Source organism: Arvicola amphibius, chromosome 14 (assembly GCF_903992535.2).
Source record: "Arvicola amphibius chromosome 14, mArvAmp1.2, whole genome shotgun sequence".
NCBI lineage: Eukaryota > Metazoa > Chordata > Mammalia > Rodentia > Cricetidae > Arvicola > Arvicola amphibius.
The window spans coordinates 18,740,561-18,811,995 of NC_052060.1; the positions used below are offsets into that span (position 1 = coordinate 18,740,561).

Sequence of the window (71,435 nt, forward strand, 5' to 3'; positions counted from 1 at the left end):
ATCTCCTTCAAACTTTTCTCTCCCCCTCCTCCACTTCCCCCTCCCCTCTTCCAAGTTAGAAAAGGTAGGCTCAGAGAGATTAAGTAACTTGCCTAAGGTCTCTCAGGAAAGGCAAGACTATCCTGACACTTAAAGTTGACTTTGAGGACTTGGCTTCAGAGCTCCACTGCCGTGAGGCCCTTATATAGTGTCTTAGGGTCTGTGTACCCCTCCTGGAGGGATAGCTGCCATCTCAACCAAATTTCCCAGAAGTCTGAGTAGCTGTATATGGAATGATTTGTCTAACACTGAGACATTCCCTTGTCTGAGAGATAACTAGGGGGATTAGATGGGACAAAAGAGGTGCCTCCCTTGGTCAAATCAGGGCACTGGGTGCTGATTTGCCTGTTGGGGGGGTGTCTCTGGCTAACATGGAGTCTGCCCCGTGGTGCGTTCTTAATGTTTATTTAATGAATACCCTGCAGAGTCAGTGACAGTTGAAGAGGAGGTTTCTCAGGCTAAAACATGGACAGAAAGGGGTTCCTGCCACCTGGTGGCTGCTCGTGGAACAATGGGTGACAGGGACAGGAAATGGAAGGTCCCTTTGGAGGGCCCTGCTGGAATGAGACAGAGAGGGCCCAGCGTTGATCCAGACCAGGATGGGGCTGGATGAGAGTGAAGGTTCTTCTGGAGACTGTGCTCCTAGCGGAGGCAAGAAAGGGGCTTCTCCGCCTCCAGCTCTCTGTTCTTCACACTCCTGCATTCAGTGGGTGCTTATATAACAAAACTTGGGGTATCACACCTTAGACTTGACCTGTAGCTTCCTCTGAAGATTCCAAAGGACGGCATCTGCAGTGGGGGGGGGGGTCTCTCAGCACTTAGAGGCTGGCTTGCTGGAACCAGCCCACTTCCCTAGGGACCAAGTCAGGCCTCTGCCTTTTGTGTTCCCCACAGACCTCTGGTACTGCACCCTTGCAGAGTGTACATATGTAGCTTTTCCCTGAAGCCAGGCAGAGGCATGACCCCTGGAAAGTCCTGGAAGAAGACACTGAGCACCATCCTCATATTAGACAGAGCCTCATTTTCCTCGCCCAGAAAAAAAAATGTAGGTTCCAAGCATTTCCCCCAGAGGAAAGCCCTTAGCTGTGCAGTCGCTGAGACATAGCAAGGCCAAGAACAGTGTGCACATCGTTAATACCTAGGGAAGCGCCCAGGAAACTGACTGGATATTCATCCTCAAATCTCTCAGCCTGCATCCGTGAGAATAAAAACACACTTTTGTCCCAAAGCTCCCCTCAGCTCCTCATGCCCCTGTAAGTGTAAGAAAGGCAAGAGAGAGTGGTAAGAACAGACACTTTATTGTACACCAGGGTAGGGGAAACGAAGGAGGGGCCCTGGGGTGGCAATGCCTTATCCCCTCTCCTGGGCTGAGTATCCTGACTCAGGGCTCTGACCAGTCCGGGACACATGGACTCTAACTGTTCTGAACCTGTGCCAGGACTTGAAGTGACTGCCTGATATGTGTTTAGGACTTCTCATGAGAAATGACCCTGGGCCCTCCTCCCCCAGTTCCCTGCCCTTTCAGACTTAAGGGGAGGGACCAGCAGTGCACAGGGTCACAGGTGTATTGTGACCTCCTTGCTCTCATTCCTTTTTCACAGTGGGGCCTACTCTGGTTGGGGGAGGGGTATGATAAGGAAAGGAAGAAGGGCAGTCCCTACCTGTTAATACTTGCAGGCCTGTGTTGGGCTGGCTCACAGCCTCAGGGCTCACACAGGCTGCCTCTGGAGGGCATTTCCTGGCACTTAAAAAGCGGCAGCCCCTGAAGATTTATTGCTTGACGGCAGACACCAACCTCACCTGCATTACCTTCCGTGCCTCACAGTCTCCCCCACCACCCAAACTGGGCCTCAGGCTTCACGCTCCCTGAGCAAGAGGCTGGTGATTGGGGCTGGAGGACAGGCAGAACAGGGAACCCTTAGGTGTGTACCTCTGCCCTGCCCCAACTCAGTTGACTCACAGCCCCCCGAAACCCCTTGTCTCCTGGTGGGCATTGTATGTATGGGCAGCACTAACCAGCTGCAGTGGGGACCCTGGCCCTCACTGCCAGTTCCTCCAAGGAAGCTGGGGCTGGATCTTCAGTGTCAGGAGACTTCACCTCATCTCTCCTGAGGAGCCAGCAGAGGTCTAAGGAGCAGCTGCTGCTTTCTGGGTACTCAGGACTCTTTCAAGGTCAAACGCAGGACAGAAAGGCAGAGAGATGCCTCCCTCGGACAGCTGTCCTAAGAAACCCAGTGCTGTCTGCTGAAGACTGAGTGCCTCCAGGGTGAACAACAGAAGGTTGACTGGAAAATAAATGGGGCTCCCCCGCCACCCAAAGCCCTCCTTCCGGGTAAGGACATGAGACATGAGTCACCTGTGGGAAGCATGCCTTTCCCCATAGCTAGTACTCTCTGAAGTGTCTGTCCTGAGGCCTCCCCATAGAGCTGAGAGGAAGACCCAGGTCTTCAGAAGGTGGTGAACACTGAGTGGGTGGGTGGGGGTCACAGATCAGCACCTTATGCACTCACACCTACCAATGTGACACACACACACACACACACGCACACACTCACACACACTCACGGAGAAAGAGAGCATGTCCTCCAGGACCTATGTCCAACTCATAGCAAAGACACAACCAGGACAAGTTCCGGCCTACGGCTAAAAGGCTACGACAGACACTACAGAGCCCACAAACGCATAAGCAAACATCCTCGGCTTGGTTTCCCTTCCCCCCACTCACTGCAGGCTCACAGGCTGGGGCCTGGCCCAGCCACGCTACAAAATTAAAAATATATCAAATATACAATGAAAATAGATCTGTACAGCACTGAGGATGAAAATAGCCCACCAGCCACGGGATAATATGGGGCTTGTCATTTCGCAGCGTGTACACCCACATGTACAGATTGAATGTACAATAGAAATAGCATAGAGAGGAGTGCAGATCGTGGAGTCCGCTGGGGCCTGCTCTTCCTGTCTTCTAATTCTGCTCGGGACTAGGCATGGGGCCAGGGAGGAGGTGTTGTCAGGTGAGGGGGCCCAATGACGGGATGCCGCGCCCCCAAAGCGCATCTCTTCAGGGAGATTCGGACTCCCTCTCACCTCAAATACTAGGACAGGTGGAACGGAGAAGGCTAGAAGTGAGAGAAGGTGTGAGGAACTGAGGAAAGAGAGAGAGAGAGAGATGGCAGGCTGAGGGGATGGACTCTCAGGCTAGGAAGGGAGGTAACCAGTAGGCATAAGAGTAGAAGGTGGGCACTTGGGCCTAGTCTGCCCCTCTCAGTACTGAGGGAAGTCAGGGCCACGAAAATGACCCCAGGAACCTCTGGAAGTTGCCCAGGTCAGTTCCTGTACACCAAAACTTTGAAATATATATATATATATACATATACACATACATATACACACATACATACATATATATGCATGTATGTATGTGTGTATATATTCCCTCCCACCCATCCATCCATCCATCCATCCTAGTCTGCCAGTCATACATATATATACACAGACACACACACACACACATATATATATGGATATATATATCCATACACCATCTCTCTGAGGTCACACTGCAGAGAGATACCCTGATTCTCAGGTCAGTTTCTGAGTCCTTACAGGCTGCTCTGAAACAGTCCCTCTCCCAGGGGAGCTTTGAAAGGACAGGAACACTGCTAGAGGCTGTACCTTCCTTCAGGGCCTAAAACCAGAGGCTCTTTGCTTTGCCGCCACCCCTCCCTCCCCCCCCCCCCCCGCAGCCTCCATCCTGCCCAGAATTACCTGTGCCATGTCTCTGAACATGTTGGGGGAGTTTGGGGAAGTGTCCAAGGCATCTTCACACGAGGTGCACACTGTGGCTGTGCTTGTGCAACAGGGAGAGCAAGTGGCAGCCCGAGGGGGCAGTGAAATGACCTGTCTTTCCCTAGAAATGAGGGTTCCTGGTGACCCAGCCCTGAACTCCAGGAACCCCCATTCCAGGAGAGAAGCTGCCACGAAAGAGGAGAGTGAAAGAGAGTGTTTCACTTGTGCTCCAAACCTTGGTTGTGCTGGGACCCTTTCAGGTTGTGCTCTGCAAACCTCGCCTGACGCTGCACCTTTTCTCCCTGGGACAGAGGCAAAGACCACCGGCCCTGGCTCCAGGCTGGACAGTGGAGATCGAAAAATGGCTAAACCCTAGTTAAGGTGACCCCTCCCTTCACCATGCTTCCAGGCAGAATCGGGAACATACCCCTTCTGCCCCTGGCAGGAGAAACAGAGTCATTTCAAAGATTCCATGAGCTGGCTGCAGAGTCATTCCTTTCAATGCTCAGGTTCTCGCTCCAGTACCGCCTGTCTCGTTAGACAGAACTGAGGAGTTTCCTCACAAGCCCAAGTCCTGACACACGTGTCCCTGTCCCCATCTTAGCTCAGGAGCAGCCATGCTGGGTTGACAGGATGATGCGTTCTGTTCTTACAGCAGACTGGGCTAAAGTCTACCTCCTGTGCCCTCGGCCCTGAAGCCTCTGCCCACTACCACCAATACCAACAGCACAAAGCGAGCCTCTCCAAGACCTGAGAACTGCAAGTGGTGGGTTTCACAGGGAGAGGGGGTAGTGACTCCTAACGTGCCCACTTGAAGTTCCCCCATACTGGGATTGTTGTGGTTACATGGCTGCAACTTGGCAAGAGTTTTCAAAAAGTTACATGGGTTGGAGGCCTGGAACAAGGGATGGAATTGTCCCCAGTCCCCTGCTCATAGGTAGGGAGTCTGCTGGGACTTGGGTGGGGAACAAGGCCGGGCAGATCCTCTCTCCGTGGACTGGCCTGGGTCTGGCGGCTACCATGGAGGAAGAGACAAGGCCCAGCCAAGTGGGCAGGTTGGATATTGAGGGGAGGTGGGCAGAATGGAGCAGTGGTCACAGCTCTGACTCAGGGGTGCTGGCCAGGAGGTAGCCGCTTCCATAACGTCCGTTGGGATTGCCGCTGCTCTCCAGGGGCGATGTGCTGCCAGGCCCCAGATAGGAGCGGTGGGTGGGCATGGGGGAGGGTGCCTCGCTGGGCACCTTGCTGAGGATGAAGCGGGTCTCATCATTCTCCTCCAGATTGGAGATGTCCTTCATCATGCGTCCCTTCTTGTAGGACACAGAGAGGGTGTTGGAACCGTCGGAGAGCAGGTGGAAGTGCCGCAAGATGAACACCACAGGGATGGGCAGAGTTGCCACGGCAATGAGGGTGATCAGCAGTGCCATGGCCCAGTTGGGGAAGTATAAGTAGCGTTCAGCAGCCTAAGGGTTGAGAGCAGGAAGGGTGCTGCAGGGCACTAGGCAATGCCCTCCCAAGCCTACAGGCTGATCTTTTCTCACCCTTGCCTATGGCCTCCCCTCCTCTCCTCCCTCCACCTTGACCAAGTAGCAGTAGAGATGGTGTCCCCAGGGAGCGCTACTGGAGTTCAGTAGATCACCTTGGTTAAAGGGGAGCTCAGTGTCTACATACGTAGAAAGGGCAGGCGATTCCACGCCATAGACACGAAAAGACACTGCCTTAGAACACCCAAGGAGTATGCCAATTTTTCCCAGCTCCAGTTTCTCTGTTTACGCCAGAGGAATAACGCCACTCCTTAGGGTTGTCATACAGACTGTACGTTAGGAATACAGGGCACCTGGCAGACCTGTCATGGAGTTGCTGGCCTAGAAAGGTTCGTTCCGATTATCTGCTATGGTAAAGGCCTGAGAAGCTGCAAGTGGTTCTGGGGTTTGTGGGGCCACCACTCACCTCCTCTTTGATCCAGGCACTGTAGCCTGGGGGCGACACCCCCAGCTGGATGATGCTGGCTGTGGTGAGAACAGCCATGAACAATGGGGACACGAACTTCCACATGTAGAAATAGAAGCGGTAGGGTCGGAAGCCCAGCATCTCTGTTAGCTCCTGCATGAACCTGCCAGGCAGAGCCGAAGACAAGAGCAGTAGGCACCTTCGCCACCCAGTCTTTCCTTTACCCTACGGTCACTTGCTTCTGACTAATCCCTTCTGGGCTCTGCTAGACTTTGCCTTCGGGGTTCACAGTTTGAAGCCCCAGTGGTCTCCAGAAGGCTCTGCTCGGCCTACTTCACACTAGAGATTTGATACACTAGGCAGGCCCAGGACCAGTGAATGGAGATAGAAAGCTGAGTTCTCAGGGCGCTGCAGCCTCCCACCTGCCGTGCTCACGCTTCCCCCTGCTGGAGAAGAGGCAGTAATGCACCTACCTAGCAAGGGAAGGAAGAAGCTTCTAAAAAATCCTGAGGTCTCTAAACTAGACGGTGTGCTAGAATTCAAGGAGGTAGGCAGGCTACAGTTTTGGGTGGTATACAAAATGCACCTTTACCTCAATCACACTAACTAAACGTGGACATTCCTGCAAGCAACCTTAAGAGTGTTAGCGCTACTTGTGACTGAATCAGACATTTTCTTACCATAGCCTGCTATGGAAGATACCAGAAACACCTATGTCCACCACTGCTTTTAAGTGACAGCCATTACTAGACCCACAACCAGATCTCCAGACTTGTTGTGGTACAAATAGAGTACACACTAAACCACACTAAACGATGCTCAGTCTGTTTTCAGTACCGTTGGTTTCCTATATAATTATGGATAGCTGATTGCAGGCATTTGAAAGGGACACTGTGAGAACAGACACAGGGGCTCCCACAAGCTGCACAGAAGTCCACTGCGAAACAGTCAGAGTCCTTCCGGCAGAGCCTTCCAGCCCCGGCGTGTGGGGTGGACACAGAGTCCGCCGTCCCTTCCTTTTCTCACCCTGCCGTCAATTCGCTCCTCCTTCCTTCCCTTCTGTTGTCTTTCAAGACAGGGGTTTACTGTGTAGCCCAGGCTGGCCTCAGACTCATGGCAATCCTGCCTCGGTCTCACATGTGAAAGAATAATAGGCATTTGTCTTCACACCTGTCCTGGGCGCTCCTTCTCTTACGCTTTCTGCCCTTCCTCCCCCTGTGCCCTCCGAGGAAGCAGATGTCCCCTGTGAGACACACTGGATTCCAAACCCATCTGGACACCAAGGAGGCTCAGGCTGAGCTACGCAGTGGAAGGCCTGGGCCTCTCTGAGGACAAGGACAGTGGACACAGTCAACACCAAGAGGGTAGAAAGGTGGCAGTCCTGGGAGTCCCCGGGAATGAAGGTTTGACTGTAAATAAGAACTGGCTGTAAGTCTGGCTGTAAGTGGAGATCTGCCTTGGGGTCAGGCCATGAAACCGATCTGACCTTACTGCTAAACCCTCTTTCCCCGCAAAACCTAAGCTTGAGGCCAAAACCCATTCCTTAACATTATAAATCATGCTGCTGGAGTCTTCTTGGAGGGCGGGGGGCCTTGGAATCCCAGCCAAGTGCTACACAAGCTAAGCGGCCATCTCCGGACTGGTCTTCGGCAAAGGGGCTACGGTAGTTAATTGTTTAGGCTGGCGTCAGGACCCGAACCTAGGGTCCCAAGGTCCTTAGCTTGGCTCTGTCTCTTACTAACCAAGCAGCCTCCAATATTCTTGTCCTCTTTAGAGGCCCCAGTTTTCTGGTGCCAAGGGGCCCTTTAGCTCCCATAGTCTGTAATCTCTTGCCCCTTTCAAAAGCAGCCTTGAGAACACAGGTCTCCCCCGAAAGTCCTCATGGGGAAGAACCCCCCTCCTCCACCTGTCCCCATCACTCCTCTATGACCTCCTTACTTCTTGGTCCCATAAATCCAGGCCACAGCGATGTTCTCAAGGATGACAATGACGGTGAGTGGCAGCGTGGCCGAGTAGTCATCGAACATGGTGACGAAATAGTTTCCGGAGCGCTGGACGAACAACAGCCCCACGAAGAATGCAAAGACACAGCAGCCCACTACAGAGAGCCGAGAGGCCGGTGTGGGGGCAAAGGTGCAGGGTGGGTGGGACCTCGGGGACTCGGGGTGGGGGGGACGACCCGGCTACCTCCCAGCACGCCGCTCCCAAGCAGGCCTGCAGCCTGCCCCCTCTACGATTCACAGGCACGGCCCTGCAGGAGAGCGCTGGAAGCTGAGGTTCTGAGCTCCCCCTACAAGACTCTTGAGGGAGGCATCAACTCTGCATTCTTTTCCCCCCCATGCTCCCTGCTCCGGGCACAGCACCAAGCCCAAGGCAGCTGCTCCACTTAAATACTGAATTGATTGAGATGATTCAGCTGATTAGTCCTAGGATCCTTTCCCAGGAAACCTTGGTTTTCCCATTTGAGTGGAGGAAGACACTACCCCACTCCTCCTCCCCAGGGATGCAGGGAAGCGGGGATCCTGAATGGCACATCCCACATCTGGGTCTATCATCAGGGAGAAGAGCCTTCTGCAGATGGGGTGACAAACTACCCAATCAATTCAGAACCTAATTGTCATGCGCGTGCTGGGCTGGTGTCTGGCAGGGTGACAGGGAGTTAGTTACCTGTGAAGATCTCCTTGGGCACCTTGAAGGTGTCGATGATAGGTGTGGTGATTCCCGCCATCGTCCCGATCATGCTGCCCAGGCCCAGGTTGATGAGCATCAGGAAGAACATGACAGACCAGAAGGGGGAGGCCGGGAAATGTGTCATGGCCTCAGTGAAGGCGATGAAGGCCAGGCCTGTGCCCTGCACAGACTGAGGGTGGGGCAGAGAGTGGGGGCTACTCTTACTCCAGAAGTCCTCTGGAGGAACAGGAATCACGGTTCCCTCTTTCATAGGGCTCCCCACTGCTACTTGAACCCTTTCAGCTTGAAAGTGAGGATCTCAAACCATGGTGAACATCAGAGTCTCTGGAGCAAGTTAGCTATATAGTGACTCACACCTATAATCCCAGCATTCAGAGGGCTGAAGCAGGAGGACTGCCAAGAGTTCAAGGCCAGCTGGACTTCACATTGAGGTTCAGGCTTACCTGGACTACAGATTAGGATTGTCTCAAAGCAACCACACTAAACTAAATTGTTAAAAAAAAAAAAAAATAAAAAGTCCCTGAGAGTTTCCCTAGGGGACCTAGATTCTACAGGTTGTTTCAGGACCCCAGTGGTCCAGGTGAAGATGCTCCCATCTAGAAACACACACAATGTAGGACCCTGCTCCTCTAAGACTTCATCTTTGCTGCAACCACGATGACCACTCCAGTTCTGAACTGCTGAATTCCAGACACCCAGGCTCAGCTGTCCAATGGAAGCAACTGGAGTCTTTAAATATCCACCCCTGTCAGGTTCTCCTTCAGAGACCACGATTTCACTGGGTGAAGATTAAGGTGGTATGACGTTTTCTAAAGCTATCTTGGGTCTCGTGGACAGCCCAAGTACGGAGCCATTGCTTTAATACAGGGCCACACTGCCTGCTCATGCCACTCACTTACAAGTGCCCTGTTACCTGGAGGGAACTTACGACCCCACCTGAGTTCTCAGTTGTCATTTAGCTACTCTTGAGGCTGCCTAGTGTGAAAAAGCCTGCTGTATTCCTAGCATTGTCAGAAGATCAGGTCATGGCCTGGAGAAGGGGTGGAAGGAGAGGATGCCTCCAGTTGGGCTCCTTTGCTCTTGAGCACGGGAGAGAAGCCAGAGATAGTAGGATGCAGCGCCCACGGACTAGTGAAGCTGTCTTTTTGCTTTTCTTCTGTTAATCCTTTTTATTTAAGGGCACAGAATCAAACCCAGGATGCTAGACAAGTATTCTACCAACAAAACTATAGCTCCAAGCCATGGAGCAGCCTTTGGCACAGTTCTCAGACACCTCTATGGGAAGCTTCTGGTCTCGCGAAGAAACTCAGGGGCTAATGGGGCTTGCTATCCCCAACATGAGCCTTGGCTCTAGCCAGAAACCTGGGGTCTGTGGATTTGTCTGATTGGTTTGCTGGTACCACTGTAGCAGAACAGTCATTTTGAAAGTGCTAAGAGGTGCAAATGCAAACGTGAGAAAGTTATCCCCACTTCAGCCCGAGCACTAATGCGGAGGAGCACCTCCGCTCTAGCCCAGGAGCTAAGTCTCATCGTGACAGTGGAACTGGGGGCACTGGCGAGGACAGGCCTCTCAAGGGATGAGGTGGAACAAGGACTCTGGAACAAGAGCACCAATTTGTTTTCTTGCTTACTAACTAGCTGTGAGACCTCTATCAATGCTCTCCCCCAACCTACAGGCTGCTTATTGATAAAACTGGGAACAATATTCATACTCAACTCATAGAGCTGTCGCGGGGGTCAAAGGAAATGAGAACTGGAGGGAATTAGCATTTACTTGGTCCACAGCTGCTCTTCTAAGTGGATTATTTACACAGGGTCCTGCGTAGAAGAAGCCTGTTCAATAAATGGGGATCCTGACTCAAACTAACAAGGGCTCCTGAGATTTCAGCGTTTCCTTTGGCCCTCCATCTAAGCATAAGCTTCCCTCTGGGCAGCTTGACACCTCCAGCCTTTCTCCTTCTGTGTGTGTAGTGAGTCTTCACATGTTAGTAAATGCATGACGCTACGGCCATGGTTCTCAACCTGTGGGGCGTGACCCCTTTGGAGGTCAAACATTCTTTTCACAGGGGTCACATATAAGATACCCTGCATATCAGATATTTACATTATAATTCACAAATGTAACAAAACTGCAGTTACGGTGTAGCAATGAAATAATTTTATGGCTGGGGCTCACCACAAAATCAGGAACTGTATTAAAGGGTCACAGCATTAGGAAGGTTGAGAACCATTACTCTATGGGCTCTCAAGGCCTGTTCCCAAGCTCCAGCCACTAAGCCTATCTTCGGGTTCCTGCTTGTCCTGGGAAGGGCAGTCTGTTCCGGTACCTTGTCAAGTTCATCCTCCAGGAGGCAGGGATCCAGGCCCAGGGCTGAGAACTGTTTTTCCTTAACGGTCATGATGACGTTGTACATCTCGGAGTAGTCCTTGGTGGTCAGGTGTGAGAAGTTGACGTGGGGTGGAATGAGGTCCCGGCTCAAGACATTGGAGTTGAGGTACCCTAGGATTTTCTCAGCATTCCTGCATTGCAAAGAGGGCAGGACCGGGTAAGAAGGGAGGTGTGAGACCCGAGAGGCCCCTCCCAGAAACCCAGGCAGGGCACCCATAGGCCACTGACAGAGACATCCAGGAGCCTGTTCCTGTGGGCCAGGGCTGAGGAAGATAATGGGATGAAGGGGACCTCTCATCCTGCCCAGCCCGCCTGCTACCCTTGGGTGAGTCAGTCAGGCAAAGAAGGGGCTGGAGGGGCCATGGCACCTACTCGACCACACACTTCTCATTCATGATGTTGGCTTTGAAGCCCAGTACAGCAAACACCACGAGGGTGGCCAACACCGAGGTGAAGAAGTTGATGAAGGACACCAAGGCAGCATCGAAGTGGCAGTTATTGTCCTGTTTGTTGTAGCTGGAAAAGGCGATGACACCTCCGAAGCCCAGCCCCAGGGCGAAGAAGACCTGGGTGGCTGCCTCCCGCCACACCTGGGGGTCCAGCATCTTGTCCAGCTATGGGGATGACCATGGGGACAAAGACAGAAACAAAGAGATGATGGTTTTACCCGTGTGCCCATCATCCCCACCCTTTCCGCAGCCTCCAGAGTTGATACAACATGGCCTTGTATTAAGCAGCTGTGGCCGGGAGATTCTGGGCAATTCCCCTAACTCTTCCACGCCTCAGCTTCCGCAAGTGCGAAGGACAGGTAAAAGTGTCAACCTCAAAAATTAAAAATGCTGAGTGCTTACATAGGAGGCTGAACTATAAGAGCATTTGGGTGGCGGGGAGCTATTTCCAAAGTCTTTTTCGATTCAAATTTTCTTTCCCTCTTCATTCCTCAAGGTAGGAGCCAAGGAGAATGAACTAGGCAGGGTTCCAGCATCCTTGGAGTTGTTTATGGTCTAATTGGAGAGATGGACATTGGTAAACTGATCCCACCAACAGATGCTAAATGGCTGGGACAGTCGGCACTTGGTACTCAGAACACTTGTAACAAGAGGGTCGGGATGCTGCCCAGGGAGGGAGTCCTCAAGCTGGCCATCTGACCAGGGACAGCAGAGACGAGAAGAACACTGAGGAAGAGGAATCAGTGTGAGCATGGGGTGGCAAATAAAGGGACATGGAAGTGCCTGAGGGGGGAATGACTGGACTGGTGACGTGACATAAATGGGTTGGCACAGGTAGGGGTGCAGGTGAGGTAAACAAGTGAGGTAGTACAGGTGGGATGATATATGCAGGAGAGGTGATACAGGTGGGATGGAGCGGTGGGTACAGCTAGGATGGAGCCGTGGGTACAGCTGGGATGGATGTAAACAGCAGGGATGACGTAGGCAGGAGAGGTGATACAGGTGGGATGGAGCAGTGGGTACAGCTGGGATGGAGCCGTGGATACAGCAGGGATGACGCAGGCAGGAGAGGTGATACAGGTGGGATGGAGCAGTGGGTACAGCTGGGATGGAGCCGTGGATACAGCAGGGATGACGCAGGCAGGAGAGGTGATACAGGTGGGATGGAGCAGTGGGTTCAGCTGGGATGGAGCAGTGGGTACAGCAGGGATGACGTAGGCAGGAGAGGTGATACAGGTGGGATGGAGCAGTGGGTACAGCTGGGATGGATGTAAGCAGTAGAGGTGATACAGGTGGGGTGGAGCTGTGGGTACAGCTGGGATGACGTAGGCAGGAGAGGCGATACAGGTAGGATGGAGCGGTGGGTACAGCTGGGATAATGTAAGTATAAGATGCCATGCAACAGTGCTGCAGGGGAGTTGGGTATTATGAGACATTACAGGTAAGCAGACTGGGGAAGGGGCAGTGCAGGCTAGCACAGTGGTGCTAGGAAACCCAAAGAGGCAAAGGCCTGTAGAGATCTTGGTATTCATTCTAGGAAAACACTTGATCCAGGATACACTAAGGAGCTGAAGAAAGAAGGCTGCTATTAGATGTGCATACACAACAGTCCTCGGTGTATGGAGCCAGGAAGCTGCAAGGAAGCACCTTCTGAAGGTCCAAGTGGCCTGGGATAGTGGCTTTGCCTGTGGCCAGATGGTGCTGAGGGAGAGATTTAAAAGGGAGAAATGAAGACCTTAAAAAGATGAACTGGAGTTGGGTTTGCTAGACTGGACGGCCATGTTTGTGGTCTCCCTGGAGAGGGGGCTGAGGGAAGAGAGGTCCAAGGCGCTGGTTAGGGCAGGTCTAGACGGCAGTTTAGAGAGGTTGAGTTTAATGGTCTGGGAACTGTTGAACAGGTAGACAGTGCAGTTTACTGCAGGGAGCACAGCTGGAGAGAGAGGTTGTCCCTGTAGACAGTCAGCGAGAAGAGGACAGGTCCTCAGGCCAAACCCATCTCTAAAGTTTCATGCAGGGAAGAGGAAGTCATCTCCAAGGCAGCAGGAGTTCCACACGGGGTGGGGGGGGGGGCGGTCTGGGAGGTAGGAGGACCTGGAGGTGTTCCCAGTGATAGATCCCCAGGAAGGGTGCCAGCGGCAGGAGGTCACAGGTAGAATTAGCTGCTCAGGGATCCAGAGGCCCTGGAGCCAGCTGGAGGGAAGGGAAGCAAGAAGCCCAGGGAAAGAGTAGAGTCCAGGCATTTAAGCTAGTCCTTGGAAGGGCCAGCCTTGGGCATCAGAGAGGGTATTATCAGGAAACATCTGTGAAATCGGTGTTGCTGCTTTTCTATATTGTGATTTTTTTTTTGTTTCAGGTGCTATGACTTGATGACTGGATAAAAAACTTGGTAGGGCCAGGGATGTAGGAATGGAGAGTGGAGCTGTCTTCTACAAGAGCCCTTTGAAGTCCTCACTAGAAGTGGAAGAGGGAGAAAGACAGGACAGGCTGCAAGCAGGTCTGTACCTCCAGTTTCTGCCTGCCTTTCGGGTTTTTTTTTTTTTTTTTTTTTTTTGATGTGATATGATAGCCCTGCTTTCCCTGAAAAGCAAGAGGGGAGGGTGTGGAAGGGTGGAAGCTGTATCAGTGGTCATGGAGGAGCCTGGGAGACAAATGGTCCCGGGAATAGGGAAGGGATCGCCTGCACTGCTGTGGGCCACTGCGTGTGCATAGGCAAAGGTCTGCAAAAGCTGATGTTTGTCTTATGAGAAAGGGCCTCACTGTGTACTTCAGACATGGCAAGAACTCATGCTTTTCCTGTGTACACCATTATTTCCAACACATTTTCACTGTGTGTGTGTGTGTGTGTGTGTGTGTGTGTGTGTGCATAAGTGCATGTGTGTGCGCGCAAGTGCGTGCATGTGTGTGTGAGCGTGTGTATGTGTGTTTGTGTGTAAATGTACATTATAAGAGGTGGAATGTAGGGTCTCCTGTATGCCAGGATCCTGTTCTGCTTCTGAGCAGAAGTCTGGCTTTTGATACAGGATGAAATGTTTTGACTTTTGCTTTGTTTTGATTTTTTTGTTTTGTTTTTGCAGAAGTACCCAGGTCCAGGGCTCCTATGTAAAACCTTGGGACTTGAGTGAGACTTTGCTTCTGATTTTAATTTAGGACAGTAATATGGTGCTGTGAGACACAGCCAGCAAGATTTGGGGCGGGACCCTGTAATCAAACACTTCGGGATGTCAGCAGCACAATAGGAATTTTCACACCAAGTGAATCAATAAAGACTATAAATAGGCTCGCATCTGTGCAGGTTGTTTGCCCTCCAAGTGAGTTCTACAGGAACCAAAGCACCTTTTTTTTTTTTTTTTTTTTTTTTTTAATTAAGAAAAAGGGGTCTGTACTGGGTTTAATAGAAAAGCAGAGATTAGAGAAAAGGAGAAGTCATTGGCTTCTGAGAAATGACTCTTTAAACACCCCTCTCCTGACCCCGCTTTTGTTGCTGGAGATACCCAAAGCTAATCTGTAAATGGACTGCGTCAGGAGGCTTCGGGACAGAACGCCTGACGTTACTTGATTTTAAAGGAGGCTCTTGTCAGGCTCCACGGATGACAGTATGTAGTTTCAGGAAGTGTCAGCGTAGGTCAGTTGAGACAGGATGCTCCACGTCCCTTCCAAACATTGGGATGAGACTACAAGAGGAGAGGTGGGTAGGGATTTTCTGCTCTGGAGAGAAGCCCATTCCCTCCCCGGAGCACTGGCTTCCTGCGGTTTCTCTCACACAGCGTCTAAGTCACTTCCTGCCAAGGGAGCGGGGTACTTTGCAGCACAGAAGATGTTTTCTGAATGCACAAGCAGCTGCTGAGCACCGGCCTGAGTGACACGTGACAGCAGCACACGCGTGACGGAAGCACACAGCCTTGCTTCTCAGTACTTCTCTAGCACCTGCCCCGGCAGAGCCAGACTGAGCTACAAGACACCAGATGGCACTGGAGTGCACAGTTCCCACTGCCTAAGAACGGTGTCACCTTCACAAGGGACAGAGACAATAAAAGCTTGTGCTTGCCATGTGTACCCCACTTGCCAGGAGCAGCCCTATGAGCTCTGTTGACAGCTCTGCAGAGGGGTATCACTTGTACCCTCTCTTGCAGCTATAGAAGTGGTCCCCAAGAGTCAAGGAACCTCCCGAATGGAAACTGGGTGTGAGCTGGTCACAGGGATCACAAGGCTTGGCATCTTCTTCGAGAGGTCTTTGCTCAAACGGGAGTCAACAAGTCCCACAACCAGACTGTTTGACTGGGATCTTGGAACCTCCAGGGACCTCTCTGCTTTTCCTTGAGAGTTTTAATATATATTCTTGGTCCTCTGGGCTCCTGTAGTGATATTTCATTTGTATTTTAATAGATAAAGTGTGTCTGAAGTTCAGAGAGTAAAACAGCCACACTGATCATCCTTACAGACCAGACAGTGGTGATACACACTTTTAATCCCAGTAGCCACGCTAGTTTGCCATAGAAATCGGGCAGTAGTGGTGCATGCCTTTAATCCCAACACTAGAGAGGAATATCAAATGGGAGGAGACAGCTCTCAGATACAGTCTCATTCTGAGATTCCTGGAGGCAGAATTGCCATTTCAGACTAAGGTAGAGGTAAGACCCAGTGGCTGTTTGCTTTTCTAACCTTCAGGTTGAAACCCAGTTTCTGTCTCTGGGTTTTTATTAATCATGCTACAGGGTCCTTTTCTTTAACCCCTTAATCTCAGAAGTCTAGTTTCCTTCCTCAGAAATAAGTAACTATGATTTTGGCTTTCTGAGTGTTCTTCCAGTGGGGCTCAGACAAACACCAGCATGTGAGATAGACATCTCATGTTACAACATATGTACAGACATGCGTGTGTATGTTTTTCTCCCACACTCCACGGAGCTCCCCCTTTCTCGGAGCAAACCATCTTGCTCTTGGTCTCCACACTTCCTCAATGTGCTGAACTGGCATCCCAAAGAGCCCCAGAATGCCTAGCGCGCTGCTCTGCTCTGTCTCACTCCATAGTTAATTCGCCTCTTTGGAAAGCAACCCTAATCAGAACACTTACCCAGAGAGGCATTAGAAGGCTTAAATGAACTGATATATACAATGAGTGTAACACAACTGTTTAAGCACCTCACTGACATGGAAAGCAATGTGCTCTCAGAATGTTCGCTTGCAAAAAGCTGCACCTCAGATTGCTGAGAGCTAGGGGTGGCCCGTGCTACTGAGGTCACACCCACTCCGGAGCCTCATCTACCAGACGGCTTTTAGGGTCATACCTATCCACTGTTCCCAAATGGACAGTGACTTCACACTCACACCTCCTTAGCCCTCCAGGGTCCCTCCTTCATTTTTACTCCAAGCTGGCCACTTGGTTTCCTGCCTCACTGAGAAAGATGCCACTATGGGAAGAGGACCGTTAGAACCCCTCCCTACAGCTTCTTCCTGCCAGCACGGTGCCAAGGGCTGCCCTCTCCCTTGGTCTGTATGGATGCAGCTCTTCCCCCAAATATACTGGGCCTCTCCCTGATGTCATCTGGATCTTTTAACATGTACAGTTCAACAACGTTTAGCATACCAGTATTGAGCAATCTGTACCACTATCAGTTTGGAGCCTCTTCCTTGCCCTTAAGAGAAGCATGTTTGTGCTAACATTTGTTCCTCATGCCTCCCCTCAAGTGCAGCCCTCAGTGACCACTAGTGCACTGTCTCTATGGATTCGTCTATTCTGGACACTTCCTATGCTTGGAATTGCACACGATGTGGCCTCTCAAGTCTGAATGCTTTGATTTGCTTAATATTTTCCAGGGTCTTCCATACCACGGCATATGTCAGTACTTTATTCTTATGTTTTTGCACACGTGTTCATAGGTGTAGGGTTGTCTAGATCTGTGTGTACAGTAGTGGAGGTCAGAGATTAACCTTGCATCTCTTCCTCAGTTGCTTGCCACCATTTATTTTCGAGATGGGTTTCCATTGAACATGAATGGCTAGAATAGAAGCTAAATTGGCTGAGCACCAAGTCCTAAGGATCTTCCCAGGTCCGCATCCACAGAGAGGGGATTACAAATACACACCACCATGCCTGGCTCTTTTATTTTATGGATCAAATTCAGATAGCACATGCTTTACTGACTGTGCCATTATCACAGCTCTGGAACGTCCTTCCTTTCTACAGCTGGATACCATTCCATTTTGTGCAACTACCACATTTTGTTTGTCCATTCCTCAGATGATTGACATTTTGGTTGTTTCTGCTTTGGGGCTATTCTAAACCACGCTGCTATGAACATTCATGTTTGTGTGAATATACATTTTAAGATTTCTTGGATACACGTCTAAGAGTAGAATTATTGCATCATACGGAGACACTGGACTTTTTTTTAAGCTCCTGCATCGATTCTAGCCATCGGTGTTTGGCAAATTATTTTCAGCATTATATAAATTCTGTGATAATATCCTCGACCCCACAGCCCTCTCCACTTACTCCCGCATTTCTCATTTTTTGTTTCCTTTTATAGTGCAGCTACTGAATATAAACATCCTCTCCTCCTTGTCTCTGATTCATCACCTCGCATTTTCTTTTGGTTCACTACTATTAGAGTTTGTCCCCAATGTTCTATCAAAACATCTCTTATGAAGGTCACCAATGACGCTTCCATTGCCAGATGATTGGTTATTTCCTGTCTTCATCATCTGCCCATATCACCTTTGTTCAAGCATTTCCCTGACTCTGCCTGGGTGCATGGATATGTGTGCTTCATTCTTCTCTTCTGCCTCCCTTACCTGCTATCCTTCCCTCAACCCATGAAGACTGCAGCTCCGAGCTGAGTCCTCCTTTCTGACAGAGCTCACTCTCCGGGCATTATAAACCAAGCCATAGCTTCCAACCCACTACCCAGAACTCCCAAATTTGCTCCTTCACCTGTTACTTCCAGATTTGTGGACCAAATTACCACACCACGTCTTCACCTGCTTATCTATCTGTCATTTTAAAATTGCCACACCCAAAACAATAGTCTGGGTGTTCCTCCTAAATTCTGCTCCCACCATCCTTCCCATCTCTGTAAATGTCATCTCCATCCTTCCGGCTGCTCAGGTGAAAGACCTTGGAGTCACTCTGGCTCCTCCCACACCTCATATCCAAACCACAGCAAACCTTGAGCCTGTTTCCTAAGCGTTTCTTTAACTCAGCCAACTCTCAGCCCTCCACCAGAGCTTGGCTCACGGTTCCTATCATCCAGTGACCCACACAGCAAATCTCCCTCTTCTCTCGGACTCCCCAAGGCAGTCTTCTCTAAGAGGCTCAGGGTGGCCATAGCATCTCATCCCTCTGCCCATAACCTCCCACTGGCCAGAGTTTACACAGGGGAAGTGTCCAAGTGTCTTTATGGCCTCCCAGACCCCCATAGCCCTAGTCAGACCACAGTCCCGCCCTCTCTCCTCTCCTTTCTTTCTCGCACACTTCCTGGAACTCACAAGCTGCTCCAGCCCCTTTCACTCATTATCTCTCTGTCTAGAATGGATCTCCACACCTGCGCATAGCCTGAACCCTCAGTACCTTAGGGTCACTATTCAAACGCTCTTCCTCGGTGAGGCACTCCTTGATCACACATAAAATAAAATAAAATGCATTCTGTTCCTAGAAGCTCCGATTCTTGGTCCTCTGCTTTGTTCTTCCCTCACCACACTGGTCAGTAACAGTTCTGCATCTTCTATCATCCATTCTGAGGGCTGGGGAGTTTGTCTGTTGTATTCATGGGCTGATATCCGTCTTAGAATAGTGTTTGGCTCTAGCGAGCCTTTGTTGGATGAATGCAAGCATGAATGATAGATGTTTGGGCATTTGGAGCATGCTAGTCTTGCTACTAAAACAAGTGCTGTGGTGACCAATACTGAGTACTAACCATTTTTACTGAGTACTAACCATTTTTACTGAGTACTAACCAACCATTTTTATTGAGTACTAACCATTTTTACTGAGTACTAACCAACCATTTTTACTGAGTACTAACCATTTTAACTACATTTGTTGGGAAAATACCTAAAAGTGAAATTGTTGGGCCAGAGGACTGCTTGGGAGTTTATATGACTAAAAAAAAAAACTCTCCATAACTCACCGTTACATGTTGGACAAATTACATGAGAATTGCATGGCACCCCATGTTGACCTTGTTTTGTCCTTGGATGAAAGAAATGATAAGGGAAAGCTGTCTGGGAATTGCCAGTAGTTAATTAGCTCTTAACACCAGTTACTATCTCATCAGGGCCACTAGTGAGTCATCATAGCATCCTGGTCACACAGCACACCAGTTCCACTAGCTCTCTGCTTGCAGACAGGGACAGAAAGGATAGGTCCTATAGCCTGGATATTTTCTGATATTTAAAGAAGTATGGGGAGGAAGAAGGACCTCTCACATCATCCAGCATAGTCTAAAAGAGAGTCTGAGATGCCTTGGTCAAAATGTTCTTGGACTTTGTTCAGGGAGTCGAATGGCATAACCTCTTGGGATATTGTTAATATTGTAATCCATAGGAATGAATGAAACAGTGTTCATCCTGGGCAGCTCTGGACAGTGACCTGGTGGTACCCTACCTATGGTACCAAGAACTTTAAATGACCCCAGAGATCTCTTATCTCCCAGACCTGAGCTACAACAGCAACCTCTCTGCAATGGTCCTCATCCTGACAGAATGTCAGATGGCTGTTGCTGCAGGTGGATTCGTGTTTTGCTGCACAGCATCTGGGGGCATCTGTGAATAGAAACCGCACTCCAGGCGAACAGTAGCACAGGCTGCCTGGGTGTCCTGGGCAGGAGAGTGTTCAAGTCTTCTTAGCCACACCTCCTTGCTCAACGCAGTCCTCCAGAGTCAGGTGCAGGAGCTACACAACACACTGCTCAGTGGACAATGTCAAGATGGGTCACAAAGATGTGACCTGGAGACTAACAAGTCAGTTGAGCCATGAGTTGCACCACGTTGGTCATTGGGGACTTGGGTCCTTTAGGGGTTTCTAGGCTTAATTTTACAGCTCAGAAGATTCTGCAAATGCCAAGGTAGCTTCACATGGCTTCTGGAATATCCAGAAAATGGTTTGAGAAAGGGAGTGGCTCTGTTGTTCTATGAGTACTTAAGCTACATGCATCTATTTGATGGGAAAAACTGAAGCCTGTCAAATGTGGAGTTATATACCTGGTGTGCGTGCTTATGGATGCAATCATTTGGAAAGTATTTTTGGCTGAAGATTTGCATACCCTTTGAGACAGCAATTTCAATTTTTACTGTATTTACTCTAGAGAAACTTGTACAAAGACTAGGGTAATAATGTTTAGTATAGCCTGCGCTAGTTAGTTTTTATTGTCAACTTGACACCACTAGGAAGAGGAAATCTCGACGGAGAAACCACTCAGATCAGATTGGCCTGTGGACTTGCCTGCAAGAGATTGTCTTGATTAATGATTGATGTGGAAGAGCCCAGCCCACTGTGGGCAGCACCATCCCCAGGCAGATAGATCTGAGCTATATCCAAAAGCAGGCTGAGCATGACTCTGAGAGTGAGCCAGTAGACAGCAGCATTCCACAGCTTCTGCCTGAGCTCCTGCTCTGACTTTCCTCAATGACCGACTGGGACTTGGCAGTGTAAGATGAAGTCAACCCTCTCCTCATGTTGTTTTCGGTCATGCTGCTTATCACAGCAATAAGAAAACTAACCAGAACATATCATATCCGTAATAGGAAAAACTGGCAACAACTTAAATGTCTACCAAGCAGAGAACCTTTTAGGTTAGTGCTGCGGTAAAATATTATACCACACTGAAAATAGATGTGCTATAGCCTACGTGCCGGAATAATAATAATAAAAAAGAATGGTGTCATGCAAAATCAAAAGCGAGTCATTGAAGGATACGTGTGAAGATATGTAAACTTTAAGGGTCTGTAGAATTGCTGTGTACTGTTTGTGGAAATAGGTCTATGTATAAAATCTCAAAGAATGCATTAGTGGGATAAATCTCAAATTCAGGATAACAGTTTCTGTAACCCGCTAATTTGCATACTGGAAACTAATAGTCAGAAGTCTTTCCCTGGGAGTGCTTAAATCATGAGGAATCCACTCTTCTGAATGGAATTGTGCCTTTATAATAGAGGCTCAAGCTGCTTCCTTTGCCCTTCCACCATGGAATCTTCTAGTGCCTTCACCTTGGCCCTCATAGTTCTAGAATTGTAAGCAATACATATCTTCTGCTTATAAATCTCTTAGTCTAAGGTATTTTGTTATAACAGCAAGAGAAGACTGCCAATGGCTGCCTTTGAGAAAGGAAATAACTGTGATGTCAGAGGGCACTGCAAAGGCATCTGTAATGTTTTCCTTCTTTAAAATATCCATTATATCACTAGGCATATAATTATAAGCTTGAGCTATTTCAGAATTAAAGAGACATTGCAATGGTGTCTGAATCCCATGAGGTGAACTGAAGTACTGTGTGTGCTGGGGCTGGTGGCCAAGTCCAGTGAGTCTGGACCACTAGCTATTGAACATCACATCAATGACTCTTAAGTCCATCAGCAGCCTATCTAGGGGTGTTTGTGAAGCTCCGTGTTCATGTGCATCGTCAGAGCATATGACACGCTCATACAACTCAGCTAAGTACAACGCCAAGACTCAAGGAGACACCTGAGACTGATTGTGCGACCAGGGCAACTGCTGAAGTAATTCACAGAGGCTGATGGCCTTCCTGTGATCACTTACCCCAGAGGAAGCCGACTGCTTCTCTAGGAGATATCACATGCTTGCAGCCCTATGGTTTGCTCTGGGAGACATAATTCCTTCTGTAGAAGGCAAGTCTTTGTGAGTATGTCTGTAGAGGTCTTGGTTGTTCAGGCCAAGGATGTCTAAGGCCAGTTTGTACAGTTCTGGGTGGCATAGGTCCTAACCTCCACACACCAGGAGCCCACTCACAATAGCAGGGCAGGAGAGTCGATGGGACCTGGGGACTTCAAACGCCATAGAATCTGGGGCTTTCTGAATCACCCCGTGTGAACTCCCCGTGAAAGGGAGTGTGTATGTGCATGTGTATACATATGTATGGTGGCACTATTGAGTCCTGAGGCTTCAAGCTTATCTGGTCCCATCTGACCTGGAGCCCACAGGCTAGCTCAGAGGGATCTGGAGGTGAAATTCTCAACCCCATCAACTGGAGGCACTGACATACATTGTTTAGGACAATTTGAAATTATTATTCCCCCGTAGCCTACTCATGTAGTTGTGTCCAGTGGTCTAAATGGTCACGGTCATGAGGTGGGGACAGACCACCTTCCTGGAGGCGAGGTGTGCATATTCAGGACGCCTGTTTCTCAGCACATCCTCTATGAGCAAAGATCCCTCGCAGTCCCTTCACGGGCTAGTGATAGGATTAGGAAGGTGCCTGTGTGGCCTCCTTGTTTCCCTGATATGGATACAAACTAGAATTCCTGAGGTGAGTCCATCTTCTTGGCTCCTATTATCACAGACCCACAAAATGAAGACACCCCTAAAATGAATGACTGAAGCCCCATCCCTCATATTTAAATGGAACATGCCTCTGCCATCGCTGCTGGCGTGCCTCGTGCTTTTCCACATCCTTGTTCACATGGTCTCCTTTGATTAATAAATCGTACTGATACTTGCTGAACCCCTTCCTGCTCTGCAAGGCTCACTTCAGATGCCACCTCTTTTCTGGAGCCTTTTCAGATTTCACCCAAATTGAAGCAATGTACCTCTCTTTGAAAAATGAGGACAGAGACTAGACCCCTTTCTTGGGCTTCTCTGAATGGGCTAGCAAAACACCTGCTAAACAGCTGGGTTTGGGTGTAAAGTTGCATGCAGCGGAGCAGGCCCAGTGGAGCTGCCAGGGTTTCCCCCATGTGGACACCACAGAGCCTTACCTTGGGAGTGAACATGTGCAGGATGCCATCTATCGCCCCTCGCAGCAGCAGCCCCCGAACCAGGAAGCAGGCCAACACCACGTAGGGGAAGAGGGAGCTGAAATACATTACCTGCAGAGAAGACAGAGGCCCCCCATCAGGCAGAGCCCCTTCTACAGCCGGCATCCCCCTTCCCTGCTCACAGCTGGGGCCCATGAGCCTCCTCTGATATCAGGCAGCAGAACTCGGAGCCTGGAGCCCCCAGGCACTGAGCCAAACCCACCATCCATCTGGCCCAGGCAGGAGCAGAACAAGCTGGAGTCAGCATGGCTGTGCCTGGAGCTAGTCTGCCTTTCAAGAGCTGGCAGGACCGAACTAGCAGTTTGTACTCCTAAGCCCCCATGTCCCCAGTAGACAGTTCCAGGATCTCCACTGTCCTCAGAAGTTCTATAGCAGAAGACATCTAGGAGGCCTTGACACTGTTTCCCAACAGAGCCCATCAGAAGAGAGAGTAGTCCCTACTCATCCTGAACCTGAACCACGTGCTTCTCACTAGTTCATATATGCCACGCACCTCTCTATAGCCCCGTGCTCCTGGCACAGAGCCACGCACAAAGAATTTGATCATGGGACCTCGGCTGCAGTGAAACCAATCCTGGGGCACTTAAGACAGGGCAACAGAAAGGCTAAGAGCTATCTGCATGGGCACTGATCCTGCAGCTACCATCAACCAATCCTGGGGCCTCAGGCTACCTGCTTAGTATGCATCCATCCTCCCATCTCTAAAGGGCTGCAATATTCTCAACTCATAACGGTGGTGAGAGCCAGGGATGTGCAGATGTGACAGCTCTGACAAATGCCATGAAGTGTCAGCTACTATTCCGGCCTCCAGAGAGGGAGGAGGCTGGTGGCTGAGATGGTACTACCTTTCTGCAACTCAGCATCCTGACTCATCAAGTCTGACAAAGGACCAAGAGCCTCAGCTCAAGCCCTGGACCTGGACAGACTAGCTGTAAGACCTTAGATGAGGCTCTTTCTCCAGTATAGACTTCAGTTTCCTTTTCTATAAAATGAGTGGAGGGCTATCAGATGTCTGTCAATCTTTCCATCCCTGGCAGCCCATGAATTCTATGAGGTCATAAATAACAAGGGTTGGAAATGCTGGGAAAGAAGGATAGGGCTGGGCTGTTATGACCTTCACTGGCTGGACTGTGTGGGGCCCTCCAAGCTCTCTGCGGCTCTAACAGCCTTTATCGGCAGACAGCATAGGGCAGAGTTTCATTGAAAACTGCTTAGACTGCCCAATGCAGGAGCTTTTGCTTAAGAACCTGGGGATGCACCATCTAGACATCAAGGTCAGTACCTCTAGCTCCTCAGTGTTTGCAGAGCAGGCCTAAGCTATAAACACCAAAGCAGATGGGGCCCCAGTAATGACTATCCAGCAAGCTCACCCTTGGGCTGTCTGTGGTGGTAATGCTCCCACCCTTCCCGGGAGGCTAATGCTGTCGCTCAAGTATTCTTCCTCAGTGGCCTGGGATCCGAGCTCCTGCTCTCTGGTTCCCTGTTGGCTTTTCCCAGCTCACCTTTCCAGAGGACTGGATACCCTTGACTACAGCCATGCCCACGATGCTCCAGGCCACAAGGAGGCAGAGTGTCATCTTCCAGTTGAGGCCCCCGCTCTCTGAGATGGAGTTGGAGATGTCCAAGGCCTCTCGGTACCAGAAGTAGGTAGTGGCTGAGCTCTTCTCACACTCTGGCTCCACCACTGAAACCACAGGAAAGGCCTCAGGCCTCAGCTTCCAGCCCTATGGCCGTCTCCTGTGGTGGACCCTGCCTAGGCAGCAGTGGGTGAGTGGGTAGCTGAGGGAGGGCTGTGCCATGCTCTGGCAGAACCCGAGGATTCCTGAGTTTCTGGTGGGACCTACGAGCCTTTGAGCCACAATCACACGGCTGAATTCCCACCTCAACTGTCTTCTGTTCACAAGTGCCAAATTTGTCTAAAGGTTCTTAGGGGGAGGCCCTAAGACAGAGGCTGGGAATCCAGATGTCAGGTCCCTGGTTAAATGGACAGTATAAGCGTGGGAAAAGGGGCTTCAGGATCTGTTTTCCCATCTATGGAGTGGGGCACACAAGTCAAAATTGTTCTTAGACATACGCTGTTGGAGAAACAGAGTAGTTCATAATAACTAAACAAAATTCAATCCCTGAGACCTCTGTGTGCTAGATCATTTCCTCAGGAGAAGGAGAAAAAAGTGAGTATTGGGGTGTGAAGTGGTTTCTCCAGGGTGACTCACTGAAACAATGAAACCCCGAATCTTAGTACTAAACAGTTTAGACTCCTTCCTGGGACAGGGCTGGCTGGAGACCACAGCTGGGGTTACCTCCGGGGTCCCCACACTTGCCTGCCACAGTCCCATTCCTGATGACAGGACATTCGCTCCAGGGCAGCGGGTACTGGAAGGACTTGAAGAAGTAGAAGACACTCCACCCAATGATCACATTGTAGTACAGCCCAACGAAGAGGCAGACCTGAGGGCAAGGACCAGGGTAAGATCATGGAGGCTGCAGGTAAAGCTGCCCCTCCCTGCACTCCATCCAAGGCCCAGCAGCTCAAAACCAGCCCTAATGGAGGATGTGGGTGGGGTGGGGGGATGCAGAGATGGAGCAGGGGTTGGGGGTCTGCTCCCAGTCCTCCTCCATTCATCTGGTACTCAGTCCACAAAGGAATTCCTGGGATATTAAAATTTTCCTCCTTTAAGCAATAAACTCTTAAAATGTTAATCCTTTCCAGTTTGAAATTCCTGTAAGATACTTGAAGCCCTTCCCCCATCATTTCCTGATGACTCAGGATTCTAATGAGAGATGCCCTCCAGGACCATGGCGACACACCACAGCATTGGTCCTTTTTGAGATTGTGTGGACCGCTAGTTTTCCTACCTCTTCCCCTTTCTCGGGTGCTGCTCTTCCTTCGGAACAGCGAGCAGCCTGCTTCTAGCTTCTAGAGACAAAGCAGTAAGCTTGGCAGAGTTTTATTAAACAAGGCGGGGTCTAGCAATGTTTAATAGGCAGGGTTTGGCTGCATCTGCTCCTTCCAGAGGCCTGGCTGTCCTAGAGGATTCAGATTGTTTGTTAGTGTGAATACAGAGGGCTCCTGGTCTCTCTCATTTCACATGAGCAACCATGTGGAGGAGCACACGTTCACATACACAGAGAGAAAATGAGGGAGGGGGCTGCACTGGAATAAACACGCAGAGAAGCAACCCTTAACTGTGTTGTTTCCAGACCAAGTAGAGGGTTCCCCTCCTCCTGCATGTGCAAACATGGCCAGCCTGCCGTTTATACTGTAGCTGGCCAAGTGAAGGTGATGCCTGGTCTGACAACAGGATAATCCTCCTACCATGTTTGACAGAATCCTCAGTCCCTTCCAGAAATGAATTTCAGATTTTATCTCAAGTGTGAGAGCGGGCACCTGCAGGTTTCACCTTTAAGGGATGCTCAGTTTCTTTAGTTGTATACAGCTCTCAGCAAGATTTCATCAACAGCCACACAGATGAGACCGGAAGTCCCCATCCGAGGCCCAGGAGGTCTTCCAAAACCTTATGCGTCCTGGGTTGGCCGTAAGGCTCCCGTCTGAATATTTCAACTGTTTAATTGCATGGCGCTCTAGCAAGGCATGTTAAGCCACGTACATTTGAAACTCACTTCCCAAGGAAAGGGAAGGAGTCTATGAGGAACTGGTAAGGAGTGGTGGGGACCTGGATGGTCCATCTGTTCCCAGATGAAATAGACCGAGATATCCTTGTGAACATGTCCCGTTTTCTCTCTTTTGCCTCATTGGTGAATGTCACATATGGTTTCTGGCAGTGGCATCAACTTCCAGTCTAGGAAATATGGTGACTACGGCCCTGAGACACCATCTGCGAATAATTTGTTGATGACCCCTCTCACTCCCCTTGTGTCGGCCCAGGACTCTGGCCTGTAAACCTGGTGACCTCCTCCACACTATCCCAAAGTGGACCCTCTGCCTCCCACCCAGTGCCAGCCCCCAGCTCTGAACTCACAATACAGCTGGAAAAGCCGATGCCCCCCAGGCGGGGGCACACGTAGTGCCACACACCGATGCTGCCACGGCGGATCCTCTGGCCCACAGCCAGCTCCAGAAAGAAGAGGGGGATGCCAATAATGATCAGCAGCACCAGGTATGGCACCAGGTAGGCACCTGCAAGGAGAAGAGAAGGTGCGGCTCAGAGGGATAGTGTGAGGGAAGGGGTGGCAGCCGTGCCCAACAGTCTCGGACATAGAGTGTGGGCAGTGACAACAATGGAAGGGGAAGGTGGCATGTCCAACAGACTCAGCCACATCTTAGGCCATCTGGAACTTCCCCGTGAATGTTGTTTGCTCAAGGCTGTGATCTCTCAAGGCTGGCCCATTCAGACTTTTCCTCTCCTTGATCCTCTGACTCAGGATGGGACAACTCGAGTTGTGCATACCGACACCAGTGCCTTCCACTTGCAAGGCTGGATTCAGAAGCAGATACCTCATTGCCTCTCAGAGAGCCACATGTCAAGTCACAGACACTGGCCTCACGCAGCACTCTGTGGACACCTGCCCACAACCCTCCCTGATGTCACGGGTCCTGCTCACTCATTCCCAAGGGCTCACTCCCACCCACCCTCCCACTCTGTGGTCCGGCCTGCCGGCATCTGAGACAGATGCTGACACAGCAGACAGAGCAACTCGAGAGAAGCCGAGCTTGGAAGCTCTCCAGGGAGAGGGTCTGATCAGCATCGCCATTAATCCACAGCTAATTGGGAGGAATGGAAGAGAAATTAGTTGTTCAGGAAAGCATGATAAGGGAATCATAAAGGATGGAATGATCTTGCTAAAGATTACAGATAACAAATTAATCTTGCTGTCTTAAACCTAGCTGCAGACACGACCTCAATTCCAAGTGACAGGGCATTTAGCAAGAGAATTAAAGCCACGGCTGGACATGGACGAGTGCACCCCACCAAGAGTTGTGCCAAGAACATAGCCCTGTTGGCAACACTATCAGTCAGGCCCTGCCTGTCAAACTGTCTTGCTTGTTCCTGTCTCCTGGGTTACCTAGCACCTTCAGGGAAATCCGCTCAAGAGAGGAGTCTCTGAAAGCCTCAGCTACATTGTTTTGTCCTGTAGTGGCATTTTGTCTATCATCTAACAAATAAAGCTTACCTGAAGATCAGAGTGCAGAGCTAAGCCACTAGTTAGCCATGGATGTCAGGCAGTGATTGCACAAACTTTAATCCCAGGACTAGGGAGACAGAGGCAGATGGATCTCTGAGTTCAAGGCCACCCTGGGCTACAAGAGATTGAATCTGTTTGAAAAAAAACAGGTGATCCCAGCACTTGGGATCACACGCCTTTAATCCCAGAACTAGGGAGGTGGAGACAGGAGTGATATGGCTGGGCGGAGAGAGGACTATAAAACGAGAGGAGACAAGAGCTCTGATGCAGTTTGAGGATTCGGTATGAGCATGCAGTCTGAGGTTTCATAGAGACAGCAGTCAGTCTGAGGACCTGTAGACAGGATTGCCCCTTAGGTCTGAGCATTGGTTGAGGTAAAGGTTCTCTAATGGATGGCTCCTTTGCTTCTCTGATCCTTCAGCCTTTACCCCCTAATGTCTGACTCTGAGTTTTGATTATTAAGAACAACCAGAGTTCGTGCTACACTACACTGTCCCCTGTAACTTACCTTTCTCAGGTGCACGCCTAATCTGCCAATGAACACTAGAGGTCAGGCAACTACTGGACACAAAATCTGTCAATCAGCAGCAAAAGTTGTTTACCATGGATCTCCTCCATGCCAGATTCAGGCTCTGGGGGATGCAGGAGGAACAGAAGGCCCAGATGCCATCCTGGAGACCTCGCGGGAGGCCAGTTCCTCAGATACATTTAGGCAGTGTCAGTCGGCACATTCTGGATTGGTCACACCACAGGGGGCCACCTGAGCACACATCTGCTGAGGGAACTCACGGGGAGAGCCTTCAAGAGAAGCTTCCCACCGACTCTCACAGAGCAACATCATTCTAACACATACACACACAAACGCACACGCGCGCGCACACAAACGCACACGCGCGCGCACACAAACGCACACACATGCACTCACGCACTCATGCATGCGCAGGCACCCACCCATGTACTCACTCATTCATCCTGTCACTCACAAGAAGCCCCATCAAATGCCCAGGAAAGGGATGGCCTAAAAAGCCGTGGGTATGGACCTCTAGTCTGGCTTGGTCTTTGGTGGAGAGAAACGGTAGCAACAGAAGCAACTTATTACAGGAAGACAACAAGGAGGAGCCCCGCTGGTGGTTTACTTTGCCTCAGGGTCCTCAGGAGGGACACGATGTATACAGGAGATGAGTGTCGGGGTGTCAGAGCACACTGCTATCTCCTATGTACGTTTCTCTCCTCTTCCCACAAGCTGGGGAGATCCTCTAAAAGATCTGTGGCCAAAAGATGGACTGGCTTCCCGTGTCCCAGGTTCCTTCTGTCCGAGTCATGACTGCAGGTCAGGGCCACATGGAGTTTAGTCTAGCCAGAGGACTCAAGGCCAGGGCACGCAGGTGAGCTGAGCTCATAGTTAATCAAAGGCACTCTTGTGTGCCAATCATCATTGAGTTCACGCGGCACCCTCTTCTACCTTGGAAAACATGACCTGGAGGCAACTGGAGTTCTTCTGACGCTGCAGTGACTCTCAGGAGTCTCAGGACTGAACAGCTGGGAGCATCACTCAGGGCATTAGGACACTGGGTGGAGCCTGACTCTCTGCACTTCACCAGATCTCTTCCTATACACCCTGCCTTGCTTTTGGCATAGCCCATTTATTTCTGGGGCTTAAGAGCTCATTTTTTGGCCTCCAGTCAATTGAAATATGGATTGAAAAGGAGCTGCGAACAGACTCTGATCAGATTATCAAGTCTGGAATCCTGGCTCTGCCACCTACTTTGCAACTTTGAACAAATTATTTGATCTCTCTTTGCTCTTATTTTGTCATAGATGCAGACAGAGTGAATATTAGACAAAGCCATAGGAGATAGCTGATATGTGTCCATTTTTTATTTACAATAATGTCACTCCAATACTCCTCCACTCTCTAAAGGGTGTTGTGAAGAAGGAATGAGGTACTTTGAGCAGGAAGACTAGGCAACAATGCTGCTGTACAACCTTCGGGAGGTCTGACAGGCAGGGGTGGGTTCCTGGGTGGGCCTTCGAGAGGTACAGCCGTCCCTGATTCTTTATTATTCCTACTACTCTGCCTTGTGATGAGCTCCCCAACGCACTTCCTCTGACACAGACACACATTCGCATTACCACCCTCACAGGCTGAGCTCCCCCGAAACCTTCAGACAAACTGAGCCCTTCCTCCCTCAAGTTTCTTCTGTTAGCTATTCTGTTCCAGTAAGGAGAAAAGTAACCGATACAAAGGTGAGGTGTCCCTCTCTGAATGGAGCAGAAATTTTGGGAGACGCTACAATGGTAGGAACTCGCTGGCAGGAAGAAGTTGAGTCAAAATGCCTAGGAAGCTGTAGCCATCCAACAGGCTGGAGTGTGGTGGTCCCAGGGCAGGGGATTCAGGAGCTAAGAAGTTCCCTTCATAGCTTTCATAGAAAGGATAGCTTTCTCGGGAACACAGGCGTGGGCTTGGAAATGCAGTTTCTAGCTTTCTATGTTAGCACTAACTGTCAGTTTCACTACAGGCATGTGAGAAGAGAATCTTGGCTGAGGGATTTCCCAGATCAGAATGGCCTCTGGTCATGTCTTTCAGGGATTTCCTTCGTTAGTAATTGATCCAGAAGAGTCCCGCCCACTATGGGCGGCACCATTCCCTGGGAGGCTGGTCTGGACTATATAAGAAAGCGAATAAGGCATCATACTCTGTGCAAGGCAGCAGGTAGTGTTTCTCCATGATTCCTTAAGTTTTTTTAAGTTGATTTCTTGCTTGATTTCCTGCCCTGATTTCCCTCAATGATGGCCTGTGACCTGGAAGTATAAGCCAAATAAACCCTGTCCTCACTGAAGTTTCTTTTAGTCAGAGTGTTTTATCACAGCAGAAAAGAAATTAAAACACGAGCCGATCAAGGCTTTCTTTCTTTTCTGTAATCTTCCCATCATTTCAAGCCAGCCTGCCTCTGGAAAATTCTGATAAACTTCCACACTCTGGAGAGACAGCGCCTAGGGACATCTGTCTGCTCTGGGCTTTGTCAGCACCGATGACAATTTTATAGGACGCCACATGCGCCAAAGGAATTTGTAACCAGGTGCAGCGTGAGGCTCCCCTACAGGCAGCCAGCCCATGTGGTGTAATGTGCACAGGCCACACCCACCAGGTGGAATCCCACTAGCATTAAACCTTCATGTCACATGACCTGGGAAAATTACCCAACCTATCTGTGCCTCGGTTTTATAGTCTCTAAAGTAAAGACAATGACCTTCTCCTTAAACAAGGTCGCTGGGAGGAATGGTCGTGTGAAGCTGGCGCTTCGGTTGTTCCAAGATGCTCAAAGAGGAGGAGTTAAGCCATTAAGCGCTTACAACAGTGCTTCCTGTCTCTAAGTGTTTGATAATAACAGCCAACAGTTGTTCTTTACCAAGGTAGTATATAAAATTCACTTAATCCTTCCAACTATCAAGAGTAGGCAGGAAACACTCTCATGTTCAATTTACAGGGTAAGCACTGACAAGCAGAGGTCCAGCAGCTTGTACTAGGGCCCAGGCTATGGCTAGGATGGGATCTAAACCGTGGCAGTCTGAAGCCAGAACCCCATTCTTATCATAACCTCCAGCCTTTTTATACCTATGAGCCATTGTGTGACTCAATGATTCTTGTTCTGGAATTCTGCACTCCTATCTCTAAGGACTCCAGGTTTGCCTCAGCAAAGGTGTGGTCCTTTCTACCCCAGCCCAACCCATTTTCCAGGTACCCTTGATCAATCATGGTTACCTCTTACCTCCTCCATTTTTCTGGCACAGGTAGGGGAACCTCCAGATGTTGCCAAGACCCACAGAAAAGCCAATCTGGGCCAGGATGTACTGCAGCTTGCTATTCCAGGCCGGCCGGTCCTCTGCATCCAACTCCTCCTCCGCTGCCTTCTGCTTGCCACCTGTCTCGCCGGCCACATTCAGTACACTCTGCTTATAGTCTACAGGCTCCTCGAGGGCCAGCAAGTCAGCCACGGACTCGGTGACATGCTCATTGCTGTGTTCGCGCTGTGTCACCTTGCTGTTCTTCGGCATGGGTGCCACTGGGGCTGTGTAGCCCTGTTCCCCAGCACACAGAGAAGGTGGGGTTCGGCTCCTGTCAGCTCTTTCTCATCCAAAGGCCTGTGGAAGCAGATAAGCAGTGGAGGATTGGTGGTCAATGCCAGAAATAGGGAGCCCAAAGTAGACAGACAGAACCCAAATCAAGTCCCGGTATATATCCCTTACTGGCCCCGACTTTCCAAGTGTTGAGCTCAACTTTGTCCCCACCAGGATGATCACTGGGGAGCTGTTTTCCCATAGGTGTTACCTGGGTAGCACTAGAAGGTGCCGGAAACCTAATGGGGCAAAACCTGCAAAACCTAAACACAAGTCCTCTGCCATGACCTTCATCTGTTATCATCATGGCCTAGAGTGGTCAAGACCTCTGGAGGTGCCCATACTCTTCCCCTTCGGAGGCAGCGCGGTTGTGACTCACACCCACCTCTGTTGTATTCTACTTAGCCAAAACCACTCGGTGGGAGACCCTGGGGTGGTAGTTTATTTCAACTTGTTAACTTGAGTGTCTTAAGAGTGTTTCCAGAGAGGATGAAGCAAGGGGGTACTATCCATCCTGCATGTGTGCCCTACCACCCCATTGTGTGAGGTCCCAGATGGAGGAAAAAGGGTAAAAGGGAGAAAATAAGTCAGCCTTCCCTTTCTGAGCTTCCAAGTCTGTGCAGAGAGGAGCAAGCAGTCTCATGTGCCCAGCTGCCACTGCCCTCACTACCATGCTTCCCCCACGACCAACTGTGTTTCCTTGATCCTGTAAGGCAAAAGAAGTCCATGGTAGTTTTAATGTAATTGGTCTATAAGCTCCATAGGGAGGGGCATTATTAGGGGGCATGGCCTTGTTGGAGGAAGTATGCCATTATAGAGGCAGGCTTTGAGGTCTCACATATGCTCAAGCCATGCCCAATGACACAGATCATTTCCTGTTGTCTGCAGGTCAAGACGTATGACCCTCAGCTCCTTCTATGTCTGCCTACATGCCACCATGTCGCTCCATGATGATAACAGACTAAACCTCTATAAATGTAAGTCACCTCAATTCAATGCCTTTCCTTTATAAGAGCTGCTGTGGTGATGGTCTCTCCACAGCGATAGGAATCCTAACTAAGACAAAGGCCTTCTTCTCTTAAGTTGCTTCTTGTCAGATCTTTGGCTACAGCCAGGAGACAATAACTAATACACACAGAAACTCAGCGTCTGACTTCTCTAAACTCTTCTTTTTCAAAACATAATCCATAGGCCAAGGAGTCACCAGGAGTTTGGTAGAAACGAGAGCCTCCCTAGGATTCAGAAGGCTCCCTGAGTCTCACTATGGGGCTCCTGGACAGTAGCTACCAAGTTCCTCTCATTTCCCTGGCAGGAAAGCTGCCCAGGCTCAGCTATGGATTCTGGCACCAGAGCCCTAGAAATGTTTGCTTGGTGCCAACAAATCCCGGGTCATTGCTCAGCACTGACATTATCTGAGGGCCATTGCAGCCAAGAGCTGGTTCTCCATCCTTCAGGCGACAGCTTTATGGCAGATAATGTCTGCACAACATGGGCGGGGGTGGCGAAGCCCTCCCCTCCTCTGGCACCCCTCATCTGTCTTCTACACTTTCCCTTACAGAAAGAAAGCACCAAGAAAACGAGTGCTTTGAAGAATCCAGCGCTCTGTTGTATTTCAAGGCACCTCCTCATTAAGGAGAGGCTGGAGAATTTAAAATAAAACACACACACCACACACACACACACACAAACCCCAGCCTACCGTTGCCCTGCATCTTTCTAGGGATGTAAATTAGCCAGCTCTGTAATTACTTTATTAAGGGAACAAGCTGTCTCTGGAAGCCAGGCTTGCTGTTCTTCTCATGTGTCTGTGCCTCCTGAAAAGCACAGGCAAGGTCACTGTGCGGCAGAAGGGCACAAGGGATTCTTGCTTTTGGGGTTGATACAACCCTCCTGGCTAACTCCAGCCAGGACCTGACCAACCCAGCCCTGCTGCATGTGTGATGAACCTGTAAGGCCTTATGATGACAGGGGTGGGGGCATCCATGCTAGTCTGTGAGACTAGCTAGCTCTCCCCAGGCCAGGCTGTGGAGCACAGCAGCAGGTGACACCGACCTGCTCTCTTTGTTCAAGAACAGCAGTGAATCTTTCGCAACTGCCCTCTCCACCCCAGGAACAAGACATCAAGGTCTTGGGCTTTGGAGGAACTGGGACAGAGTCAGCCTCAGTATTCCCAATAAGACATTCTGCTGAGACTCCACAGTGAGCTAGCTGAATATTCCACTGCATTCTGGAAGATGCCCCTAGCTGGCACCGTGGGCTAGTTGAAAATCGTATTGTCTCTCTCTTCTATGGCTTGCCTCACAGGACAGGATAGGGCCTGGGGAGACAGGCCAAGGAATTTGTGCCCCACTTTTCATGGGTGTCCTCTGAAGCATGAGAGAATACTTAGGTAACCAAGCTGAGACTTGTGTGCTCCTTTTCCATGCCCCTAGAGGGTGCCCAAGGTGGCACGTGTGTGTCTGTGGGCTCTTCAGCCCTCAGGACTCTCTTCCCCGCTGCCACATAGCCATGCTACACAGTGAAGAGAACTAAGAAGTTATGTCATAGGGAGACCTGTGTCTGGACCTGGCATGTTAGGGCGAGTGCCCCCATGGACCCCACGGCCCTCAGCTGGAGGAAGCCTAAGGAATCCACACGCGCTCCTTGTCTGGGAACTTGCTCCTCCCCTGCAACTAACCTTGAAAACTTTTACTGCAGATTAGAGCCAGGGATACTGGCTGTGGGGTCTGGAGATTGCAATCTGGGATGCCTTGGCTTAGAGTTTCCTCCAGTTATCTTTCCCACATAGGAGTTCAGGAACGTTCTGCAGCGCATTAGGTCTGATCATTAGGTTCGAAGTGGAAAAAGCCAGGGGAGATCCCCAACAGCTGCAGAATCTGTCTCGATGCTAACCAGCTAGAGCACGTTTCCCCATAAATACCTGGAGAGTAGCAGCTCTAGTCGCTAATGTGGAAAAAAAGTGCCACCACTTTCAGCTAGGAAGACTCAAGGACAGAGGCAGCGCACAGTTGGGAAGAAATAGCTGCTTGATCAGTGGCCACAGGGCCACACTCAGGATGGATTTCCTCCTCCTGATGTCACTTAGTGTCCTCCAATCCACGGGATGGTGCCCAGGGACCCCTGTACCACTGCAGGATGCAAGCTCGTGTTACGAGCCTGCAAGCTCCACTGCTGGGCTGTAGCCACAACAAGGAAGTTCTGAATCCAGTGATACTTCTAGTTGATGACAGAACCATAGTCTGGAAAAAAATTAAATCTCAAGGGACCCTATTCATCCAACATGACATTCAGTTTATAGATATACATATATGTGCACGTGAGTGAGTGAGTGAGTGAGAGAGAGACAGAGAAAGAGAGAGAGAGAGAGAGAGAGAGAGACAGAGGGAGAGAGAGAGAGTGAAAACTAAGGCTCATAGAGAAGAAATAAATTACTCAGAGTACTCAGGTCCTCCTGAAACCCTAACAAGGTTTCCTGCCAGGATCAACGCTGTTGATCTGGGGGGAGGGGTTGCAGGAAGGAGGGAGGCATCCTAGGATCTGTTCTGGGGAACGTGATGCTGCAGTGAGCAAGACAGACCTCTTGTGTAGTTCACATTTCTTTTGGAGGGCCAGATACTAGTGAAATAAATATCAAATGTAATGGCCAGGGGTGATGTGTGCTGCAAAGAGAAACAGCATGGGCAGAATGGCACCACCTGCCTTCATGCTGGGGAGGAAAGAAGTCAGGAAGGGCATCATCTGGAGCAGAGGCCCAAATGACAGGAGAGAGCACTGCAGAGATAAGTCTCTCTCTCTCTCTCTCTCTCTCTCTCTCTCTCACACACACACACACACACGCATGCACGCACGCACGCACGGACGCACGTGCACTCATTCATGTATACATACGTGCGCATGCCCACATACACTTATGAAAGGAAGCTCTGTGAGTAATTCAAGAACAGCAGTGTGACCCAAATGGCCAGGGTGAGGAGGGAGAGCAGGAAAGGCATGATGGGGAGTAAGGACTTGGATGGGCATTCTCCATGAGGTATTGACCACACACTAGCCGTGTGCTCATGAAAAAGACCCATTAGTTACCCAAGGGTCAATTCCCTCCTGATGAAAATGGCTCTATTTAATGACAGGCTCCCTCTCCCAGAAATCTGGAACTCATGACTGGAAGTGCCCAGCACAGAGCTAGGGTCCAGCCACCAATAGCTACAGCCTGAAGGCCTGGCAGTATTCATCTTTGAACGTTAAACTATGTAAGATCTCACTTATATTTGCTTACACAATTCCCCTCTTTCTCCTCAGAAAGAACCAGAGTGGCAGGGTGGTGGTGGCGCATGCCTTTAAACCCAACACTCAGGAGGCAGGGTCAGATGAATCTCTCTGAGTTTCAGGCCAGCCTGGTCTACAAAGCAAGTTCCAGGATAGCCAGGATTACACAAAGAAACCCTGTCTCAAAAAAAAAGGGAAAAGAAAAAGGAAGAAAGAAAGAACCAGAGTGAGCAGAAGGTGCGAGAGGTGGCAGGTAGTTGAAATGGCCACCTTTTCCTTTTGTGTTGCTGATGGTCTAACCCAGGGCCTTGTGCACAGTGAATGCTGCCGCTGAGCTACATCCACACCACGGAAATGCTCACTCTTCATAGCAAGAACGAGGCCTTCCTAAGGCTTCTCACCAGCACCCCACTCATCACACCCTAGAGCCCAAAAGAGCCAAGTAAACACCATCAGCTCCAGGTGGTTTGGATCCAAAACCTCAGCAACATTATATATAAAAGATTATTAGTAACAAAAATAGTTCATATATAGCATTTATGATCATCTGAAGCCATTTTAAAAGCATTTTTGCACACCATGCTGGTATAGTATGGGGTATTGATTATGTTGGGCTTGGGTTCAAAGCCAAGCATCACTGGGTATCAAATGCCCAGGTTTCGGTTTCCTCATCTGTCACAGATATATTCTAGTGTCCCTCACAACTCTGAGGATTATCATGCAGGACAGCAGCCACAGACTCAAAGAGGTTCTCACAAATGCTTCTCTCCGTGGGCTCTCGTTTGAGCTCCACCCCAGCTCAGGGAAGCAAGCAGTAAACTGCATGCATGTCATTTACACATGAGAACACCCAGAAAAGGGTCACACCTCACAGGTCTACTCCTCTACCTGTTCATTCTCCAGGCTATTCGCCATCTTTGACGCGTTTTAATTTTTTATTGCATTTACTTATTTATTTATTTATTTATGTGTGTTGTAGAATATTATTTTAAAATGTGTTACCTTTGTTTATGCTGTGAAACATTTGTTTTAAGGGTGCAAAAATGTATTGCATTCTTTTATGATGAATTTGTTTAACTCTGTGAAGCTGTGATTCTTTGTCTGTCTAAAACACATGATGGTCTAATAAAGAGATGAACAGCCAATGGCAAAGCAGGAGAAAGGATAGGCAGAGCTGGCAGGCACAGAGAATAAATAGAAGGATAAATCTGGGTGGAGAAGAAGAAAGGGTAAGAAAACAAGAAGGAGCAAGATAGAACAAGGAGAGGAGGAAATCAGGAACCAGCCACCAGTTACACAGCAAGTCACGGAGAAAGAAGTAAAGAAAGGTATACAGAAATAGAAAAAGATAAAAGCCCAGAGGCAAAAGATAGATGTGATGATTTAAGATAAGAAAAGCTGGCTAGGCCGGGCGGTGGTGGCGCACGCCTTTAATCCCAGCACTCGGGAGGCAGAGGCAGGCGGATCTCTGAGTTCGAGGCCAGCCTGGTCTACAAGAGCTAGCTCCAGGACAGGCTCTAGAAACTACAGGGAAACCCTGTCTCGAAAAACCAAAAAAAAAGAAAAAAAAAAAGAAAAGCTGGCTAGAAACAAGGCAAGCTAAGGCAGAGCAGTTATAAGAAAGAGTAAGACTCCATGTGTGATTTATTTGGGAGCCAAAAGAACCAAAGAATAAAACAAACAAACAAAAAAGTCTCTATATTTTGGTGTTCTAAGAAAAAAAATCCAACAACATATGTGTAGAAGTTTTTGTCCCTCCAGGTCTCTCAGCCATTCAGTCCCAAAGAAACACACAGAGGCTTATAGTAATTATAAACTGTTTGACCTATTAGCTCAGGCTTATTATTAACTAGCTCTTACAACTTAAATTAACCCATAATTCTCGTCTAAGTTTAGCCACATGGCTTGGTACCTTTTCTCAGTGCAGCATTCTCATCTTGCTTCCTCTGTATCTCGCTGGTGACTTGCCTTTTCCCAGAATTCTCTAGTCTGGTTGCCTCACCTGTACTTCCTGCCTGGCTACCGGCCAATCAGCATTTTATTAAACCAATGCAAGTGAAAAATCTTTACAGTGTTCAAGAGCATTATTCCACAGCACATGTGTGTATGTATATATTATTCCACAGCACACACACAAAGGTTGGAGAACAATTTGTGGGAGTTGGTTCTCTCCTTCCACCATGTGGGTGGATTGAACCCAGGTCTTCAGGCTTGGCAACAGTTTTCTTTACCCCCTAAACCATCTCAGCAGCCCTGTAGAGCTTCTTTAAAAGGAAGGTGGTACCAGCAGTTTGAAGTAACACTTCTTATCCCAAGCCCTCACACCAATCCACAAGCCTGGAGAACATGCACTGGCTTAGTCTTTGGCTAAATGCCAGATGTCAGATCAAGGTGCGAGGATCCGCAGTTACCTAGCCAATGGCCCTAAAACAGCCTTGGGTAAACACCAGGATGCTATAACCCTAAGAGGGCAACCTCTCTCTGCTCTGCCTTTACATGCCTTAGGACCAGCCATGAGTCAGATATGTAACCTTGCAGGATCTCAGATTCTCTGTGTGCAAAAATCAGGAATCTGTGCAACATTCCAGCATATATCCAGAGTGCTGCTCCTGCAGGTGGGTATGAACATGACCACCCAGGCCCTGAGTGCAGCAGGCTCTGCGGTCTGTCTGTCCTACCACTCTCCACGGGCTGAGATCCTGCTGGAGTGTAGTAAGGCGGTGTTGACAACCAACCTCACCATACTCTCGTTATCCCCCTGTAGTAGCTGGGGTAGGCTGGAATGTCTTTCAGGAGCAGCACATCAGACGGCGAAGTTGCACGGTACTCTGAAAGGAACGCCTCAATGACTTAAAGCACAACACAGAGGGGCCCGAGAGCAGAGCAAATCTTCAGTGCCAGCTAGTCACTTAGCAACCCGTGCGGCTCAGCGCTCAGAATAGCTCATGTGAGAAAAGCAGGACTGAGCAGTGAACTGTGAATCTTCTTTAAAGGAGAGGGGAAAAAATATAGTGAGACTAGAAGTCAGACAGGTAGGAATATCTCCTGCCAGAGCTCTAATGGCTCCACAACAAATGTTCAGGCACAACACCTTGGTAATCAGCCATAGGCAGGGTACAACTGTTCTCACGCTGTGAGCAGCACCACGCCCAGAGCCCCCTACCCCAACACCACTGAATACAGAAAAAAGGCTCTTCTGGAATGCTAGATTAGCTCCTCTGAATCTGGGGTGTCTGTCGTTCAGAAAGGTTGGGCCAGGTCACTGAAAACATGAGCTCCCCGGAGAAGCGGGGTGAACATGATGCCATATTTGGGAAAGCAGGCATTCACCCAACTATTCACACTACAGTGCACACATTTTCCAAGTCTAGGGTGTGCCCAGTTCTGCTCTCTAAAGTTTATGGCTCTGGAAAGCATCCTGTGACCCAGTCATTCTGAAGAAAACCCTTTATATGGAGGCAGACGCTAAGCAGAAATTGAGAACTCTACCCTTTGGGCCTCGAGGCCAAGGTCCAGCTCAGGAATATCTGGTGGTGAAAAAGAAAATGTGGCTAGACCCCTTTCCCTCAGAGAATGTTTAGTGGCTTCCTGAGCTCCATGTGACAAGGGGTTATGACCTCAGTTTTTGCCTCTGGGCTTCCACACAGCTCAGCACAGGTTGGGCTGTTATCAGAGACACAAACTGTCCTCTAAATTATTTTTAGTTCTTTTCTCCAAATTTCTGACAGTCACCAAAGGTAAGCTGATACTCCCTGCATGGTTTTGAGGCAGCTTTCCTTGGACTTCCTCTCCCTGGACATGCCTGCGGGGACCCCCAGCCCCGTTTTGAATTTCTCCCTCTCTCACTCCATCCAATTGTCATGAAGTCTTGCAGGAGTGTCCATCTCTGTCCTGACCCCACCCACCCTGCCCCGCTTCAGGCCCTTTGTTTGCTTAGGAACCTTTACATTTTTGTTTATATGCACACACATACATATATGTTTGTGTTAGTGTGTGTGCTTGTGTATGTGTGCATGGGTGCATACATGTGCAGGTCTGAGGGCAACTGTGGGAGTTGGTGCTCTCTGTCCACTCCAGGTCTTAGCAGCAAATAACTGTCCCTGCTAAGCCATCTTGCTGACCCTTACACGTGACCTTCAGAAGCAACTGCTAGAAATAGCATGTCAGACAGATTCACCGCCCTCTAAAGAGAACCCATAGCCTTTCTTTTTCTCTGTTTTCGTTTTGTTTTATTTCTCGAGACAGGGTTTCTCTGTGTAGCCCTGGCTGTCTTGGAACTTTCTTTGTTGACTAAGCTGGTCTCAAACTCACAGAGATCCGTTTGCTTCTGCCTCCCAAGTGCCGGGATTAAAGGTGTGCCCACCATGCCCAGCCCTATAGCCCTTCCTTAGTCATCTGATTTCCTCCATGTTCACATACATGTTGTCCTTCAATTCCCCCCTCTACAGCAACCCTCCCATGTCTCAACCTCCAGGAGCCTTCTAGATCTACCTCTTCACCTTACTGTAGCAACACCTTCTATAATTTTTTTTTTTTTTTTTTTTTTGGTTTTTCGAGACAGGGTTTCTCTGTGGCTTTGGAGCCTGTCCTGGAACTAGCTCTTGTAGACCAGGCTGGTCTCGAACTCACAGAGATCCGCCTGCCTCTGCCTCCCGAGTGCTGGGATTAAAGGCGTGCGCCACCACCGCCCGGCTCTATAATTCTTTGAGTAAGCACAATTGTGCTTCCTCTTCCCTTCTCCGCATACTCTGTGAGACTACCTTGGCTCCTGGGGTAGTCGGCTGTTCACATGCCCCATTCCTTTTCCAAACAGGACATTCCTCAAGGCAGAAAGCAAGGGCTCAGCTTTTTGTCCACCTTCCTTATTTCTTGTGCAGCTACTGCCTGTTATACACAGGCTGCCCAGGAAAAGTTCCCAGGGGTGAAGCATGGACTTCCTTTCCCACCCTCCAAGAACAACCTTCTTTCCATGTTGAAATTTCAACCCCTGCCTTTAAAACAAAGGGGAAGAGTGAAGAATGAGCAGAGCTGACCAGGGAGACACCAAGCAGGACCAGAAGACTGCAGGGCCCTGCCAGAGTAGTCACCGAATGCAGCTCTCTGAGCATGTGGGGAAGACCCAGCACATAGAAGCCAGGTTTCTGTTTCTTATTCATCTGTAAACTAGAGAGCATCACTTACCTACCAGCTGCATCTGGCTACCACATGGGCAGCAGGAAAAGGAGCAGAAACTCCTTGAGGAGTCAAACACAAGGAATGGTGGTTGTCTGATCATTCATTTCGCAGGCCTGTAGGGTTTGTATTTTGGTCTCCTATTTGGCAAGACTAAATTCTGATTTTTTTTTCATGCATGCTCAATAAATATGCTATGAAAAAAATGAACCTGCATACTGAAGGCCCTTTAATTTTTTCCAGTCTGGGTTTAGCTTCCTAGTTTAGATATTTTTTCCATTTTCTGATGCAATATTCTGATGTCATGCCCTAAGGATGTCCTCTGGTGGTAGTTTAAAACCTGAGGTGCACCAAGAAGCCTGACCGTGATCCACTGGCTTTTTCTGCTTTCAGAGAAGCCAGTATTTATATTCCACCTTCACTACCTCACAAATGGGATTCGTCCTCATCTCAGGAGTAAGTGTGGGTGGGCACCATGTGCCAGGGATCGGGTGGGGGATGATTCCCAACAACAAATGAGGCCAAGGAGTCGACTGTAACTTCTGCGATGTCCCCATCACCTTCCCGTCATATCTGCTGGATGTGTTCTGTGTGGCTAATATTTTGTTTTCTTAGTCAAGACAGAAAAGAAGCAGGAAAAGAGGCAGATGGTCCAGAGGGGGAGGAACTGGCACTGGAGAACGTGGGCATGATCAGCGCAAATAAGATCGTTTGGTTCTGTTTACCACTTCACAAGAGGGGGAAACGCACGCTCAGTATGTTAGATGGGCGGCACGGTGCCTCTGCGTGAGTCCACTCTGACGGAACTGGGTGCTGAGTTCTTTTCTGGGGGCTTCTGGAAACACAGCAGGGTGTAGCCATAACGATGACAGCTACAGCACACAGGTCACACCGCCTCAGTTCCTCCGCTGTGCAAGCCACGGTGCTAACACCCCTCACTCACTGTCCCCCTTAATCCCTCCATAATTCTAACAGGAAATGCCACTGGTGTTCCCATGTTGCCAGTGAAGAGGTGCAGGCTATGAGGAATGGCCTATGTTTCACAGAGCTCAGGAGTCTTTGATCTCGGGCCAAGGGAAGTAGGTCACCCCTGCCACACACCAGCTGCCATTTTGAAATGGGCATTGATTACAAATTACGGACTGCTTCTAAGATGTATCAGTGAGCATAAACATGCATTTTGGAACTGATGGAATAAGGCAGCTAGTGCATGGCCGGAAAGTGGAGGCCACTGGATCTACACTGCCATAGTCTGACGCCAGCCCGGCTGCCATCCCAGGAAGGCATGAGGTTTAGAGGTAGGTAAGCTTGACTATGTGTCCTGCTCTGCCATCTACCAGCAGTGAGTCTCTGGGAAAGTATGTAGCCTCTTTTGATCCCACATCCTGGACCTGGAAAGGTGGGGGATGAAAACTCCTGATTCACGTGTATAAAAACATAAGGACTGTGGTCAATTGAGCCCCCGCCCTCCAAAAGCCAATGCCAGCTGCCACCTTTAGTACAGAAAATGTAAGAATTTGGCTCAACCCGCAGGAACATCCACCTGTGATCCTATGATGCCCTGAAATAAATGTGGAACAGGCTCATAGGGGCCCACAGACATGGTGAGCTGCTGGGGACATGCAAGTGTTCATTACTAAAATGACTTCCCACTGTCCTCTTGGTCTGGAGGAGTGGAGCCCAGAGTTCTGTAAGTTAGAGGCACTGCTGAAAATACATTCTTAATTTTTTTGTTTTCTTTGTTTCCTTTATTTCTTTCAATAAATATACACTATGTGTCAAGCCCTGTTGTGTGACAGCAGAGAACAGAGGAAATTATGTTCCTGCTCTGTGAGATTTATATTCTCATACTGGGAGGCAAATAAATACATGATACATAATGCAGAGAATGAGAAGATAGAGTTGGGGCAGGGATGCTATGAGATACAGAGGCATTAAGACAGCACACTCGGATAAGATAACACAAGGGCCTAAACAGAGAGAGAACGAGCCATTCTGATATCCTGGGAATGCATTCAGGAGAGAGTAACAAGAAAGGCTCTGAGATAGGACTAGGGTGTTTGGCAAATGTAAGCAACAAAAAGCTTTATGGCCAGAGCCCCCTGAGTAAGGGAAGTTGGGAGGGGTTGTGGCAGGAGGATAAGGACTGTCTAGAGCAGGTGGGACCCACAGTCATGGGAGAAACAGTCTGGGCTTTCTTTGAGTCTGGAAGAAAGGTCTCAGAGATTTGTGAGTTGAGATAGGATTCAGAAGGATCAATAGCTGCTTATAACTCAAGAACTGGAGAACCTGGGAAGGTAGATGAAAGACGGCACAACCTGGGCCAAGCTGTTGCAAGAAGCGTAAGTTTTGAAGAGAGAAATACAGGGAGCCAGCATGGTGACGGACACTCCAGGCCCCAGACATGAGGTCCATGTGTACACCAGATTTAAGAACGAAAAAGGTTAAAATTAGAAATGAAAACAAAAGCGATTAGCTGAAGGCCTTGATCTCTTCTTTCCCTACTCATGGGGACCCAGGATGGTGGCAGATGGGTCTCCTCACATCTGCCTGAGTCTTCTGACCTGTATTTTCTTAAACTCGTTGTTTTCTCTGGTTTCAAAGGCACACAGAAGGATCAGAGTGTCCAATTACCTGAGTTAGACAGCAGAGTTCTGAAGAGCACTTGAAGCAATAATAATCAGAAACCTTTAATTACAGTCCCCACATGGCGTCTCCTTCCTGGGAACAAGAAGAGTTGGATCTCTTTTCTTAGCTCTCTGTGCAGCTTGGTGGACAGCTGGGCATGAAAGTGTTCCCTCCTGGGGACAAGGCACAGCAAAGACCTACTATGCTCACAATGACAAGGAAAGCGGCACCATCGTTTGATAGGAGAAGATTCCGAGGCAGAGAAACTCTAACCGTCATGTACACGGTGACACAGCCATTAAGTGCAAGAGTTGAGCTTTAAATGGTGATCTACCAAGCTCTGTAGTGAAGACTCCTCCTCACATGCTGGTGTCTCCCAACTGTTTACAAATCATGGTACCCAGAAAGATTAATACTGGTCTGGAACATTGCGGTAAATGAAGGAGGCTTCACAACCCTGCACCATCCCCAAGCGATTCCCAGAGAGATGGGCGTCGTGGTTTCTGGATCACAGGCACCGTCTAGCACTGATTGGAAAGACCTGTAGTGTGTCCTGCGGCCCTGCAGAACGGGCACCGCCACAGGCCAAGTGGAACAACTTCATGGACCATGGTCTCTCCCTGAGGTCAAGAGCTTCCTTACTCACTTGGGTCCTTCTCTGAAACTAACAGCATACGACTCTTGGGTCAAGCAGAGTCTTCCTAGCTGTTGTAAGGAAGCCCCTGATTTCCAGCAGGCAGTTGGCTTCCGGTTGTGGCAGGACCGTGGACAGCGCCCACCAGCCATTCTGGGAACCAGCCCAACTGCTCAGCAAGAACAAACGCCAGCTCCCCTTCCCTTAGATCCCACAAGAAGAGGTAGTCCAAATCCTCACTGGCTTCCCATCTGGCAGCACCTGCTGGGACTACCCTATTGGGTGACAGTCACATCTTTTGTGAGCAGCCCCTTCTGCTCTGCTTACAGCCGCTGCCGGTCATTAAACCACAGGGGTCTCCATTCGTAGAGAGAAAAATATAATTGGCAGGGTTTTGGGAGAATGGACCAGTGAATTCTATTTTCGAATAAAAGAATAGGTGGCAAATTAGTAGCGCATAAGAAATTCTAGCTAAACCAATAAGTATAAATGACGGAGTGGGGTGAGGTGACCTGCTGTCTTCAGATAGACTGCTGGGTAAGCTCGAAAGCATCCTGCCAGGGCTTAGAGCTGGGGTTCCTCTGGCCCTTAGTAGGCCTCACTCCCATCCCACAAGAACTACAGAAGAAAAGGGTCTTTACACCTCAACTCCAAGTTGTGGACAGAGGCAGCCTAAGACTCACTGGACCCAGAACCGTTCTCCAACAAAACATACCTGGTTCTGAGATAAGAATACCTTCATGACTCAGTAATAATTCATACTGCCTCTTAGCCTGTGTTCTCACATAGGAGCTTCCTGTGCACAGTGATATTTAGTTATGTGTTTTTAAATAGCTGAATTTGCACATCGATAAATACCTTAGTATTAAAAAAGAAAAACTACTCATGAAAAGAGGAGAGAAAGAACGAGTATCAGCAGATTGCATCACCACAAAATGGCTGCCCCCGAAGCAAAGGTTTCTGGGACAGGGTACCAGTTATCCATCCTTATTTGCAGGAACTTCCCCCTTCAAGGTCTCTCTCCAGTGGTTTGGGGGTGGGAGGCAGGCTAGGAAAATATAGGCCTATTCCTCTGGGAAAGACAGACAGACAAGAGGAGCCACATGCCAGTCGCCCCAGAACAGCCCAGGAAACAGGGGTAGAGGCCTGAGAAGAGGCGAGTCTCCATGGAATGTGACACCAGGACTAGGAAGCAAGCAGCAGCCCCTTCACCAGATCCTGCCAGCAGCTACGATAAATAACCGTGCTGTGCCAGCAGCTTGGCTCTGGGGTCTGGGCCTCATCAGAGACTGTAAATCCCTGGCACACACTGTCCAGCAGGGAAACCTGACACACCAGAGCTCCCAGCAGTGCCTGGCTGTCCTTGATTCTGCGGATGCAGAGATTCTCAGGGCAGCATCCGACCTGCTCCGCCTCATCCTTCCCAGCTCCAGGCACCAGCCCTAAGTGGACACACTTCAAGGGAGTGAAATCTCGAGTTGTCAAGTCAAGAAGATAAAGACAGGACCAGGACAAAGAGCACCAAGATAGAACCTAAGGTCCTTTTCTGGACTCTGACTCTCCTGGAACCAAATGTCATAGCCCTTAAACCTTGGCAATATGGGTCTGGTCATTTTATACCAGTTTCCCGTTGGCAGAAATCTGATTCTTCTTTCCCTCGGTTACTAGTTTGAAGATCAGAGCCCACAGATTTTAATAAAGCTTCATTTTGATAAATGCCTATTCTGTTGGCCACACTTATTAAGAACTTGCTATTGGAAACACATCACAAAGTGGTTAAGAGCCTGGAATTTGAAGTCTGACAGAAGCAAGTGCCAAGCCTCAGGTTGCCACTCACTAATCTGAATGACCTTGAGCAAATTAGTTAACCTCTCTGAACCTCAAAATCCACATCTATAAACTACAGAGAGCAATATCCATCTCCTGGGACCATGGAGAAGATTGAAGAAGATGGCCTGTAAATACTCAGCCCAGCACAGAGGCCTCAATAAAAAGCTGGGTATTAGCTGTGCATGCCAGCCACGGCACGAAGTGCTGCAGTCCAGAGCTGCATTTTCCCCTGCTAAAAGCATGTGTGCGCTACTACACACTTGCAATCCTAGCACTTGGCAGGCAGAAAGGTCAGGAGTTCAAGGTCATTCTCAGCTACAGGGTGGGCTACCTGAGACACTATCTGGGTGGGAAAAGGTAGGGGAGGGAGGAATGGAGAGAGGGAAGGGGAGGAGAGGTACCAGAAGAGACTGGAATGCAGGGGGGCATTTCCCTCAAAGCCTCACTGTGCCTGGGATAGCGTACAGGCAATCCAGGATTGTGCTTCTGACCTCCAGCAGCCTAGGGCGCTCCTCAGCGGAGGCTGGCACAGGGTCTGAGGTGCAAGGGTTTTGTTTCGTTTCCCACCCTGGTTCTCAGATGTTTGGCTGTCAAGATTTCTTGCAGCATAGCCTGGAAGTCAGTGATAAGTTAGACTTTGTCTGCTGGGGGAGGGGGGGAAGGGAAGCGTCCAATCCACTTTCTTTTTAAAATTATTCTGCTGCTTATCTTAGCGGTTTTAGACGGATTAATGATGAATCGTCTTACTGCAGCAGAATTGGACAGGAGAGCCCGAGGGACAGGAGAGCACCAAGCAGGAGGATGCTGCTCTGGAGTCCTCGCATCTGTTTCTATTGGTCATGGAATAGGTGTCCAGACAAAATAGGGAAGGCATTGACTTCAGAGTGGACAATGTCAACTCTGTCTCTTCCAGTAGCCAGCTGTAGTTCCACGGGTCAGCTCCAACTTTTTCTTTCTACCCTTGAGGAAATCTTGATTTTTTTGAAGTGAATGCATCTTAGGCCAGCCTTAGATCTAGACCCTTTATAAGAGGAGGACAAGAAGTCCAGAATCCCTCAGAAAAGTAGGAAACCCATTCTTCTCCTTTCTGTATAGGAAAAGGCCAACATCAGCTCTATTGAGCATTTCTTTTGAAGCTTCCGGATCTGTTATAGATAAAACAGGTGAGCAGGGAGATAGCAAGACCCATTCAAGGAGAAAGAACCCCTGAAATCTACTCAGCAGGTACCCCAGCCTGCGGACAGGGACAGGCCACAGTCATAAACAATACCAGTGAGTCCAGGTCTCTCCGCTGGAGCCACCTAGGTGCTGCTGTAAATGGTCATACTAGCCTGGTTCTCGTTCCAGCTTTCCCATCCAGGGGAGACTTAAAAACAGGTTCACTTCAGGATGAGCTGTGGGTTCAATCATACAGGATCTGGCCACCTTCATATGCACACACACACACACACACACATACACACACACACACACTCAGGAGCACAGCATGGAGAGGGGAAATCATCTCTGGTTGAGATCCACAGCAGAAGAGGTGGGAACCCAATATCTGGCAGCACCTGCTATGTCTAGCACCGGTCACAGAGTGAGACTGGGTAAAATGGTACCAACAGCATCCTCCTTAACAACTGTGGAAACAGATGTTCCGTGATGCAGTGACTGGCCAGACCATGACAAGAAACACAGTGCCTCCTCTGCAGCCTGACCCTGCTGGCCATCCCCATGGGGACAGAGTTCAACAGGCCTATGTTAACAGCAGGCAAACTGAGATTTACTCTGAAGATTCACCCACCCCTAAGTGACTTGGCGCTCAGGCCAGTCAGTCCCCTCACGAGTGCTGCTAAATAATTGCACTGAACCCACAAACAGCTGAAACACGACTCTGTGTGACTCAGGCTAAGAAAACTTTGATCAGCTGGTGGGCACGATTCACCTCCTGCACTGAGTCACCGAAGGCTAAGCTGCAGAAATCCTCTATTCAACTCAACCACCTACTTGGCCACAGCTGCTCCATTAGAGAAAAAGTAACCACAGGAGCTACAACCTCTGATGGCCTTGTCCGTAGCCAAGGGCAGCCAGGTGTGACCTGAAAGTCCTTCCTTCCAAGAGATGGCTCTACTTTACTTGATATGAAACAGTATGAGAAGTGCAGAAGGCACAAGATGCTTATGCTCCACGCAGTTTGAAACCCACTAAAGTTTGACGGATACTATAGAGCCATTCCAGGATTTTCCCAGTCCCCGGAAGTTCTTGTTAACAGCGGCAATGGCGATCTTTCTTCTTCATCCCCACAACTCCAACCCAACCCAACTTGCCTCTTGTTCACAGCTAAACTGCCTTCCAAAGTAGCTCTACTTAAAAATCTCCTTATTCATATGGCCCATTACACTATTTCTAAAGAGGGGGAGCAGAAGGATGGGAGAAAGGGACAGAGGAAGAGAAGGAAGGAGGGACGGGGGAGGGGGAGACCGAGGAAGGGAGGGTGGGAAGAGGGACGGAGGGAAATTTTCAAAGAATAAAGCCCACTTGACAGCCACTGGGTCCGAGTAGCCTCAGAACTTCTGAACTTGAACCCCTCCCTGACAGAGCTGAAGAGATAGCTGAAGCATTCGGCTTCCTTCCAAGGCGGCCGCGCCCCTGGGGGAGCAGCCTTGGCATACTGAGAACATCCCTTCAGAGCACCGTCTGCACAGGTATAAATGTGGCGGAGGCCTCTCTCCCGACAACAGGCCCCTCTAGACTGTGGCCCCCAGTGCACGCCTCCTATCTCTATCCATCGGTCCCCAGATGCGCTTTCCTCGGGGGAGGAAGGAGCTCTTCCATTCTAACTCCAAATTCACTGAGGAGCAGCCCCGGAACTGGAAATTAAATATTTATCTCGGCACGAACGTACTGCTTCTCTAGCCAATGTTACCGTCAAGGTCACGGGCCCGAGACCGAGTGGCTGGGGCTGGGGTCCCCAGATGCGCCGGAGCCTCCTGGTGGAGCTGCGCCCTGAGCGCACTCCAGGCACAAGGACCCACCGAGCTGGCCTCGCTGGTCCTCCGCTGGTGCTCGCCTCTGCAGCTGTCCTGTTACCTCGGGAGTTCTGGGGCATCCTGAGCTGTAGAAACTGAAGCCCAAGTCCAACCTGTGCAGGAGCTGCTGAGCACCCTTGCTGCGCCAGATCATAGCCGCCCCGGGGCTCTGTCGCCAGGCAACGGCGACTGGAGCGCCGGGAGGAGCCCCCGCGCCAGCGCTGGGTCGGGTGGACCGGGAGGAGCGCCGCCACGCACCAGGGGCCTCCGGCCTTCCAGGCTGGGGCGGGGCCGCAGCAGGCAAAGTTGCCGTGGCTGGTCCGGGTACACCAGACGGGGATCAGACGGCGACTCACCTGTCCCGCGTGGACCGTCGCGTGGATTCGGCCCCTGGATTACCGCCGAGTGACCGTGGTCCCCGACGGGTCGTGGATGCACCGTCCTTCCCGAGGGCAACTGGAGTCAGGCGGCGACAGGCCCGGTCCGGGGCTGGGGGGACCCGGAGCTGCGCGCGCCGGCGCACGCGGCTCAGCTGGCTCCTCGTTCCCTCCCTCGCCGTCAGTCCCAACCCTGCTCCCGCTCTTCGCTCACTCTGGGCTCTAGGGAGCAACCCCGGGGCCCAGATCCCGAGGCGGAGAGAGCGCGTGGCTGCGAAGGCCCCGACCGACTGCCGCCCTCCCCGCGCCCTGTCCGCACTGGCTCTGCGGAGCGGAACGGAGCTGGGCGGAGCGCGGCGCGCACTGTTCCCTCGCTTTCCGAAAGGCCACCCTGGCGGCGGGGCGCCGTGACGCAGGCTTGACTCACGCGCGGGCCCGCGTCAATGCGAGGCTCCTGGGCTCCGAGCGAGGCTCTGATGGCCGACACAAGCAGAGGGGTGGGTAGGGAGCAGAAGGGTTGCCAGGAGGCGCCTCTTAAGACCTCAATGCTCTTCTTAGGCCATCTACCCTAGGGAAAATGGGCCCTCAGGGCCATAGGCCTACCTGAGCCTGGGACCTCACCTGTCTTTACATACTCACCTCTTCTTGACCCTCTTTCAGGATTTCAGTCGTACTCTGTGGCTATTCTTTGCATCCCATGTGAATGTCACCTCTATTCCTACCTCTGGGCTGTCCTTTCCCACAGTCAGTCCACCATCCTACCAAGACCAACCCCCCGCACAATACCGTTTCCCTGAACCCTGACAAACGAGTGGAGTGGGGCCGATGAGAGAGAGGGAAATTGTGACTGGGTACCAAAAAGTTGTTGAAGTATGCTGGCCTTAAATAAGGTATAGATGAAAGGGGAAAGGCCAGCCTTTGTGGAGGGGACAGTTTGACCAGGGCAAACACAAGAGCGACGAATCTGGGCAGACAGGTGGTTGCTGAGCTGGAGCAGGGCTGGAGGGTGAGGAAATGTGAAGTTAGTCATGGGGACAGGATCTGGCTGGCTGGAAGTGTTGTTTGGGGAGTCTGAAATGATTGTCTCTGCTCTAGGGAGCCTTTGGCATATCACAGGCAGGTACTTGTTTGGGAGGGAGGAGAAGGTGAAGTTGTCTTAATTATCCTAGTTAAAGTTGATAAAGACCAGAAGCAAGAACTCGGAAGGAACTGAGATTCTGCACTTATAGTCTAACCAGCTGTCCTGCCACAGTCTTATGGACGCTGACAGAAGACAAAGAATTCTGGGGCTAGAGACAATAGACTTGTATTACTTGGGACACTGCAAATAGCACACGCTTCATATTCAAGCCTAATCCTCAAGTCCTATGGGAGGAGTCTCAAGTTTAGGGAAACCTGATGTTTTCTAATGGACTACAAGAAAACCTGCTGGTGATTTGCACAAACAGAATTTTATCATGATGGGCAGCAAACAAAACTACCCTCCACTATCTCCGTTTTTTGAGGCTAATTCACTGTGCAAAGATCCGCTGAACTAGATTGGAACAAGAGGCCATCCGTGCCTCTGCCCATGAAACATCTGGAAATTCAAGATGCCCATTGAGAATAAACTCTCCCAATCGATGGTTCTTTTAGTCGACAAGTATTTAGCAAGCCTACTGTTTGCTGGACACTGTTAGGGTCCTTCGGACATAACAGACGAGACACATCATGATTCCTACCCTTATAGAATTTACATCCTGGTGCACTTAGCCAGGAAACCAGCAGGATGGAGGTGAGGGAAAGGAGGAAGTTGGAGGTGCAAGAGCTGTGATGGGGTGAACAAGTTCAGTGTGACCCCCCCAATGTGTTGAGAGGGGTGAGAGGAAGGGAAGCCTCAGATATAGATGGTTCTGTGGGGAGGGCTATAGAGTTGGTGTAGAGATGGGAAAGGAACTTTTGAGTCTGGTGAACCTAAGTTTTTAATCTAGACTGCCATTACTTACATACCTTGAGTAAGATCTATAACCTAATGAGCCTCAGTTTCCACATCTGTAAAACAGGTACACAGTGCAAGAAAATACATGCTTTATGCGGTTGTGATGGTCACACGAGATGATTGTTAAATTACCTGATATCACATACCCTTGATAAATGACTGTTATTGGGTGACTGTGTTGTCACTAAGATAACCTAGGAAGAGGAGATTTGGGAGCAAAGGTGAAGAGACCCTGGATCTGAGGCATCCTGAGAACAGCATGTCTGTCAGGTATCATGTCTACCTGAAGACAGCCCTAATCTTGAGTGGACTCAGTACTTGGTTTCTTCATGCAAACTTCTCTGGGAAAAGAAGTTCCAGTGAGAACCCATCACCTTCTGCTTTCATGGTCGCCAGCCTTGAATGGCCTTCTCGTTTCCCAGTGCCTCCACGTGACTGTATGAGCCATCTCTCCTCTTTCTAGCCAAGGTCACCTCAATTCTCTATTCTCTCAACCTCCCTTCTTGTCTACCCATTACCTCCTTGGTCTCTCAGAAGTTCCTTGACTCTCACCCAGGACTGTGTGTCAGCCTTGCCTGCACCCCCCCCCCACCCCGAGTATCTGCACTTCCTCCCTCCAGTCCCTGCGAGAGCAGGGGAGCCTCTCCTGCTGTCAGAATCCAGGTCCTGTTTAGCCCCTGGGTCTCTTGGCCCACACCTTCTTAACAGCCTCAGACAGCATCGGCCACCCTAGATTCTGGGGTTTTCTCAGTGGTTTTGAAGCATGTTCAGATAATCTCCTTTAAAAGTCACCCCAACTTTCTTCTTCCAAATGCTCGGTTTCCATTTCCTCCTCTTCCCTTTACTTCTTAACCAACCCTGCTCTCTCATGACGTTAAGATGGATGTCAGCAATGACTAAATCTATAGGACATTTTCCCAGCCCTCCCGTGATTGTCCCCTCTATAGTATTTCTTTGGGCTTTCTCTCCTTCTTTAAGTCCCCGTCTTTATCTCCCTGTGCCCTCTGGTCATCCCTGTAGTTCTTCTGCTGACCTTTATGTACTGGACTTCCCAGATCCCTGTTCCTTTGTCACTCAAGATTGTTCTCCTAAACCACCCCCTCTCCTGCTGCCATCTTCATTCCAGAGTCTCCGGTGCTCTGCACACTCACTTACTCCACCTGTCCAGACAGGTCTCAAATCACCTCCTTATCCAGAGACCCAGCCTGCAAAACAGTCAACATTTTTCTTTCTGTTCCACCTCCAAGTCTCCCTCACAGGAAACCAATCGTCACCTTGCAACCCCTTCCTTCTTATCAGCTCATGATAGGCACCATTAAATCCTGGAGGTCTTAGCTCCTAAAGGCCCTGAGCGTCTGGTCGCTTCTAATTGTTTCGTCGCAATCTTAGTTCAAACTATACCCATTAGTCATCTGGACTCTCAAAATCTCCTGACTCAAATACCAGGTTCACCTCTTTGCCCCATACAAGAGGAATTTTTTTAATGGTTTTCCAAGACACGATTTCTCTGTGTAGCCCTGGCTGTTCTAAAACTCACTATATAGACCAGGTTGGTCTCAAACTCAGAGATCCTGAGCGCTGGGATTAAAGGTGTGAGCCACCACACCTGGCTACAAGAGAAATCTTTTTAGAAATGAAATGTAATGGTGCCCTTCTCAAGCCTGCCGTGCCTTGAGGCCCTCTCTTGCCTCCAGCTTCATCTGCCACTCCTCCCTCCCTGACTTCCCTGCAGCCCACTTGCTCCATCAGCCTTCTCTCTGCTCTCCCCACTCTTCCCACGCTTTCCTGGCTCAAGCTTCGGCCCATCTGCCCCCTCCGCCAGGAATCCGCTACAGCCCCTCCTCCTCTCCCTTTGCTTCCTGTCCACTCACCCAACAGACTGTGCAGAAGAATAATGCCAGCCTCTCAGGTGGGGACCTTCCCTCTGTAGACTTTGCCATGCCATGATGAGGTATTTAAAGATGTGACAATACATTTCTAACAGCAGTGGGTGCCTGGTGAGGCTTCCATCCATGTGAGGTGCTGCAGCTTCAGCAACGGAGATGAGATGTGATGGAAACGGGGATGGTGAGGCAGGGAGGACATGGTAGGGTCTAGACGTGAGGGTGCTCTTCTTCCTGTGACCCTGTGTACACGGAATGGAGCTCTGAGAGGGGAGAGAGCTCCGCCTGTCCACGAGAGTGTTCCTTCACCACCAAAAGGGGAGGGGACTTCCGTGAGCAGAGACAGCTCAGAGTGGCAGCTGCTCCTCCTCACATGGCCGCTTGGATCAGCCTTGGGGATGGCAGTCCTTCTTATGGCTCAGCGCTTTCCCTCCTCCTGTTGCCACATAGTGCGTTCTGGGTTTCAAATGCAAATCAACGACATATGGGGAACGTCTCTCTGTCGGGCAAGGTGCTCAGTGTCTGGCATATCTCAGAGGAATGGCTGATACACCAGTCAAGAACAAACTGGGAGGTGGTTGGGGAGCTTCCCTCTGTAATAGGCCAGAACCTCGTAAACGTCCCAAAGCAGCCTGTATGGTGAGAAGAGTGTTGAACTTCACCTAGATCAAGGAAAGCAATGCTTCCAGTTGCAAGAAACAGGGTATTTGTCAGCACCCTGTGGTGGGGGCAGGGGTGTTCCATTCAAATCTTGGTCTGAGTTCTGTGTTTTAGAAGAAATAATTGATTTATTTTCATTCATATTTCATTCTAATTTCAATTAGATCCCACCTCATAATTTCTATCACTTCCCAGTAGTGCTAATATAAATAAATATTTTATTATTTATACAAAAAGAAAACAAAACACTCCTAGAGGCTTTTTTTTTCTTCTCTTTAAGGTAGAACCTAGAAATAGAAATTGAGATTTCCTCTAAGAAATCCTGGTATTTCTTAAGGGAACTTGGACCCACCTCCCAAGAAAAGATGTATAAGTTATTCCCATAGTGCCACCACCACCCTCTGAAATTTTCAATAATGGAGATTACTTCTAAGATTATAGAAAATACAAACCTAGAGTCTTTAGGGGAGGGGCAAGAAATGGTTTATTTATTTCTCTCTCACACGCACATAACATCATGTTTTTATTAATTATTTGGGAATTTAATACAATGCACCCTAAACACACTTGCTTCCCATTGCTCCCAGATCCACCCTTCTATCCTTGCACATCACCCCACTCCCACCCCACCCCCAAAAAAGAAAAAGCAAGTACAATTTGTGTTGCCCATATACTCACTGGAGCATGGTCAAACTCCCAGTAGCCATCCCCTTAAAGAGAACGGAGCCCTTCTACTCCCCCACCCCTGATCCCCACCAGAAGTCATCAACTGTGAAGAGCTCCACTTCTGCATCTTCATCACAATCTTTAATAGCTTCACGTCTGGACTATTTTCTTTGGGGGAAGGGCAGGGAAAGAACATCTCTTAGAATCAGTTATGAGTCTGCAGTCATGGATACCACTGCAAAAGACTCCTCCCTGCCCATATCAGCCGGCAGCAGCAGGGGCCGTGAAAAAATAAACACGGAAACTTAGAGTCTTAACTTACATTGAGATAAAGACCGAGATAACAGTGTGAAATGGCTGATAAAACAGTGTCAAGTCACCTGACTGTCAGCATAACAAATATATGAGTTAATCCATTTGTCAAGACAAAGCCCCTATTGCAGCAATCGATGAGGCCAATGGACCATGGGCTATGGGGACCAGAAGATTACTGCTGGACTGTGTTGGACCTTAGCCTAGCTCTCAGCGAGATGCCCTACCTCAAAGAAATATATATAAAAAAAAGACTGGTACAATAGTACACTCAACCTTTTCCCTGATTCTGTATGAGTGTATCAGCATGTACACGCGTGTATGTACCACATACATATACACCACACGCGAGTGCATTCACAGGCACAAGAGGGATGTCTTAGGATGTCTATTGCTGTGAAGAGACACCACGACAATGGCAGCTCTTATAAAGTAAAGCATTTAACTGAGGTGGCTACTTACAGTTCAGCAGTCCGATCCATAATCATGGTGGGAAGTATGGCAGTGTGTGCAGGCAGACATGGTACTGGCCACATCTTGATCAGAAGGCAACAATAAGTAGACCGAGGCACTGGGCATGGCTTGACTATTTATGAGACCTCAAAGTCCACCCTACAGTGACTTACTGCCCTTGTTGGAAGGCTATACCTACTCCAAAAAGGCAAACGTCCTAATAGTACCACTCCCTTTGAGCTTGTAGGGGCCGATTACATTCAAACTATAACAGGGGGTGTTTTGATATAGTATCAAAAAATAATAGTGAGCTATTGAAAGTTTAAAAGGATGGAAAAGGCATCATGGCAAGGACTTAGCTCGGCTTAGTTGGGAAGTGGTTACCCCAGAGGCCTTCAGAAATATCCTGCTTTTTCAGAAGAGATCTCAATTTCTAGTCCTAGAGGCCACTCATAGTAGCTTCTAGGAAGTTCTTCATCATTGACTTTGTGTGTTTCATAACAGCCTCGCCTTGGGACCTGAGGAAGATTCCTAAAATGGACTCCAGTGACAAACAGGTTTGGGGGAAAATAGCAGAGAAATGGGGATGGAACTGAGACAGAGAAAGAGAGCAGAGGATGACACACAGAGAGAACTAATGGAGGCCTCTATTTCCTGCCTGCCACTTCACGTTCCTCCACCCGTGACTCAGAGGAGCCTCTGAATGGCTTTGTTCCTTATCTCCCATGGCAACACAAGGCCATCGTGCTGGTGGTGGAGATATGAATGCACAGCCCTTCACAGGAGCAAGATGTACCATGCAGGCTGCATTGTCTGATTCCTTTGTGTCTTGGAACTCAATGGCAGGAAACAAGACTCCTAGAGAACATGATTTCAGAGAGTCCTTTCTGGGTAGGGTGGGCATTCCAGCTCACCACGCCACCGTCACCGTCCAGAACCAAACCCAGAGCAGACTTTTGGAAACAAATATGCTAGGGCAGGATTCTAGGCACACATCTCCCTGCAGGAAAGGATCTGCTTGCTCTCCTCTCTGTTGCCCTGGACTGCAGTGCAGAGCTAGGTAAAATGAGGTTCTGATGCTGGCACTACCTGCACACTACCCAAACAATCTCTGATAGATTGTTCAGTTTCTATGAGCTTCATACTCTTTATCTGAAAAAAGCAATGGAAATGGGATGGGAAGATTGCTCGGTGGGTAAGAGCCCATGGGGCGAAAGCATGAGAGCCTGAATTCCAGGGCACCCACGTAAAAGCTAGGCATGTGTGTACCTGTAGCCATTGCCAGGGGTTAGAGGAATGGAAGATTGAAGGATGCCTGGCCAGCCAGCCTAGGTAAAATAGTGATCTCCAAGATCCCAAGGTGGACAGTGACAGGACAGAACACCCAAAGTCCTCTGCACACACACAGGAGCACTCGGGCACTTCACATACACATGTGTGTGCACGCACGCACACACACACACACACACACACACATACACAGACACGCGCGCGCACGAGCGCATGTACATGGGCACATGCAAAAAATGGAGAAGAAATGAAAATGGTAATCTGTGCCCTGAGCTCGCCTGGATGCTGTAAGGGTTAGGGAGGTGCAGGAACTCAAGGCAGTCTGCCATAGCTGCTGTCAGTAGGAGCGCTTAAGATGCACCAAGCACTGCCCTGGGCAACTTAACACTTAAATGTGATAAACCATTAAATCATTAAATAGCCATTTGCTCCAGGAGTTTTAAAGCATGCTCCCCTTGAAGGCTAAAAGCTTCATTTGAAAAGTAACCCAACTAAGAAACCTAATGAAAACCATTTGGCAACGTTTGGTTATAAAAATTAGCAAACTAAAAGTGTGTAACCTTCCGATCCACAGCCACCAGGCAGAGAGCTCAAGAAATGATTGTTACCGTAGCAACAACAATTAAAAAAGAAAAACAGGAATATAGTTTAAAGATACGTAGAGAATCAATATGAAAAAGAGTCCAAATAAAACCAAGAGGTTCAAAAGATGGCTTGAATATAAAGAAGGAAATGGTGATGGTTGAATGATCTATAACTGTAATCTCAGCCCCTGGGGAGCTGGTGAGGCAGGGCTGAAAGCGTGAGACCAGCCCCCGCTACATATTAAAAATATCTCAAAACCATAAACAACAACAAAAGACTGTGGTCTTTGGAGGAAATGTTTCTCGAAGACAAAACATAGTAAGCATGTTTATTCTCTCCAACTGATTAAAAAAACTACGATAAATAACACCTTTTTTCTTGACAAGCTGATTCTGAGGTTCAGAGAGAGAAAAAAGCAAAATATTGGAAGTAATTATGAAAATGGAGATTTGCAAAGAATTAGCCCACAAGCGAGAGTATATTCTAAAACTATTGAAATGGATGTAGTACAAATCAAGAGAAATACAGGAAGCAGCAATAAAGCTCAGAAAATCTCAGGTAAGAAGTTTTGGGCTACAGTAAACATTGTATTTAAAATGGGTAGAAATGTATTTTAATAAATTATATTGGTTCGGCCATCTGAAGCAAAGATAAACCTGAATCCTTACCTCGCTCCTTATATCAATGTAAATTATAGATGGGCCAATATTGATGAATGTAAAAACCCAAGCCACAGTTGTACATCATGAGCGGGACCTGGAGGGATCTTATAGCCTCAGATAGGTCTATTAGCAAGGAAGAAAGGCTGAAAAATCAATGAGCCAAGCAACCATTTCAAACACCAGGAAAAAAAACCCCACAAAGCAGACCCAAACAGACAGAAGGAAGGAGATGCTGGAGATGGTAGGGAAGGTGAAGACATAAACAAGCAATGGTACAGCTGAAAGGCTTGCTAGAAGTTTATCCTTCAAAGCCAGGCATGACATCCCACTTTCATAAACTTAGCACTCGGGAGGCAGAGCCAGGATTGTGAGCTCCAGACCACTGAGAGAACAAAAGCAAGCGAGTGAATGGGCCTGAAACAGACAGATAGAGAGCCAGAGAGATTGATTGATTGATTATTGATTGATTGATTGATTGACTACATGGTCTCTAAATATCAGCAGAAAAAAATAGTAAATGGTTATATAGAGAAGAATGTTATTGGGGAAATTCTAAAAGTGAAAATATAACCGGCTCTTACATTTTTTTTTTTTTACAAATGCAAACAGATGTTCAGTTCCATGTGTAACAGGAGAAATACAATTGGAAAAACAATGGGATGCCACTTTCCCTGTTATGATGGCAAATAATTAAACATGAGAAAGGGGGTTGAGAATACAGATGTTGCTAGCAGAAGAGTTAGATGGTATGGTCTCAGTGGAAGAGAATTAGGCAATAGTTATCAAAATTCCAATGCCACAAACCCTTGACCATTAGACCATGTCTATAAAAAGAAATAGAAAGACATACACTCATTTGGCATGTGTTAGGTTAAAGAAACTCATTTGAAGATACTCCTTGAGCAGAGTCTGCAATATGAAAAACAGAAACAGTCTTGATATCTATCAGCAAGGAGCTGTTTAAATCATTTATGGTACCTCCATGCCGTGACATTCTTAGTGGCATTAAAATGACCAGGGCTGCTCTTTATGTTCTGACCTAGAAACGTCTCCAAGATGGGTGGTTAAATGCAGAAAGGATAAAGAGGGCATGGCTGTGTATGCCTGTGGAGCCAGAGATATTTCTTGATCAATACCTGACAGATCAATAATCATGTCTCCTCTATGGTAAGGCGCTGTGTGAACAGGGGCGGGTATGAAATGAAGATTTGCCTTTTAGTGTTGCATTCCCCATGTCTCTACCCCTGCACTCCATAGATCCCTGTGGGCTTCTGTATGCCTGGCAGATCTGAAGGAAGTAACACCCTACACCAACTATAATATCCCTCTAGGCCCTGCTCATTGGTTGGGCAGAGTAGGAAGAGCATGGACTTGGGGCAGACCTGCTGGGTTCTGATTCTGAGCTTCCTATCTTTGGCTGCACAGTGAGACTGGCAGAGGGGCCACAGGAGCTGGTGAGGAGTAAAGAAGAAAATGCACACAGCCCTCACTCAGTAAACAACAATTACTGCTTACAGATTTTTTGGGAACCTGGAGAATACCAGGAAGGACAGGAGGAATTGAGCCTCGCACTCAAAGGTACACACTCCCTCCCTTCCAAAATTGCCTCTAAACGGCTGGCTCAGGAAGAGAAACAGCAAGCAAAATTCTCTAATATGAGCAGCAAGGACATTGCTCCTCTCTGTACCTGAGAGGGAGAGAAAGAAGGTGTTCCAACTGCCTTGACTTCAGCCTGGTGGATGAACAGCCATTCAATGTAAATGATGCTCAGTGGGACCAGAGCATCAGCCAGGAGGGGGCTGGGAAGATGTGCTGGGTAATTCTGGGAATGGGAGGGCAACATCAGTCCCACCAGGCACCAGGAGAACTTAAGGTACCAAACCCGCATCCCGTCAGCTCACTGAAGGCATGGAGGTTTCAGGACCAGCTTCAAATATAGACCCGTTTCCATAAAAGCATCAGCAGCTGTTTCTATAAATACCTCAGCCAGTTTTCCGGGACTCTCATGTGACTTTGATGCCAACCTCAGCTGCGGGGATCCGTCACCATGGTGACTGGCCCCGTGACCAGCCACTCTTCATTCATAGCAGGTTGCTGCGTCCTGGATTGAGGGTGGAGTGATTAAGGGAGATGGAAAGAGGACCAAGGGTAGGGGAAGGAACAGGGATGAACAATGAGTAAGAATGAAGTCTCCAGTCCCAGGAGAGACTGCGGTGCTCCAGCCTGACTGTTAGGATGCTCTGACAGAATTATTGATCTCTCCAGCTCCTGTCACAGGAGAAACATTCTCTCTTTTTTAAAAAAATTCAGGTCGAAGTAAATTTCTTTTTGCCTTTGAGTCAGAGAATTAAAGATTCAGAGCTGAAAACAATCCTCTGTTACTGTTGTTGGTACAGATGAAGATCAAGGCCCAGAAAGGGGAGGCAACTTCTACAAGGTCACACAGCAAGACTTTTGCAAAACTGGGGCAACCGTCCGCACGCTGCAAGTCCTCCCTGATTCCTCTCCATCCAAGTAGGGCTCCCCTCTGGGCAAGGTCTGCTGTGGCCTATGGGGATCTAAGTATGACCTCTGATGCTCAGGACATGAGGTTCCTTTGCTCCTGTGTTACTGAACCTGGATAGAGCCATGAGTGAGCACAGAACTCATTTAGTCTGTGCCAGGTCAGCCCTGACCCTGACTGATAGGTGTGGGAGGGAATGACTAATAAACCAGAGGTCCTGCCGCAATTAGCAAAATCAGTTCAGGCTTAGTTAGCTATGGCGATCTCTGTTTGATCAAAAATGTCTCAGACCCAGCAGCCAGTGGTCTCAAGTACCACCCTGTTCTGTGACTATCTGTGCTTCACTCTGGGGTGAAAGGAAGAGACATGGAGTGAACGTTTTTCCACACAGAGAGCACACACCCACTGTAATTAGCTATTAGGGGCAAGCAAATCAAAGAGACTTTCTTTTTTGAGCCACGATCTCACTATATAGCCCAGGTTGACCTCAAACTCTTTTGTTTTTTCCTGCTCCAGTCAATGGAAGGGGACCTTATTTGGTCCTGGGATCATGGGCCAGAAATAGCCCCAGCTTTATTTGATCTTCTTCTTGGGGCACAGGTTATTGGTGTGACCACATTTCTTGCACAGAGGTGCAGGCATGCACAGCACTTGTGGCAGATCATCTTGTCACAGTTGTACTTCTGGGCAAGCTGACGAAGGGACGCTCGATGATGCCACCATGCAGGCGAGGCACCGGGGCAAGGTGGAGTCTTTCTGGATGTTGTAGTCCAAAAGAGTGTGGCCGTCCTCCAGCTGTTTGCCGGCAAATGTCAGCCTCTACTGGTCAGATGGGATGCCTTTCTTGTCTTGTATCATGGCCTTGACATTCTGGATAGTGTCACTGGGCTTGTCCACAAGAGTCTTACCCATTAGGGGTTTCACAAAGATCTGCAGGCTGGCGTTCACATGGCCACCTCATTGAAGAGAAAGAGCTACCTCTTGATTCTTGATCAAATTCTTGATCTTCCTATCTTAGCCTCCCAAATTCAGGGATTATAGGTACGTACCACCATGCCCAGTCTGAAGAGACTTGCTAATTCACAAGCTATGCTCCAGGGAGGTTCTCAGATGTGGAATTAGAATGGACCATAGAAATCAAAGTGGGCGAAATGAGGAAAAAAATATAGCCTGAAACATGGGTTCGAAGGAGCAAGAGGAAATGTTCGGGGCAGTGAGGGCAGGGGAGAGAGTGTGACCATGGTGACCAAGGTTCAGAAAAGGAATTAGCTGCTGGTCACATGCTCATTCATATGGTTCCCTCACATGGGCAGCAGAAGCACCACAGAGGGCCTGGGAGGCAATGCATTCAGATAAAGAAACATTATGTTAAAATTGTCCTGCACAGGAATGAGAACAAATGAAGATGTTGTCATGGGACTGGAAGATCAGCAGCAGCAATTCCAGGCTCTGTCGTCACCTGGTCCTAGGACAGATGCTCAGCAGGCTCTGCAGAGGTTAACGCGCGCGCGCGCGCGCACACACACACACACACACACACACACACACACACACACACCATGGCTGTGCTACAGCCTAGCAGCTTGCAGAGAAACCCAGGCAGAGGCTCAGGGTCTCTACCTCTCTTCACTCCTGCCATGTTCCTATACCTCAGGATAGAAATCAGAGCATAGCATGTCCCTCCTGTCCCCACCCACCTCTGTTATCCAGCCAATGAAGGGACTCCAATAATTAGTTTCCCAGCCTGGAAGGGACAGAGGATTCATTGCATCTGAGAAAGGCGGAACTCCATCTATGCTAGTCACTGTTCCTGTGTTTACTCAACCAGGACAGCAGCCCCTGGAGTCCGGAGACTCTGCTGCACCTGTGTCTGAAACGTTCCTCTGCCTTACAGCAGGGCGCATGGGACATCCATGCAGGAAGGCCAGGGACATGCTGGCATTTTGCTCAGCTTTGGAGGCGGGCCTGAATCTGAATCCTGGCTGTGTCACTTACTCAAGTGGCCTTCAGAGCTTATTTAGTCTCTGAGCCTCCGTTGCTTCCCTTATGAAAAGGGATGTGTCACCTACCCTGAAGAGAAACTGGTGAGAGATGATAGTCACAGTGGCACGTGGAAAAAGAACTGATGGGGTAATCGCTTCTTTCCCCCCACAGGACACGGAGGAAGGAAGACTGTGCATCCACACACTTGTCAAAACGCATACGTGCATTCTTACAACATACACACACATGCATTCTTACAACATACACACATGTGCATACTTACAACATACACACACGTGCATTCTTACAACATACACACACGTGCATTCTTACAACATACACACACGTGCATTCTTACAACATACACACACATGCATTCTTACAACATACACACATGTGCATACTTACAACATACACACACGTGCATTCTTACAACATACACACACATGTATACTTACAACATACACACATGCCCCCTGTAGTGGCTCGAAAGAAAATGGCCCCAGAGGGAGTGGCACTCCTCAGAGGTGTGGTTTAGTTGGGGCCGGTGTGACCTTCTTGGAGGAAGTGTGTTAGTGTAGAGGTGGGCTTCGAGGTCTCATATATGCTCAAGTCATACCCAAAGTCTCAGTTTGCTTCTGTTATCTGCTTATCGAGAGATAAAACTCTCAGCTCCAGCACCACATCTGCCTGCATGCCACCAAGTCACATTATGATGATAATGACTGAACCTCTGAAGCTGCAAGCCACCCACTTAAATGTTTTCCTTTATAAGAGTTGCTGTGGTCATGGTGTCTCTTCACGGCAACAGAAATCCTAAATAAGACATGCCCCCACCAAACCGATATCCTTCTCTTTCTTACCTGAGTACCTCCAACACACCCCGATGTCCCTCAGTCAACTATGCCTGTACTTATTAGTGACCACGGCACCTCCCTTAGGAGCACAACACAGCTTACTTTTAACAGCAATGACGATGAGAATTATCCTGTGAACACCTTTATATTGTACTGAGCATGTACCACAGACGAGAGCACAGGAGCCAATCCCTGTTCACAGTCATGCAACTGAAAAGTAACCCAGGTGGGGAGGAGCCCACCCTCACTGGATTAGTGCTTTTGTAGAATGTCCATCAGAAACGATGAAAGGGAGAAGATGTCTGTTTGGGCTCACGGATCAGAGGTTGCAATCCACCATGGCGGGAAAGATCTAACAACCGGAAGGATTGGGCTTCGGTGGTGAGAACTTCAACTGTTGAAGGAGCGGCAGGCTGCAACCCGCTACCTGGCTAGTTTTACACCCGAAATAATTACATGGAAACTGTATTCTTTTAAACACTGTCTGGCCCATTAGTTTCAGCTTCTTATTGGCTAATTCTTACATCTTGCTCTAACCCATATTTAGTAATCTGTGTAGCACCATGAGGTGGTGGCTTACCGGGAAAGATCCTAACCTGTGTCCATCTCGGAGAGGAGAGTCATGGCGACTGCCTCACTGTCTTCTTCCCAGCATTCTGTTCTGTCTACTCCACCCACCTATGTTCTGACCTATCAGGCCAAGCAGTTTCTTTATTAATTAACCAATGAAAGTAACACATAGACAGATGACCCTCCTACATCATTCAACCTCTTCTCCCATGGTGATAAGAGACACACAAGGAGAGCCCAGATGTAAAGCAGGGTAGACATATCACTCTCAAGGCCCATCCTTGATGCCCTACCTTCGTCAACTAAGGTGTACACCCCAGTGGTCCTACCACCTCCCAAAATATCACTACCACTGAGGACCAAAGTCAAAACACCTGAGCCTTGTGGAGGACATTTCCCATCCAAACCCAAGGAGCTGACCTGTTCCCACAGCTTGATATACACCGTCCCTCATGGCTACCTGTGCTGTTTACATCTGTAGTGTACACGGGCATGACCAAAATATCACAGACCTTGGAGTCAGCTAGGAACGGGTATAAAGCTTACTCCCACCTCAAATGGATCAACCCTACTCAGTCCTTAGCTTTCCGAATCTCGCTTTCCTCATTTCGAGTTGTTGAGGTTTTAAAGGATAAGCTATTCCAGGTGTAGGGAATCATGCCTGCAATCTCGGGAGACTGAAGCAGGAGGATGGCTATGAGTTCAAGGTTCAGCATGGGTTGCATAGTGAGCTGCAGACCAGCCTGAATCTTTATCAAGTATGACCTTAAATAATGTTTGTTTTAGTTACTTTTGTAGTTACTGTAATAAAAATGCAACTTAAGGGACAAAGGCTCACAGTTTGTGGATTCAGCCATTCACGGCAGGAAGCCCTGGCAACTGGTCACATTGTATCCTCAGTCAGGAGACAGAGAATGAAGAAAACTTGTACCCAGGTAGATTTCTCCTTTTCATGAAATCTAGGACCCAAGCCCAGGGAACGGCGCAATACACTTTTAGTGTGGGTCTCCCCACCTCAGTTAACCCAATCAAAATAATCCCTCACAGTCATAGCCAGAGGCTAATACAATCTAGACAGTCTCTCACAGCCATGCCCAGAGGCTTTTTTTCTAGGTGCTTCAAGATAGTGTCCAGTTGATGTCAATATTAACAATGCCGGTGACATGCCTTAGCTAGAACAGTGCTTGCCTTGCATGCCTGAGGCCCTGGGCTCAATCCCTAGCTCTGCATAAACTCAGTCTGGTGGCATGTGCTTTCTAATCTTAGCATTCTGGAGGTAGAGGCAGATGCAGAAGAATAAGCAGTTCAGGTCATCCTCAGCTGCACAGCAAATTTAAGACCAGACTTGGGATGTATGAAACACTATCTCTAAGTAAACAAACAAGCAATGATATGCCATGGGGGTGGGCCTGTCTTGTAATAAGCATTACCCGTCTTCTCTCCTTTTGTTCCCATGCAACTGCAGGTCATGGAGGGTGATAGCTGGGTTGGTCAGCCTGCCTGCCAGCTTTCCCTTATCACCACCAGGGCAAGCTATCCAGCACTGCCCCAGCTAGCTCACCCAATGCAGTAGGCAGCAAGAAGCAGGGCCAGTTCTGCTCTCGCGCTCTTGGGTCTGGCTCTCCCACACTCTCCCACCAGGGCCAGTTCTATTGTTTTCTCAAGCTCAGAGAGAGGATGGAAAGATGGTTCAGAGGGTAAAGGCACTGACCAGGAAGTCTGATCCCCTGTAGCGGCGGTCAGTCGGAGGAATTTGGAAATAACCAAAAATAGTCCTTTTAGAATAAATCAGTTTTAATAAAAGGAGAATAAGGGAACTTACAAAGCCAAGGCTCCAGCGAAGCAGAGAGTGACGTGGGGGGAAAAAAAACAGGGGCGTCTCTCCCCCACCCGGTTCTTTTTAAAGGTACCCTTCTCCCCTGGGGCAGCCACGCCCCTGAACGCAGGGATTGGGCCAGCTGCCCCAACAATCCCCAGGTTTGATCTCTGGAATCCAAATGACAGGAGAGAATCAACTTCCACAAATTGACCTCCATATGTATACCCATAGTACAGAGAGAGAGAGAGAGAGAGAGAGAGAGAGAGAGAGAGAGGAGAGAGAGAGAGAAATGTAATACAAAATTGTTGATAGAGGTTTCTGTCCTGTCTGGTCCCGCAGCCATTCAGCCCCAAAGAAACACACAGAGGCCTATATTAATTATAAAGTGGTTGGCCTCTTAGCTAAGTATTTCTTATTAACTAACTCACATTAACCCACAATTCTTGTCTGTGTTAGCCAAGTGGCTTGGTACCTTTTATTGGTGAAGCATTCTCATCTTGCTTCCTCTGTGTCTGGGTGATGGCTGCAGACTGAGCCTTTTCTCTTCTCAGAATTCTGGTATTCTGTTCGCCCCTCCTATACTTCCTGCCTGGCCACTGGCCAATCGGCATTTTATTAAACCAATACAAGTGACAAATCTTTACAGGGTACAAGACCATTGCTCCACAGCACGAAACTATTTTTTTAAAAAAACAAGAGTAAGGCTGGGTGGTGGTGGCGCACGCCTTTAATCCCAGCACTAGGGAGGCAGAGCCAGGCGGATCTCTGTGAGTTCGAGACCAGCCTGGTCTACAAGAGCTAGCTCCAGGACAGGCTCTAAAGCTGCAGAAAAACCCTGTTTTGAAAAAACAAAAAAAAAAAAAAAAAAACCCAAAAAAAAAAAACCCAAAAAAAAAAAAAAAACAAGAGTAAGAAAGGGAAAATCCAGGGCTCCATAATTCCTAGCTAGAGCTTGCCCCTAATGACCTGAAGACCTCCCACTAAAACCACTTCTGGGTTCCACTACTCCCAAAAGTGACTAACTGGAGGCCAGACTTCACCAACTATGCCATTGGAGGGACATTTGTGGTCTACCCTCTAACATAGGATATCAAGAGACTTGCCCAAGGTACAGACCAGCTGGTAACCACCAATCCTACAGCTCCTGCATCCAGAGATTCAATTTCTGCCTCGCTCCCTGCTGCTTGTGACTGGGATCATTGGGATAGAGATGCTAGAACCGTGGATCTTGGCCAGAAAGCTTCCAACCATGGAGGAATTTGCTTTGAAGACAAAGGATGACTCCTGGCAAGGACAGTCATTCCTATTTCTGCTACTGGCAAATGGGCGGTTGCCACGGATTCCATGATAAATCTTTCTGCTAAAGATGATGCATCACTTGGGGCTGGTCACAGGCACAGAGCCTTTGGACATTATACAAGTCAATTACTGAGACCAAGGCTTCAGCACTGAGCAGAGATATTTTCATCAAGTGTGGCTGTAACGGAGCCAGGCAGTCCCTGGGATCCAGCTAGGAAACTGTGTCTGCTTCGTGCTTGATGCTAGGGATGACGAGGAGAGGTGAAACCTGCCTCCACTCCCATCATGATGGTCTCTACTCTCTGTTTCCCCCTGTGGTCACCAGTAGGCACTGAATCAACCAGGAATATCTAGCACATTCTAGAATCCCCAATCTAGGAAGGGAAGGTGGCTCAGCAGGTAAGGACACTTGCCACCAAGCCTGCCAACCTGAGTTCCATTTCCAGGAACCACATGTTGAAAGGAGAGATATGACTCTCAAAAGCTTTTCTACGAATGGCACACAAACATGCACACCTTCCCCACCCCCATACACAAAATAAATGAAGAATATATTTTTAGAATCCCCAGCTCAATGCATTCTTGCTCTCAGTTACCTGGAATTAAGAAAGTAAGTTTCCACTCCAAACTAACCCCCAAGAATGATCTGAAAACACGGCTTTGCTCTTTCAGTCCCAGGAAAGGCATTTCTGCTGCGTCCTAATTGTACCTGAGTCCAAAACCTCCCAGACTATCTCTCCTGCCTCTCCAAAACCTCCTGGACATTACAGTCTTCCAAGTGATGCCATTCTCCAGGAATTGCTCTAAGCTAGCAGTCCCCCAACCCTTAACTGAGAAGCACTTGACCAGGCCTTCTGGGTCCAAGGGTTTTGACCCTACATATTTGCTGCTCCTCTGGCCCAAGCATGGTTTTCTTCTTTCTTTCTTTCTTTCTTTCTTTCTTTCTTTCTTTCTTTCTTCCTTCCTTCCTTCCTTTCTTCCTTCCTTTCTTTCTTTCTTTCTTTCTTTCTTATTCTTTGTCTCTTTCTTTCCTTCCTTCCTTCCTTCCTTTTTTCTTTTTTCTTTTTCTTTTTCTTTTTTTTTTTATGAGACAGGGTTTCTCCATGCAGCCCTGAATGCCCCAGAACTCACTTTGTAAACCAGGCTGTCCTTGAACTCACAGAGATCTACCTGTCTCTGCCTCTTGAGTGCTAGGATTAAAGACATACACCCACACCATCGGGCTGGCTTCCTTATTTCTTATTTGCCAGTTAGCTGATCCCCAAAGGCTGCTTCTACTTGTCGTGGTTTTGTGCAGATCCTAATCCCTTTGAACCCCCAACTCTCCCACCTTAAATTGTGGCGATGGTCTACCTAGCACCTAAGTGTCAAGAGAGTCATCCCTGGGGTTCCAAAGGGACAGTTAGAGGTGGTCAGAGCATAAGACGAGGGGGCTGGAGCTGAGCAGAAATAGAGAGGGGAAGGTTAAACCTTGAGGGCCATAGCTTGAATCACTGAGATCTTGAATGTTATACTAAAGGGCTGAGATTTTACTTTAAAGGTGGTGAAGAAAGCATGGTGATAGGACTGCCAGATTTAGCCATGAGAATGCCAGACGTCCAGTTAAATTAGAATTGGAATCACACATCCTGTATTTTGTGTGGCAAGCCTGTTTGGAAGTGACAGAGAAAGTCCTCTGGATTCTAAGCAAAGGCTACAGTGCAGGTAACAAAACTGGGAGCGAGAAGACTGCATAGGGGTTATTATATACCAGGCAATCATTAAAGCTAGTGTTTGCTGAACACGCCTTTGCCAAGCACCGCTTCCTAGAACTGTACATGTAGGAATCATTTAATGTCATAACAAACCAATGAAATGTGTGCCTAATATCATCTCTGCCTTACGGGTGAGGAGTCTGAGCACAGAGAGGTTAAGTAACTAACCCCAGGCCACACAGTTAGATAATGACAGAGCAGAGACTGCAGGCAAAACCCAAGTCTTTAACCCCACATTGCCACACACATCCAAGCGACAGTTAAAACCAAATGACAGAAATTATGTTAAAGCTCTTGTCCACTGGAAGGTGTGGCAGGAGGGAGGGTCTCAGGAAACCCATTGTGTAAAGGATATTCACATTTCACATCATTTGATTCTCTACGAAGAAGGAGAAAAAGAACCAGAACCAGAAAAAGAACCAGGTCCACTTCTGAACCAAACAGCAACAGGGCTTTACACCTGATCCACTCCATCCTCTACTGCTGTCCTTTATGGGCAACTGTGAGACCTGAAGCCAGAGAATGAGCTGTAAGGGTGAAGAGCATTTAGACAGAGGCCAGAAAGGTACAGCCCTGGCCAAGGGACACACAGGAGGACAGTGGTCCCCTAAGATTTAGGAAGTACCATCAGCAATAATGAAGGTTGACTAGGTCGAGTCCTGGAATAGGAGAGGTGAAAGGTCATGTTAACCAGACAGGAATGATGATGAGGCCTGGACCCCTCCTGGGGACCAGAGGAAAGCTATATTTAGCTTAGCAAGCACTAAACTAATGGGGCCAAAACAATGAATCAGTTGAAGCCCAGAGAAACCAATAGTAATCCTGGAGTCCCAGGGAAAGGGGATGAAGGCAGAAAAGGGTACTGGGGGGGGGGGTGGTCTTCCAACTCCAACTGCTGAGTCTGGCACCTATGGAGTTGTGGTCTAGACTCCAAGAGAGGATGGAAGCAAGGCATGATGGTACATGCTTGTAATCCCAGTTCTCAGGGGGCTGAGGCAGAAGGATTACGAGGTTGATGTCAGTCTGTACTACACAGGCAGTACAAGGCCAGCCTGGGTGGCACAGTGAGATCCTATTTCAAAAAGGACCAAATGGAGACTCTCGGAAGGGAAGGCAGTGGTCAGGGTTCAGGGTCCCTGCCTTAGGCACTCAGCTTTTGGCCCTTCCAGTGTGAAATAGAAGCTGGGGCAGGGCTAGACTAAGAGTAAGACGTTGAGAGCCAAGAAACACCTCTCTCTCTCTCTCTCTCTCTCTCTCTCTCTCTCTCTCTCTCTCTCTGTCTCTCTCTTTCTCTCTCTCTCTCTCTCTCTCTCTCTGTCTATCTCTCTCTCTCTCTCTCTCTCTCTCTCTCTCTCTCTCTCTCTCTCTCTCTCCCTCTCTCTCTCCCTCTTTCTCTCTCTCTCTGTCTCGCTAACAGTTTTGCTTTGAAAACCCACAGTAGCTGGTAAACGGGAAGCTGCCCCATGGATCCACCCCGTTATTCCTTCCTTTGTCCGTGCCACTACCTGCTAGCCTTCACACGCCATTCTATTTCCCTCCTCTGTACCAACTACCAGCTTCCTTCTAAGACCTTGAGACAGATCCCATTCCCATCTGCAGAGAATCAGGAGGGAGACAAACGTGCCACCTCACATCTCAGCCAGCCTGGCTGGCTGCCTGCCTGCCTCTTGCTTTCCACCCCCAATAT

The 71,435-nt window shown here is 48.9% G+C and overlaps 1 protein-coding gene and 1 pseudogene across 2 annotated transcripts; both read right to left on the bottom strand.

Annotated features, from left to right (window-relative positions):
• Nucleotides 1–4,922: 4,922 nt before the first annotated feature.
• Slc6a17 (solute carrier family 6 member 17) lies at nucleotides 4,923–32,493 on the bottom strand. 2 transcript variants are annotated; one of them, XM_038311736.1, is made up of 11 exons: nucleotides 32,208–32,493; nucleotides 27,273–27,430; nucleotides 25,614–25,740; nucleotides 24,795–24,976; nucleotides 23,233–23,343; nucleotides 11,231–11,472; nucleotides 10,797–10,989; nucleotides 8,446–8,629; nucleotides 7,717–7,876; nucleotides 5,779–5,941; nucleotides 4,923–5,291 (listed from the first exon to the last, which is right to left on the bottom strand). In XM_038311736.1, the coding sequence occupies exons 1-11, from the start codon at nucleotides 32,491–32,493 to the stop codon at nucleotides 4,923–4,925; spliced, it is 2,175 nt and encodes a 724-aa protein (XP_038167664.1). The 2 variants fall into 2 exon arrangements, with proteins under 2 accessions (XP_038167664.1, XP_038167663.1); XM_038311735.1 differs by having other exon boundaries at nucleotides 8,446–8,638.
• A 29,546-nt stretch (nucleotides 32,494–62,039) lies between these two features.
• LOC119800662 lies at nucleotides 62,040–62,830 on the bottom strand (annotated as a pseudogene).
• Between the last annotated feature and the right edge of the window lie 8,605 nt (nucleotides 62,831–71,435).

Coding starts and splice junctions, on each gene's coding strand:
- Slc6a17 (XM_038311735.1), bottom strand. CDS start 32,493: ATGCCGAAGAACAGCAAGGTGACACAGCGCGAACACAGCAATGAGCAT. Junction 11,473..23,232: donor TGCACATGTTCACTCCCAAG/GTAAGGCTCTGT, acceptor TCATCCCCATAG/CTGGACAAGATGCTGGACCC. Junction 5,942..7,716: donor TGGATTTATGGGACCAAGAA/GTAAGGAGGTCA, acceptor TCTGCCTGGCAG/GTTCATGCAGGAGCTAACAG.